This window comes from Hippocampus bargibanti, linkage group LG16 (assembly GCF_051943395.1).
Source record: "Hippocampus bargibanti isolate YZ-2025 linkage group LG16, ASM5194339v1, whole genome shotgun sequence".
In the NCBI taxonomy this organism is placed as follows: Eukaryota; Metazoa; Chordata; class Actinopteri; order Syngnathiformes; family Syngnathidae; genus Hippocampus; species Hippocampus bargibanti.
Genome location: NC_142749.1, coordinates 2,239,305 through 2,311,204, shown reverse-complemented (window position 1 = coordinate 2,311,204; position 71,900 = coordinate 2,239,305). Strand labels below are relative to the sequence as shown.

The following is a 71,900-nucleotide window of genomic DNA, read 5'->3' as shown; positions in this document are numbered from 1 at the left end:
GACGTTGATAGAAATACTTCCAAGAGCAAATATCAGTCTTTGCAAATTTTGGTAAGTTTTTTTCTCATTTTCTGGTTGCGGTCTGGTACTTGGCCTGCCGTCCAGTGGTCAGTATGTGTGAATATTTCGCTTTATTAGCTTAGCACTAGCATTAGCTTTGCTGTCTAGCTGGAAAGAAAGCATAGCTAATCCTGATAAGTATGAGCACTGCCACAAAGCTAATACTGTCAAACAACGTTGTGACTATATCAACAGTGTCGAACTATTATGTTGGTGCTGTGTAAAAAAAGTAGGGGTAGATTTGCAATTGGCCTAGTCTAAGATGTGACGAAAAATTGAACAGTGCATCATAAGCTGCAGACCAGAGTCAAAGTTAGCTTTAGCCATCATTGCCTTCGAAAACCAGCTGACACTAACAAATGTCGGCGTTCCCAAATGTTCCCTCTAAACAAGCGCTCTTGAAATTTATGGTGCATATGTTTATTATATATCGGAGGCTGTAAAATTTCTTAAGATGTGACATCGTGCTATTGTGAAGTATTGTATCCATTTTAAGATTGGCTGTCGCAAAAGTGTGATAATGTTTAATCTTTGTTGGTCAATTCTCCGTGAGTAAGATCAAAAAGCACAAAATACTGGATGTCATTTAATCATTACGTTGAATGTCTGTAAAATAAGTCTTATGACAAGGTATTCCAGGGTGCTCGTCTGGAATGCTGGTACGTTTTTATTATCAATTGAATCAAAATGCATGTAACTTTCCCCTATAATTTGGTGCATGTGATTTTGTTATAAAATAATAATCTCAATCTAATTATCAACGTTTGACAGACTCATCTGGAAATTGGGTGCTGCGTGCTGAAGAACCACTGACGCTGTTTTGTGGAGGATGTCTTCAACATTACTCTTCAACCAAGACAATGTTACACGCTTGAAAAAAAGAAAAGCCCGTTTCACTTTCAATGAGGTCCACATACTCTTAGACGAAGTGAGGAAACATCGCTCAATCGTTGTTGGTATGTCAATCAATGCTCTTCCCTCATGGTATATACTGTGAACGATATTCCTGTCACCACACTGTCTGACTTCCTCAGCAGAAACGGTATACACATTTTCACAAAATGTTATTTTTTTCAGTCGTGGAAAAGTATACTCTTCTAAAACCTTACCTTCAAAAACCAGCTACATTCATATATACTTGTCACTTTTAAGACTGTGAGAAACGAGTATTCTCGCGATAGGGTAGAGCTGTGTTAAGGAACCTTGTTACAGTAATCCAGCAGCTGTCGTCATAAAAGTGTTGTTTGCATCCACATTTGCATTCATTTTTTGGTAGCATTTTCAAGTGTCACACACCAAATGTCTAATTCAACAGATGATAGTGAATATGAACCTTCCCTTAGAAGCTAAAATACTTCTGATAACTCTGCGATTTCATTGGACAATGACTATTTCTTGACAATTGTGGAGGAGAGGGAGAAGGGTGAGCAGAGAGCTTGGAGAAGCCTCGAGTTGTCAGAGGAGTGTATCCTTTCACAGAAACTCCTGGAAATACAATTGGCAAAAACATATCAGAACTGAGTCCATTTGAATTTTTCAATATTTTTATTGCTAGAACAATTATTGACTCTGTACTGGAAGGGACTAATTGTTTTGCTGAAGAAATGGACAGGATTTACAAACTGTTTTCGTAGCCAGCATTAATGTACCATATAGAATATAACTTAAACAATAGTCTGAAAAGGGAAAGTTTTTCACCCCAAAAAATGTTGGGGATGGTCTTAATGACACATATTTACGCTAAAACAAACACAATATTTCAATTGGAGAGAGACATTTAAGAACCATGGGAAAAGTAACTATTATCCATTCATTTTAACACCAATTTATATGATGTTAATTTACAAAGTTTTCTAATTTAGAAATGTTCTAATTATACATTAAGGATATGGGCTATTGCTGAGACGAATCAGCATTTTCCACTCGTTGCAGCCACGTAGTGCACTCTTGTTTTATTTACTCCTCACTACTTTACCACAAGAGTGGATACTGCTGGTCCAATTGCCCTTTTCCAACATCAAAAAGACCTGATCAATCGATCACTTCTACAATTCACAGAGTATTATTATTATTATTATCATTCATACTCCAGAGCTTCACAAAATACTTTTTTTTCATAATTGTAAAATGTTGAATACTGGATGTCAGATATCCTACTCTCATGTCGGTGTTGTTGTTGTTTTTTTTCTTTTAACCCCAAGGAAAATTCAACCGCGGTGTGGCAACCGATGTGAAGAAGCGCACATGGGCTGAAATTGCAGCACGTGTCAATGAAATCGGCGAGTGTCAGCGTGAGGTCATTGAGGTCGTGAAGAAATGGTCGGACCTGAAGTGTGACACCAAACGGAAAGTTTCTGCCATACGGTTGGGCATGACGCCGAATCGGGGCATCAACTCCCGTCTAGCTAGAGACCTTAATCAAACAGAAAAGGTTGTGCTCCAGATTCTGGAGATGGATCGGGCAGACCACATCAACAGTCACTTGGGCCCCCTTTGCGATGATGATGATGATGATGATGATGATGTTGAAGAAATGGATGAGGACGACATGGTCGGAATGCAGAATTCACCCAATGGTTCTGAAGATTTGACAAGGCCTCTGCCAATGTCCTACTCTTCAAGTGGATTTGCACAATCAGGTAGCAAATATGTACATTCAATTCCTTTATCAAGTCAAATGTGTTTTCAGCCCGACTGTACTTAAAGATATATTTTCTTAAAATGTGTTTTAAAGTGACTATTCCATTACTCATCTAACCGCAGTGGTATTTTTATGCAGTCCGCACAGGTAGCCCTCTTTGGGTAAACCTGCTAATTATTTGGGTTGAGGCCTGGCCTCTGCCGTGGTAATGCCAAGCATACAGTACAGATTTACAAACCTAACATGTAGATGTGTAATGTGTATTCATACCGTTTAGTTTAATGTATTACAAAGAGGACTTTTGTTTTTGTCAATGCCATGTTTTTACTTTCTTTCAACAATGATCCCAGACGTCCGCTATTTTTTTTCCGCCCAAGTGGTGTGTGTGTGTGTGTGTGTGTATGTGTATATATACCGTTTAGTTTAATGTATTACAAAGAGGACTTTTGTTTTTGTCAATGCCATGTTTTTACTTTCTTTCAACAATGATCCCAGACGTCCGCTATTATTTTTCCGCCCAAGTGGTGTGTGTGTGTGTGTGTGTGCGTATGTATATATATATATATACACACACACTTTGGCTTTTGGCAACGGGTGAATTGTTTTTGTGTTTTCTTTAGCCCCTGTTACTAAATCTATGAAAAGCCACAAGAGCGTTTATTCATTTGTCTGTACTTCTAGCTGTCCATCATAGGTGATGATGACGCTTGCTCCCAGGGAGGGGATGTTGGGGCGGGGGGCTTAGCGACAATGTCGCTGGTACCACTTTTCATGGGCATAGAGCCCAATCCTTGAGCCGCAGACACGTCCGCAGATGGAACATGGGAGGCCGGATGGCAGGGGGGTACCAGCCGTCCGCTGGTGCCGTTGAATGCGTCTCTCAAATTGTCTGTCTATGTGGATTTGATGTATTTTAGAGACTATCCTGGCACTAGTGGTCTGCCAGGTTTGTCGGTCTGAGGCCAAAGCTTCGAGCTCCGTGATGTTGATGTTGGCTCGTTTGAGGAGGTCCCTGGTGTAGTCCTTGAGGCGTCGCTTTTGCCCCCCTGCAGAGCGCTTCACATCTTTCAGCTGTCCATAGAGGACTTGGCGGGGCAGGCGGTGATCGGGCATGCGGATGGTGTGTCCAATCCACCGAAGGTGTTTTTTTGCAACTGCTGCTTCCATGCAGATGGAATTTGTGCGCTGAAAGATGTCTGAGTGAGGAACTCGATCTTCCCAGGACAGGCCAAGGATCTTCTGCAGGCTCTGGATGTGGAAGCCCTCAAGGGTAGTTAAGTGGTCCATGTTTCTGCCCCATAGAGGAGAGTGGACAGACATACTGCGCTGTATACGGCAATCTTGGTTCCAATTCTCAGGTTACGGTTCATAAACACTCTGCTGCGTAAACGTCCAAACGATGATGAGGCTTTATTTATACGATTGTGTATTTCAATGTCAAGGGACCAATTGGTGGACAAAGTGGAGCCAAGGTAGGTAAAACAATCCACTACATTTAGTGAAATGCCATTGATGTGAAGGCTGGGTGGTGTGGGAGTTCACGACACAGGTTGGAACATGAGCTCTGTTTTTTTTATGTTGATCTGGAGACCAAAAGACTGGTATAAGTTAGAAATGGTATTGAGAGCATGCTGCATAGATTCTGAGCTGTGAGCTAGTACAGCACAGTCATCAGCATACTGAAGTTCGCAGATGTGGCAGATATTTGTCTTTGTGTGGGCCTGGAGCCGTCTGATGTTGAAGTGGTTTCCATCGAGGCGGTATTCCACGCGGATGCCATCTTCATGTCGGATGCCTTTGTGAGATAGGCACGTGATGGCAGAAAGGAGGATATTAAAGAGTGCTGGAGCCAAGACACAGCCCCAGCGTTCACCCCAAAGAGCTCTGACTGGAGCTCTCCGAAGAGTACTCTGGCTTGCATCCGTCATGCAGCTGCTGAAGGATGCAAAGAAACTTGGGTGGAACCCCAAGTTTGGAGAGGTGCTTCCATAGCAACTCACGGTTGACGGTGTCAAATGCTTTGTTGAGATCTATGAAGGCTATGTAGAGGTCCAGGTGATGTTCTCTGCTCTTCTCCATAAACTGCCTTAATACAAAAATCATGTCTGTGGTGGATCTTGTCTTCCGGAAACCACCCTGCGTTTCTGGAAGCACAGACTCTGAGAGATGCTTGACCAACCTACTGAGCATAATTTTGGACAGAATTTTCTCTGCGGTAGAGAGGAGAGAGATTCCTCGGCTATTCCCACACGCTGTTTTGTCCCCTTTCTTTTTGTAGATTACAATGATGTTGGCATCCTTCCAGTCTTGTGGGAGCTTCCCGTGTTCCCAGATGTTATAGATAAGGAGGTGCAGACGGCGCGTGAGGAGATAACCTCCGTGTTTGTAAACTTCTGCAGGGATGCCATCAGGTCCAGCACTTTTGTTGTCCTTAAGGCTCATGATGGCTTGCCTGGTCTCTAAAAAGGACGGTGGGGTGTCGAGGCTCATGATTGGCGGCAGGTCTGGAAGATTGTCCAGAATTTTTGAGTTGACGGGGTTGGTGGTGTTGAGAAGGGTCTCGAAATGGTTTGCCCAGCGAGCACTCTTGTATATGATATCTGTCTACACACACACACACACACACACACATGTATATATATATATGTATATGTATATGTATATATGTGTGTGTGTGTGTGTGTGTGTGTATATATATATATATATATATATATATGTGTGTGTGTGTGTGTGTGTGTGTGTGTGTGTGTGTGTGTGTGTGTGTGTGTGTGTGTGTGTGATTGCTTGCTCGGGAGAGCACACGACTTTTCACATTGTTAAGATGTCGTGCGAGAGAGATATCATATACAAGAGTGACAGTGGAACGGTGGTGGAATTGGTCATGGTTAGAAAAACAAGTCGACAGATGCCCGTTTTCAGATTTCATATTCAAACATAAAAATCCGAACTATTTTTCGTAAACACACGGAGTGCCACAATGAGTGATGTGTCGTTTGCGAACGAGCCGATTCTCCTGACAAGGAGCTCCAAATGGCCGCCGACTTTTTTTATACTCTATTCCCCACCCACCGTCTTCGGTTGAAGCCGCTTATGATTGGTCAAGATCCGTGGTAGAGGAGGGTTGGGACACGCGCAGCAGGACACACGCAGCAGTGGGGGAGGGTTTAGAGAAACAGAACCCCCCCCCACACACACACACACAAGGGAGACGACAGAGCTTGAAACAAAAAAAAAAACAAAAGTGAAAAAAAATAAAAAGTGAAAGTGTAAAATGGATAGAAAACGGTGAAATTTGGACTCGTTTTAAATGTATTGATAGTTCAAAGGCAATCAGGCTCCACAAATCAAAGTCAAAAAGTCAGTCAGCTTGATTGTCAAATTTGCTAATATGCATGAAATACAGCACAGATAAAATTACTGTCCTCTCAGACCCAGCGTGTCAGGCACTTATAATGACTTAAAGGACAACCGACGTCTCCGGACAAGTTGTGTCCATAATTTGTAAAATTGCTTCAAATGACTTCTACTGAACGTATTTTACAAAGATTCCACCGCATATAGCTATATTTTAGGTTTTAAGACTCGCGCTGAATATTCCGGAAGTCTTGTTTTTGAGTTAGTGACGAGTCCTCAACCTATGTCACTGAAGGAACTATCTTGCATCACCTCAATGCATTTTGTGGCACTTTGTTTGGTCTGAAAACTTCGTGGTGATCCATGTTGATGGCGAAATTAGAAGGAAAACACATAACGCAATGGTGAATCGTTGTATGATACACCGAGACAACTCTTTGATATTCGTTGACAAAAATTCCAAGCTGAATCTTCTTCTTTTCCTTTCGGCTTTTCCCGTCAGGGGTCGCCGCAGCGAATCAATGTCCTCCATCTATCCCGGTTTTGTGCATTCTCTTCTCTCACACCAGCTACCTTCATGTCCTCTTTGACCACATCCATAAACCTCCTCTTCAGTCTTCCTCTCGGTCTCCTGCCTGGCAGTTCAAGATTCAGCATCCTTCTCCCGATATAGTCGTTCTCTCTCCTCTGGACATGTCCAAACCATCTCAGTCTGGCCTCTCTGACTTTCTCTCCAAAGCCTCTAATATGAGTTGTCCCTGTAATCTACTCATTCCTTATCCTATTCAACCTGGTCACTCCCAAAAAAAACCTCAACATCTTCAGCTCTGCTACCTCCAGCTCTGCTTCCTGTCTTTTCTTCAGTGGCACTGTCTCCAGTCCAAACATCATGGCTGGTCTCACCACTGTTTTATACACTTTTCCTTTCATCCTCGCTGAAACCCTTCTATCACACATCACACCTGACATTTTTCTCCAGATTTGCCTTTCCAGCAGCTCATGTATTTTGTTTTTCTACTTTCATTCCTTTTATCGCTTTGCTGCTGTGAAATGTAGATTTCTCCACTGCGAGACTAATAAAGGCAAATCCAATCCAAATTGCACAATAAAATGCTGACCAACACATAAAAAGTAATGTATGTCTCAGAAAATGTTAATCAAAATGGCAAATACACAAATAACATAAACATAACCCGGGCTAATTGTACATTCGGAAAGAAAAGAATTATGAATAGGATTTTTTACCTTTGTGGTGGTCAGCGGAAGGCGCAGGTGGACGGCGGAAGGAAATTTATTGTTTGAAGGAGTCCCCTTCCATAAAAACTTCGGGGTGCTCACACGTTCAAATGTCTTTCCTCCTGTCACGTGCGAGTTGACAGCGGGGGGCGGGGCTGCCTTTCCCGGCCGCCCTCCACCTGCTGTCAATTCTCTAATCACGGACACGGGGCATTTATACGGTTCGCGATCACCCCGCCAATGCCGGATGATTGACTCACCTTGCCCCGTACCTGGACTCTTCCTTCGATGCGCGAGTGTATCCGGTCCGAGGTATTTTCCCCTGCGTCCCGTAAATTTATGTCTGGTCGGATCACCCCCTGCCTTCTTACTCGCTGTGTTTTCTTTTATTTGTGAATAAACATCCTGCTTGGTTAGTACGTCTCTGCCGCCTGCTTTGGGATCCCAAACATTCCACTACGTTCCGACGAGTCAGCTGCCGTCACTCTCGCTCGGAACGTGACAGCTACGGATGACTTGGCTACAGGATGTTCTTTTCTCTTAAAATATCTATCCAATGACAGTTGCTCTCACTCCCACAACCACATCACTAGATTTCTTAGCCTCCTTATTCTTTAATATCGTACTGATCGTAGATTTCGCCATGCTGTGTTCCCTAGCCAGATCAGACACTTGCACACCTCCTTCATATTTTGCGATTATTTCTTTCTTAAATGCAATAGTTGTTCGCACTACTTTTCTTTTTTTCACTTGTAGCAGCACTTACTTTCTTTGGAGGCATAATTAGGGGCTAAAACTCTTCGTACACCTGTATTAAACGCGAGAGCACAACGCAGCACGTCCGCAAGCGACAACAGTTGGGCACGGAGAGAGTGATACACCCGTACGCCGCTCAGCACCCCATCCTCGCGTACGCACTCACGCGTCGTACCGGCGTTCGAACTACGAAGCAAGAATTTCTCTAATATTTTGTTCGAACGCCGATTTGTTCGAACTGTGAGTCGTTCGAAAACCGAGGTTCCACTGTATACATTGCATTGCACATTTGAAATGCAAAATTCTCCACTAATCTAATTTCATTCTGCTGTTTTACTGTCTCAGTGGACTCGTCACATGGTGCCTGTGATGTGGAGTTTGAAATACCTGCTTCGGAAGGTGAGTTGTCATGATCCAGTTGACAACTTTATATTTCAAAATTCTCTGTTTGTTTGTTTTTTGGGCTGATGACGCTTTGTTTCTTTGGCAGACTGGGATGATTATGCTAAAGAAGATGCTCTGCCTTCAAGTCAGTCATCTAAGCATAGAGGGGATCACCAAGGAAACAATGGCTTCCCTAAACAAGAGCAACCTCATACTTCTTCCTGCACTTCAACCATGACGGCCTCCCTTCCGATCACTGGTCAGCCAAGCCCAAATGTAAGGGACACCATGCTTCAAAATGCGTCACTCAGCCTCCAGGAGCAGCACGCAACCAACATCCTGCTGGAAACGGTTTCTCGTTCCTTGGAGCTTCTGTCTGAGTCGGTGCAGCAGCTAGCAGAAACCCAGCAGGAATTTGTGCGGGAGTCCCTGCAGCTCCAACGAGAAACAGTGCAGGTGTTACGGGACTTTACGGACAGCGCCATCACTCTCATGCATGACAAACTAAATGGACGACCTGCATTATAGCATCAAGTTGACAGATTTATCCTTGACTTTATCTTTGGCTTTCAGCCGCAAATCCTTCAATTTCCATTGGATTTTACATTGGTCACTGCAATTATTACAGTCCTCAACTGATATTCCATAATGGGTTAGAGACAATGAATTGTTAAAAAAAACTGAGGGTAATTGAACGGTTGTAAATTTTATTTTATTTTTTACTACTGACAGTGATACTTCTATCACTACCTTGTTTAAAGGACAACCGACACCATTTTTTTGTTTCCTAACTGACATCAGAAAAATGTTTTATAGCATCTAAAATACCCAAAACATGCAGGCTGATATTTTTAGTCAAATGCAAAACACCAATAAAAATGAGTTAAAGTGTCCCAAAACTACTTCAAAATGACCCCAGAGATGCAGATTTTCAGAAGGTCCCGCCCCCTTGTTCGTGACGTTACGCCAAAACGACAATGGCTTCAGATTCGGAGAAGATGCTTTCTTCATCCGTAACATTGACTCCCTTCCTACTTTCAAATCTCACCTCAAAACCCACCTGTTTAAACTTGCTTTCATGGTCTAGTTTAATCTGCTGTTTTATTATTGGTTTATCCATGATATTGTTTTTATTGTAAAGTGTCCTTGGGTGTTCAGAAAGGCACTTGTAAATTAAATGTATTATTATTATTATTTGTTACTCATCCAGTTATGAATATGATTCAAATAGTTCTGAAGAGAAAGGCATAAATGCTTGCAATCGATTAAAGAAGTCCTTCCGGATCATTTTGAGGCATCTGGACTCCAATGTAGCGTCCCGGAAAATGCACAAGATGGCGCCCAAGCTCCGTTGGAAATGGGCTGATTTGTCTGGTGGGAATTTGTGTCAACTAGTGTCAAATAGTAGTCTTGATGCAACACACAACGATTCGCTATCGCGCGCGTTATTTATGTGTTCTTCTAATGTCGCCATCAACACGGATCAAGACCATGTTTTCAGACCAAACAAAGTATCCAAAATGCATTGTGTGTCGCTTGCTCGGTCAGGGGCGTTCCAGACGGTACGTCACGTCAGGCATCGTCATCAACTCCTGAATAATCAGTGCGAGTCTTAAAACATAAAATATAGCTATATGCCGTGGAATCTTTGTAAAATACGCTCAGTAGAAGTGATTTTACAAATTATGAACACATGTCCGGAGGCGTCAGTTGTCCTTTAAGGCATGTACTACTTTTTGAGAAAAAAAGCTTTTCTTGTTTTAATGCTGATGTTCAAGAGTAGTTAATTGAATTTGAAAAGTGTCAAATTCTGCGCGTTCTGTCTAACTGTTACCTCGCGCCTGTGCATAGAGTATCATTCATACTGTATGTAACCATGAGTAGTTTCAGCACCTGACCATTATATGGTCCATATATCTTAAAGCTCCATTTTACTTGTTGTTTTTACATCTTTTACTGCATTATCTATTAGAATATCTGTAAAATAAACTATCTGTAAACATCCATCTATCCGTTTTCAACACTAATTGTCCTGAACAGGGTAACCGGCGATGCTGGAATCAATCCCACCTGAATCGGGTCAAATGGCAGTCAGTCGGAGGGATACATCGAGAGCGCGCCCTTGCGCCATTTACGCATTGACAGCCACTGGCGCAACTTTGTACTGCGCCTGCACTGGCGCAAGTCTATTACGATGAGCACGTGTTGCGACATGATCTGTGCCACATATGACATACTGTACTTCTGTTAAAATAGCTAAGAAACAAATTTCGTTAAACAGCAATTTAAAAGTGTTCGTTTTCCTTCAGATGTTTTAACTTTACTCGTCTGCCATCGTGCCCTACCGATTATCGAGCCGTAATCATTTTGTATTTGTTTCGGTGGGTTCAAAAGTTGTGTTCGAGGACATCGGGGGTTTCCGCTATCTACTGGAAACTGACGAAAGGGCCAATCGAATATTCATTTACCCATGGTGCATTGCAGTATTTACATCAAACATGGTGGATGGATTCAGTATGGAGCACGAGAACAGCACTAAAACTCTAAAAGACAATAAAAACTGGCAGCAAACAAACATCTTGTTTTTTAAGAAACAATCAAATACGTTTGAGGGTAGTGCCAATTCGTTGCAGCAAACTGCTGTTAAGGATTCAAATTTAGTGGATAATGGGAATGATTTCAAAGCTGTTGCAGCACATTAGAAATCTACAAAGAAAAGAAATGTGTTTAAATAGACACCAGTAAGAAATATGCTACGTTTATTCTCTGTGTTCTCTGTAATACTGCAGAATATTGTATCAAAATAGCACAGCAATGATTGTGTTGGAACAAAAGAAAATTGAAAATGTTTATTTCCAGAATCAGACCCACAAGGGGACACAAGTCAGTGTCTTATTGTGCCGGTCCCATGCCTGGATAAATACAGAGGGTTGTGTCAGGAAGGGCATCCGACGTAAAAGCTTGGCCAAAATAAACATGCGAATCAAACTTCTGAGGATGGAGGACACTGATTCGCTGTGGCGACCCCTGAAGGGTTTTTTTTTAATCAGTTTTGTATACTTCGGCATTCGGCAATCTAGTTAAATCGGGCCCCATCCATTTTAGAAAATGGCCTACTTTTCTGAAACAAGGGGACCAACTGGCCCCCCGTTTTAATTTCCCAGACGCCCCCCTGCAGTCGTGAGGCACAGAGATGAACAATCTTTTCAAACTTTGGCAATAGGTAGGTCTATTTTTGTAATTTGAAAAACACACTTGATACTTTAGTTTAGAGACTCAAGTCATATTGTCGAATATAAACTTTTTGTAGTTCTTGAGAGCAGCCTATGCATTGAACAATTTAGCTGCTTCCGATCGGCACAGCCACCGAACGGCTTCGTATTCATTCCGGTAGAGGTCGCTGTGGTAGTTATTTCAAGAGCAAGTACGTACAAGTAGTAGAACGTTTGGGGTCCATTCGCCCATTTTGACGTAGGCCTATGCTGCAGACACTGTTTGGGGGCGTCAAACATCCGGTGAAGATTATTAGACGCACTAATAATTTATTTTTTTAAATGAATTTCAAATCAGACATGAGTAGAATTAAAGCAATACAAACAATTGAAAAGGAAGTAGAGAAAGGAAATTACTTCGAATCAGCATCCTTCCTTTATGCCCGGGCAGAGTTGTGTGCTTTTTGATGATATTGGCAGTTGCATTTAAACGGTATATGAAAACAAAACAATATGATGTTAAAATAACATTTTAAAAACAACAGTGAATTGTTGTGGATAAAGGTGAAACATGAGTCAATTTTAGAATATTGGAGAAAATAATCACGTGTTTTCTGTTTATTTTTTTATTTTAGATTTTTCTCAGTTCCAAATTGAATTGCACTTATGTACCTCATTGCCACTAACTAATCAATTATGCCTCACATGTGTCAACATTTTTTTTGAAAGGGGTTGAGGGTTCTGTTTCCAAGTTGTCCTTGGGTCTCTTCTGGTTTAAACAGCTGCTGTAGCTGTCCTGGTGTGATGCATCTGAATAGAACTTGAACATTGTACTGCAGCTTCCTGCATAGCTGTATTCACTTGTGAAATGGTCTTTTGCATTAGCTTGTCAGGGAACCATGAACACTGGGTGTTAAGCCTAGATGAAAAGATATCATTCACTCAAAGTGCCTGTCTAACAGCATTGTTGTGGATTTTACAGTAACCTTTTTTTCATCCTCTTTGAATTAAAAAGTACTCCCTCATCACACCCAAAAAAAATTGCTCTAACCCTTCCATACACCCTGCAACCTGAAAACGCTGTCCACTATAGTAACCGCTATCCCTGAAAGGGTTAACATATACAGTGAGACCTCAGCTTACGAACTTAACTGGTTCCCAGAAAGTGTGTGTAAGGCGAATAGTTCGTCTGCTAAGCATTTATTTCCCATAAGAAACCATTAAAAATGAAAATCCGCTCCAACGTCCCCATAAAACATGATTTTCTACTAAATAAGCCTTAAAACCACACAAAATGTACCTTATTTTACGAATAATAAATGTGCTGTTGTATTGTAATTAAAGAAAGACACTGTACTGCATAATAAAGTCATTTTATTTACCTTTGATGGTCGTTGTCAATGGGTGGTAGCAATGGGCGACTTAGCGTAATGGCACTGGGACGCTAAGTCACACAAACGCACACCTCGTTCGTGTTTTTCGATGATCTTCTTCTGCTCGGCCATACATTTCTTTTGTGTCCTCTTCAGCTTAACACTAGCCTGTGTTTTCGGTTCCATAATCGCAAAAGTACTTCACTCGATAACAAACCACATCTGCACTCAAAGGGGGTGTGGAAAACTAGTCCGCTAGCCACACTGGCGCTGTTGTTTGGTTCGTCGGCCAAACACTTGTTTGTATGCCAAGATTATATTCTCGCGAATTTAGTGTTCGTAAAGCAAAATGTTCGTAAACTAAAGCGTTGGTAAACCGAGGTATTATTGTACCAAATTTATATTTGTGAGTTGTTTGTTTCTGATTGTCTTGCAATTGATCTTAAAACTGATTTTTTTTTTTATATCTAGCCGTTTTTGCTTGCCGTCATTTCAAGAAAGCTTAGTATGTTGTATTAAGTTCATCCTGTCTACTTGATATCTAATTCAAAATAGATTCTTGGCGTATACTTCCGCCTTTGTCTGAGGAAACTCTGACGAACGCGGAAGTAAACGCCAAAACATGTCAGGTATTTGAACACCTACAATACACTGTCTGTAAGAAAAAAAAATCTGTTTTAAATTAAAATAAGCTAAGTATGTCATAAGCAGAAAACAAATCCTGCCTCATGCAAAACTAGACATGCAAATAACAATGGACAAAGGTAGTACCAAACCAAATTATTTTGCTGAAAGCACCACAATTTCTTTAAAGCCGAAAGAACTTGTTGACATCTGGCTGAAAGAGATGTGAATTTAGAGTGGCCCATATAAAGGGGTAATATAAATATCGATCCACCCTTCCATAAGTTTCCTCCCTCCTTCTGTTGCCAATGTTAACCCCTTTGCCCTTTCCTTCTCTTCAGTTAATACGCCTGCTGTTTGCGTGCCCTCCATCTTCCCAGCACCCCCTTTCATCTCCCATCTGCTGCAGAAACTGCTGCAGGAGTGTCTGGATTGGGGGCAAGGATAGGTGGGACTGAGGCGTGGGGAGAGTGGGGGGGGGGTGGATGTCCCCGTCTCAAAAGAATAATCGTGCATCTGCTGCTTGTAGTCAAACAGTTCTCTTTACACTACCCAGTGTTGTATTAGGAAGGGGCAGGAACTCAGACATAAAACATTTTGTAGGGTTGCCTTAAAATAGTTTTATTAATTAAAATAAATAAATAAATAAAAACAATGAAAGAGTAGTTATGGTTTCAATATTTAAAATAATATCCCAATCAAGTAATATATCGTGTTATATTGTATTTTGTAACTCTTCATAATCCAAACATTCATGATACTAGTAGAATACTCCTATTACATTATATTTAATCATTTCAGGTACAGCAGTCACTACAGTGCGGTCACTACAGTGGCGGTCACTACAGTGGTGGTCACAACAGTGGCGGTTACTACAGTGGCGGTCACTACAGTGGCGGTTACTACAGTGGCGGTTACTACAGTGGCGGTTACTACAATGGTGGTTACTCCAGTAGCGGTTAATAGAGTGGCGGTTACTAGAGCCGCGGTTACGACAGTGGCAGTCACTAGAGTGGCGGTCACTACAGTGGCGGTCACTCCAGGGTGGTTATTACAGTGGCGGTCACGACAGTGGTGGTCACTACGGTGGCGGTTATGACAGTGGCGGTCACCACACTGGATGGTTTATCAAACAGGTGTCAACGTCATTTTATTCGGCCCGTGAAAGAAAATCAAGCATGTCAAGTTCAATGATGCTGGCTACGGTCCGAACCAAAATTTCAAATTGTCTTATGAAAACTACGATACAATACTCGCACCACTGCTATCCTCGTTCATAGTCTCGTCACCTCCCGGATTGACTATTGCAATTCACTTCTCTTTGGTGTCCCTCAGAAACTCCTCCACAAACTTCAACTTGTCCAGAATTCTACAGCCCGGATCATCACCAGAACTTCATCCTTTCACCACATCACCCCCGTCCTCCAAGAGCTCCACTGGCTCCCGGACAAATATAGAATCAACTTTAAAATTCTTCTTTATACATTTAAAGCTGTCCGTAACCTTGCCCCACATACCTATCTGACCTTCTTCAAATTTCTATACCCTCTCGTTCCCTCAGATCCTCTTCCTCCCTCCGCCTCTGTGTGCGCCCGCCTGCCCGTCTCAGCATGATGGGTGACAGAGCTTTCAGGTGCTCTGCCCCCAAACTTTGGAACTCACTTCCTCCCAACATTCGTAACATCGATTCTCTTCCCACCTTCAAGTCCCATCTCAAAACCCACCTATTTAAAATTCCATTTTCGGTGTAGCTCTCTCTCATGTTTCTATTTATAATTGTATTTTATCTATTGCATTGTATATTCTAATGGCTTCCCCAAATTCAGAACGGTCCTCGAGAGGAAACCGGAACTACAATGTGGTCCGTGGCAAAAAATTAGCTTGACACCCATGGCATGTTATCAGGTTACAGGTTTTCATTATTGGTGCATGAAAGTGTTAATTCGGCGATCTGATCATTCCTACTTATCAGTGGTGGGCCATTATGGCCTGCAAGGCCTTCCCTGCTGGCCATAATTTGTTAGAGTCAGAAATCTACCTGGACACGTTCATAATCTCACAAACTATGATTGGCTAGTCAACAGTCAATCGTAGTAGCACTTGATGCTAGTGACAGAGTATACTGGCCAGAGCTAGCACACTGTATCTGTAGCGAGCTGCATAAGCAAATACATTGTTTTGTTGATTTAATTGTGGTTTTGTCAACCCACAATGGCTGAAGGAGGAGAAGAAATTGATTACGTTGGAGATTTACTGTTGAAACCATTTGCAAGACGGACTTTTCAAGAAAAAATGGCCATCATTAAGAAAGGTCGGACAGCTCCGAATATTTCAGAAAATAGCAAATAATATTGCAATTTTATGAGGTTATTATTGATGCTTCACAATAACATTGTTCAATCTTCTCTGTGGTGTGAAAGAGCGAGTTATTTCCTGGCTAACTGTACCCTCTAGTGCAGTACAGGACGGTAGTAAATCACACCACACGTTTTTACAGTGACAGCTGGGCATTGCTTCACATGTAGCACCAGTGAAGGCCTAGAAGTTTCATGCACGTCCCGCCACTGCTATACTATCGCCACTGCTATTACTATCATTACTTTACTCAGTGCATTTATCAGTTCTACACAAAAGCCCCTCACATTGTGTGTTATTTGTTAGCACTGTAAACTTCTCTGGGCATTCAAGACCCACAGGTGCACCTGAGCTAAAAAAAAATGTCCTCCATAGCCTGTTTTTCTTTAAATTGGCTATTCTCGTTGCCAAACCATTGTCTTCGCAGTTCTAAAAAAACACATGAATGGAAATCACTGATAGGATATCTTTTATTTATACTTGGTGTGAGTGCCTCGACTGGGATCTCCACCTTATCGTGGTGAGGCACGTTGCGCGTCCCCATGACCCCGAGAGCTATGTCGGCTGGATCTTGTACTCCTGGCAGGGTCACCCAAGCCGAACAGGTCGGAGGGTAGAGGCCAGACAAAAAGTGATCCAAAATCCGCACCCGGGGGTAGGCGTAGGCGGAGTCCAACAGATCGGACCACCGGCAGCCCCCTGCAACCGCACTCACCTGAAGGTCGTCTTGAGTCCTCACTCATGCCACTGGAATACAGTGGGTGCGGCCAAGTATGTGGGGTAAGGAATTGCGCGCCCCGTCCCTCACACTAAATCCACTAGTCGCGCAAGTTTCAGCTTCCACCATATAAGTCCACTGGCGAAAGGATAGGATAAAGTGACGGGGGCAGGTCATGGATGTGACTTCTAGCTTGATTCCTACACAGAGGCGGTACAGGATTGATGGTCGTTGCAAAGATGGGATGCAACATTGTCCTTCGGCAGCATCCTGTGCATCTGAGCAGCCCTATTCAGGGTCCGCACTGCTCACGCCTTATAGGGGAAGGGTCTAGAAAACGTGACCTAAACATTGCTTGTTCCACCACACCTGGGTGGCCCACCGCAGCCACCAAGGCTTCCCCCCTCTGCGGTCGAAAACGAAATATAATCAAACCCATGACTATGAACCTAGCTTCCTGGAATGTTTGCACCGTCCTCGATGCTCGTGATGGGATGGAGAGACCTCGAAGACGAACTGCCCTCATTGCACATGAGCTCAGGAGGTACAACATCGATATTGGCGCACTCAGTGAGACTCGGTTCTCAGGCAAGGATTCACTCACAGAAGTTGGTGAGGGCTACACCTTCTTCTGGAAGGGTCTCCCAGAGAATGAGCAAAGACTCCATGGAGTTGGCTTTGCTGTGAAAAGCAACTTACTCAGTAACATCCCTGAGTCCCCCCAAGGCATCAGTGAACGGCTTATGACCGGGGGTATTCCCCTGGTAAAAGGTCGCTTCGCAACTTTAATCAGTACCTATGCTCCCACCTTGGATGCTGACGATAACACCAAAGATGCCTTCTACGAGTCCCTGGATGCAACCATATCCAAAATCCCTGCCTCTGATAAACTTGTTCTGATGGGTGACTTCAATGCCCAAGTAGGTACTTATGCTAGGCTCTGGAAAAACACGTAATCAGAAAGCACGGGATGGGGAAAATAAACAGCAATGGCCTCCGACTCCTCACTCTGTGCTCTGAGCATCAGCTGATTGTAACCAGCACCATCTTTCAGCTGAAAAAGAAATACATCACATCATGGATGCATCCCATGTCCAAACATTGGCACCTACTGGACTACACCATCACAAAGCAACGAGACCAAAATGACGTCTGCATCACGCGGGCCATGCGTGGGGCTGAATGCTGGACTTGTCATCGACTGATCAAGTCCAGGCTCAAGCTGAGAATTCGACCTCCTCATAAGAAACAGCAACCCCAAAGGCGTCTTAACTCAAGGGCCCTTGAGTCCCCAGAATGTGCAGCCAGCTACCGCAACAAGTTGATGTTGAAAGCAGGCGGAAAAAATTGAGGACAACAATTCATCAAGCTGCCTCTCAGACCATCGGCTTTACTCAGAGCGCCGGTTACCTCCTGACATGGCAACTTTACCACCTCATCTGCGACATCTGGCAAAACGGGACACTTCCTCAGGAATGGAAAGGCAGCAACATTGTCACCATTTATAAAAGGAAGGGGGACAAGTCAGTCTGTGGCATCAGCCGTGGCATCTCCCTGCTTTACGTTGCTGGCAAGATTCTTGCAAAAGTAATGCTGTTCTGTCTTCCATCGCACATTACCGAAGACATCCTCCCAGAGACAATGAGGTTTCAGAAAGGATCGAAGCACTCTGGACATGATCTTCGCTGCGCGCCAAGTTCAGGAGAAATGCAGGGAACAAAACAAGGACCTCTATATCACCTTCATCGACCTTACCAAGGAATTTGACACAGTTAACTGTGACATTCTCTGGAACATACTGCAGAAATTTGTCGTCCCCTCCAAATTTCTCGGCATCCTTAAACAGTTCCACAGCGGCATGCAAGCAACTGTACTTGTTGGTGGCCAACAATCTTCCCCTTTCCCTGTGGAAGTCGGGGTGAAGTAGGGCTGTGTACTGGCCCCTGCTATATTCAACCTGTTCCTGATGCCAGCTACGCTCCTCTTCCATAAGTCCATCCAGGAAGGTGACGGCGTACAAATCCAATTCCGCCTGGATGGTAGCCTGTTCAACATCAGACGCCTACAGGCCAAGACCAACACCCTCATCAGCGGCATCCACGAGTTACAGTATGCAGATGATTGTGCTCTGCTGGCCCACAGCCCAGCTGCCATGCAACATGCCCTTGATACCATGACCTCCATCTACCGATCACTGGGTCTCGTGATCAATGTAACCAAAACGGAGGTCATGGCAAAAGAGTGTTCTCCACCCCAGTGTTCACCCTCAGTGGCACACTCCTCAAGGTTGTCCAACAATGCAGCTACCTCGGCAGCATTCTAACACCCTCCTGTCTAATTGATGATGATGTCCAGACCCGCATCAATCAAGCCTTCAAAGCTTTTGGCAGATTGCGTACTCGTGTGTTCGAAAACAACCACTTAAGAACTCCAACAAAAGTCGCAGTCTACCAAGCAGTGTGTGTGTCCACGCTGCTATATGGCGCAGAAGCCTGGACCATCTATCGAGGCCATGTGAGACGCCTTGATGCATTCCACATCAGGTGCCTCCAACGGATCCTTGGCATCACCTGGCAGGATCATGTCCCACACACTGACATCCTTCAACGCACTGCCTCCACTAGTATCGAGGCTATACTTGCAAAGATGCAACTCTGGTGGGTTGGACATGTCATCCAGATGCCTAGCTGCCGCTTGCCTCGACAGGTGCTGTTGGGGTAATTCGCTGTAAGAACATCTTTAAACATCGCTTTCTAATCTTTGTTTACGTTTTGGACTTCCGGATACGTCACATCCTGCCTTCCTTTCCATGATGTTGCACACCATTACGTCACATCCTATCGCGTCACACCCTGTGCGGCATATAAATGCTCTCCCATTCCATCTATCGCTCTCTCTCCATGCTTCCTCCTTAACCGACACCACAATGTCTCAGCTGTCTTCAAGATTAAGCCAACTTTCTGTTCAACACCTGGCTTCCTGATGATTTAACCATCCTGCCGACAATGCCCGTAGAAGCAATGAACCAGGGACGAACGATCAAAATAAACCCATTAGGTGCTTTATGGACAACTCTTGTCAGCGAATAGGAAGCCTGGTGGTCCTAAGCTGCGATACAAAGACGAACTTAAACAGACTCTAAAGAAATGCAACATCAAGCCCAGCGATCTGGAGTCTCATGCAGCTAACAGGCCACTCTGGCCTTCCTTATGCCACAAAGGGGTGACACAACTTGAAGACACACGCACCCAGAGGAGGATCGTGCGGCACCAGCAAAGACACCTTTGTGCTGCTCCAGTACCGCCCCGGCAGCCCGGTCCGGGCCTCACATGTCCTGAATGTGGCAGGATTTGTGGCTCCAGAATCGGGCTTCATAGTCACCTACAGTGGTATCGCCGGCAGCGACAATAACCACTGTCCAATACCCCACATAAGAATGGAAGCTATGTTATCTTCGACTTCGATGGACTGCCAAGAGACTTGGTGTGATTTCAAATTTATGGTTTGTCTACAACTGTCATGAGTCTGATCTACTGTATCATGTGAGAGATAGATGCGCACACAGACACGCACACATGGGAACACACGCACACACACACACAAAAATGTCTTCACTTCGCACCCAAGACACCCAAAGCAATGATACGGCAAAAAAAAGTAGGGGCTGTACTAACATTAAACTTTAATGTGAAGTAGGAAGCCGCAAAATATTCTGCTGTGGACAATGCATAATGAACAGTATTTCTTTGTGTCTTATGCTCAGGCCCCTGATTTGCCTCATAATATACATCCTCAACACTCGGTGGGCCCCATTGACTGAACTCATACATCTGCTCACCGGGGTTTCATGCGCCTCTTCGCATTTTCGTGTCTGGTGTCTTCATGCGATCTACCATTCAACCAAATGACATGCACGCATATGACGCCGAATGCATACATTAACGTACACACGCGCATCATCACACACGAGACCACCCTAAGAATGCCAGCCATCGTCTCAACATCAGACAATAAGCAAAGGCTGTGGACGCAGCCATGACAGGCTGACTTTTCCCTCGAGAGCCCACTTGGGTCAGGTTTGTTGAAACTCCCCCTTTTCCTTCATCTGTCCACGGGGAGAAGGTTTTCAAGCTGCTCTCTGTGATGCGTAGGAGAGGCAGATGCTGGCCTCTCTAATGGGAGGTCCGTGGGGGCAGGTGACATGACACCGCTGCGATTCCCATGCCTCATGGCACGCTCATGTCACACTCCTTGCAAGTAATACGTATGGCAACAAAGAGGCTGCATTGTCCATCTGCGCAACTGACACAAAGACATCTCCCCCACTCCATAGACATGGATCGGGCACTGTGGATAGATGAACACCTGATATAAAACCTTCAATAACACACATTGTAACATCTGACAACAACATAGTAGCTTTTATATTGTACAAAAATAAACACTTAAAGGACCGACGCCCCGGACAAGTTGTGTCCATAATTTGTAAGACTTGCGCTGAATATTCAGGAAGTCTTGTTTTCGAGTTGATGATGATCCCCACGTGACGTCACGTTTGGAACGCCCCTGACCGAGAAAGCGACACACGCATTTTGCGGTACTTTGTTTGGTCTGAAAACTTTGTGTTGATCCGTGTTGATGGCGAAATTAGAAGGAAAACACATAAATAACGCGATGGTGAATCGTTGTGTGTTGCACCAAGACAACTATTTGATATTCGCTGACACAAATTCCCAGCAGACAAATCAGCCAATTTCCAACGGAACTTGGGCGCCATCTTCTGCATTTTCTGGGTGCTACATTGCTGTCATTGATGGCTCGAATGGATATGGGAGGACTCCTTTAATCGATTGCAAACATTTATGCTTTCCTTTTCAGAACTATTTGAATCATATTCATAACTGGATGAGTAACAAGAAAGCATCTTCTCTGAATCTGAACTCCGCGAGCCCATTGTTCTGTTTCTTGAGCGTTTCTTGACTTGGCGTGACGTCATGAACTGGGGGTGGGACTTTCTGAAAATTCCCAGTTTCGAGCTGATTTGTGGCAAGATTTTTGACACTTTAAGTCATTTTTATTGGTGTTTTTGCATTTGACTCAAAATATCAGCCTCTGTGTTTTGGGTATTTTGGATGCTATAAAACTTTTTCTGATGTCAGTTAGGAAACAAAAAAATGGTGTCGGTTGTCCTTTAAGAGTTGCAAATACAATGGGGAGATAAATTATTTGATCATCTGCGATATTTCTACATTTGCCGTGCCACTTTATCCTCACTCCGATCACGAATGATTCTGGAGCCTATCACAGCTGCCTTCAGGCAGTGAGCGGGGGACACCCTGAACCGGTTGCCAGCTAATCGCAGGGCACACAGAAACGAACAACCATTTGGCTCACACCTAAGGAACAATTTAAAATGTTCAATCAGCCTTCCATGCATGTTTTTGGAATATGAGAGGAAACTGGAAGACCTGGAGAAAACCCACGCAGGCCTGGGAAGAACATGGAAACTCCACACGGAGAGGTGTTGTATTTTTTATTTAGCTAAATTACATTTGAGGCCGGAGTAGCCCACTATTCGACAGGTAAGCACGTCCGTCTCACAGTGCAGAGGTGTAGGTTCCGATTCCTACTGCGGCCTTCCTTCTCCCACCCTTGCCTGGGTGGGTTTTTTCTGGGTAGTCCTTCCACCTTCCAAAAACATGCGTGGCAGGTGAATAAACCACTCTAATGCGAGTATGAATGCTTGTTTGTCTGTATGCCCTCTGATTGGCTCACAAGCAGTTCAGGGTGTTCCCCGCCTACAGCCAGAAGACAGCTTTGACAGTCTCCAGCGCAACCGCAACCTTTGTGAAGACAATCGAATCACAAAATAGATGGATGGATTATATTGAATTGGATTAGCCGTTATTAGTCTGGCAGTGGAAAGCAAAGTTATGGAAGGAATAAGAAATGAAAGTAAGAAGTAGAAAAACAAAATACAGGAGCTGCTGGAAAGGCAGCCACTCTTTCGGCACCATCTTGAAGTCAAAAGTACAAAAAAATGAAGGATCGATGGATGTATGGATGGATGGAAGAACATAGAGCACAAACTGAGCTAGGAAACTCAAAGGTTCAGCTCCTTCTACATATTCTCGATTGGTTGAGATCCCAAGACTGACCAAGTCCTTCAACCTAAATATGCTTTGTCTTTTTCAAATATAGTTGTCACTTTCTCACCAAGCAGTTTGCTCATTCGTGATATGTGTTGTCTATGGTGATACAGTATAGAAAATGGAAGGGAACAAATTCCTGGAACGAGAGCTACACATTGAAGAGTTGCAATCAGGAGTAATTGGTTGTGCACGAGCAAATTTGTGGGAGATATAACTCTGGCTACAGACATAACTCTGGCTGATTATGGTCTACGACTGGCCTGATTGTCCCATTTTCTCTGGTCTCACCTCATCAGCATTACTAAGCCCATGTGGTAACGATCTCAGAAGTGTGTTGGAAGCAGGACCCAAATTAAACCTCACACCACCATGGCGATTTGTGAAGGGTTATATTGTTTTATAAAAATAGCTTATTTTACTCCCCTTTCAAAACATTTATTTTCTTTCGCTAAGATTTTAACCTCATTGTCGTCAAATGAGTGGTTGCTAGCTTTTACATTTGCACCTCTTGGATGAGAAGCGAAACGTCTGACACCTTCAAAGAAGTACAGATGATGGCTGAAGAAACCTTTTCATCAATGGAACGTAGTGTGTTCTTCCATCACGGTTTGGTTCAGGGCCACCGCAAAAATGGACACAATCCGACTTGAACGGACAGTTATGACTGTGGAAAAAATCATCGGCAACGCCCTACCTACTCTCGAGGACTTGCACACTGCAAAAATCAAGACAAGAGTGAGGAAAATCCTACTGGACCCTCAGCACCCTGCCCACCACCTTTTCCAGCTTCTCCCCTCAGGCAGGCACTACCAATCCATGCACACCAAATCCAGCAGACATTTAAACAGCTTCCACCGAACCATTAACTCTCGAAAGAGTAGCCCAAATAGAACTGTACAGTGCCTCTTTGCAACTGTGCACAAACCATCCCGTTATAATCATTGTTACTCCAGCTCTATACTCACTTTAACCGCTGTCTGCTTGATAGTTTGCTCATTGTCTCACAGTTGTACGTGAGAGTTAGTCGATTAAGGCATTTGATTAGATTAGATAAACAATATTTTGTTGACTGTATTGCATGTTTTTAGGTCATAAAAAATACTTAACAGAGGATCCCTGAATCCATAAATAAAGTGAAAATTTACTTCCTCTGTATCAATATTTGCAGAACACTAATTATGATTTTGGCTTGCGGAAGTTAGCTGAAACATGCCGATTCTCTATGATTCTTTGCAGAAACAGTACCACTGCTGATATGCTTTAAATTACAGTGATGCCTCGGCTAACGAACGCTTTAGCTAACGAACTTTTTATGAACGTTTAATTTGTGAGAATATAATCTTGGCATACGAACTATTTTTCGGGAAACACACTGAGTGATGGATCGCGAACGAGCCAGTTCTTGGAGCTCCTGACAAGGAGCTGAAAATGGCAGCCAGCTTTTTTTTCCCTCTAATCCCCGCCCCCAGTCTTCGGTTAAAGCTGCACGTGATTGGTCAAGATCCGTGGTAGAGGAGGGAGGAGACTCACGCTGTAGGACACACGCAGGAGCGAGGAGGGGCGCGGGTTACACAAACAGAAACACACACACGAAAGGGAGAGAACAGAGCTTGAAACAAAAACAACAAAAAAAAAGCGAAAAAAAAAACAAAAGTGAAAAGGTAAGAACATGGATAGAAAACAGTGAAATTTGGACTTGTTTCAACTTTATTGATAGTTCAAAGGCAGAGTGTAGACTGCAAGGTTAAAATATCCCATCAATCAGGCTCCACAAATAACCTGCACCAGCCATCTGTATAATTAGAAGAGAGCCTACAAGCAAGGGAACCAGCTATTAATAAAGTTTCTAGTGTGTCTGCCTCCATCTGTTGCTTTTGCAATATCACAACTTCTAAGATGTACAACTCAGAGCTCCTTGAGACATTTTATACAAAAAAGCTCTCCATTCCATCATGCCATCAACGACCATCACAAACTTAAATAAAACGACTTTATTATACAGTACAGTTTCTTTTATTCATTTAATTACAATACCATAGCACATTTATTATACACAAAATAAGGTATATTGTGTGTAGTTTTAAGGCTTATTTAGTTCAAAATTAGGTTTTATGGGGACCTGGGAACGAATTATTCTCATTTCAATGGTTTCCTATGGGAAATTAATGTTTGGAATACACACTTTTCGGCGTCCACACACTTTCTGGGAACCAATTAAATTCGTAAGCCAAGGTATCACTGTATATCCTCGACCTATTTTGAACATCCTGCATGGTCAGATTATTTGCATTACAGGCTCATGTCTGATAACTGTTGGGGAGAAATAAATAAGTTGTTGTAGAACACATGTTCAAATAATATTTTGGTTTTCCACCTAAACGCCTTCATTTTGCCTCATTCGTCTGTTTCATTGTGTTTTTTTTTGGGGGGGGGGAGCCGGTCAGTGTACGTAGGCACGCGACGCCCCCTCCCCTCCCCCCATTATTAGAATATCAACACCCCCCCTCCTCGACACACACAATCACACAGACGCACACGCACACACTTACACAAACACACGCTCCACACTTCAACAATCACCACACGCGCATGTTGCACTATGCTTATCTTCAAGTAGCTGGAACACAAACATACCCAAACGTACAACCTGGATTGGCCCGCAGCAAGTCATAGTATTGCTTTGCATAATCATTCGTCTGCTGTATTTTCCTGAAACATCATTTCATTAAAATTTTGTCATATAAATCAATTCTTATATCATATAGTATAATACCATGATGTCAAATAAAAGCAGTTTCCTTGAGTCACTACACACACAATGAGTTTCTTCCAATTTAAGCGAGTATAGTTATAGCTTTATAGTATGTAAACAACAGATGAGGTGTGTTTAACCTCCACCGCCTCTTGCAAACGACAGGTGCTGCAACGGCCTGCCCTCCCACCCGGGTGCTCCCTTGAAAAAGTGGATTTGGTGTGTACTTGTGTGCGCTGGGGAGTCGGGTGGTGGTGTGTGAGTGTGTGCGTGTGTGGTTGGGTGCGTGTGTGGTTGGGGGTCATGCTCCGGGAAACAATAGCCTGGTTGGCGCCGCACACGACCGACCATGTGCCGTTGATTTTCATACAGCTGTTCGCCTGGGGGCCTGACAAAGGCAACGGGAGACTAGCGCGAACGCATGCATGCGCACGCGCGCGCAGACACACACACACACACACACACACACACACACACACACACACACACACACACACACACACACACACACACACACACACACACACACACACACACACACACCCGCGTGCATGTCCTTTTCTTGAAAGCATCTAAATAGCATCTACCCGCACAATACGGTCCTTTCGGGACCTGCCGCCACCCCTTTTGTCTCCCCCACGCGTCAGAGCAATTATAAGGTTAGTGCAAAAAAAAGATAAGACCATGTGTCATCCCTTCTGGTCTGTGTTTAGTGGTCCCAAACAATAGGAAGGAAGCTAGGAAAGAAGAGAGAAAGAAAGAAAGAAAGAAAGAAAGAAAGAAAGAAAGAAAGAAAGAAAGAAAGAAAGAAAGAAAGAAAGAAAGAAAGAAAGAAAGAAAGAAAGAAAGAAAGAAAGAAAGAAAGAAAGAAAGAAAGAAAGAAAGAAATATTTATATAATAATGTATAGTGAGTCCGGACATCTGGGCCAATTTGTCCAAATATTTAGCATAAACTTGAAGATATTCCCAAACAATTAAAGATTCATGAATTATTGAGCATTTACCTTTTCAATCTTTTAGAGTTTGAATATGAGAAGATAACGAATAATTAAACCCCAAATTTATGAACAATTCTGATAGTTACAAACTTTCTATTTGCTCTAAATTGATTACTGGACAGACAAGTCAACCATGGCCGATTCATAATATAAAACGTGACATGAACCCTTGTAAATTTGAGCAAATTTAATTCATGTCACAAATCTAGATTTAATAACATGATCTCTTTCGATAATACTTTATAAGTGGTGGTTGGACTTTTTTTTGTAACATACCCATTGCATATAACGGGTTATGAACTCTGGTTTTGGACAGCTGTGAGAGCAGTATTGCCATTTTGCGTGAAACGTTCAGACACGAGGGAAATTAAAGCAACAATAGTCCAGATGTATCGTGGGTCGTCGAAATCCCCTGGCGGATCCAGAACGTGTCGGGCTGCTCCCCTCCGGCTCCGCCTCCTTACCCGTGACGCGCGCCATCGTAGAGATAAAAACCAAACTTTACGCTGCAGGATCCAAAACACAGTAGATTGCGGAGTTTTTAGTAAGAAACGAGGAAAAACACGGAAATGCCAATAAGATGATCTGATATTTCACCCTGATTCCTGTTTTGAAGGATTCGTATGACGTTTCTTGATTATTGAGGAAATACTGCGCACGACGAATGCCCGCATCCACTTAATTTTGGGAAGCAAAGAACACACAAAGTCTGAGAGGAAATGGCACATATGCACCTGCGATACTTTTTGGCTTGTTCGTTGGTAAACATCGTAAGTGGATTTTTTAAAATTGAGTCATTTCAATCTCGCGCAGATCTGTGTTTATTGTGTTTTATTCTAATCTGTCGTTTCAGGTTTTATCTTCTGGAGTGTTCGAACTGAAAATCAATTCATTCCACACTGCACAACGCATTTGCAGGAGACACAGGGACTGTCACATATTTTTTAGAATTTGCCTTAAGCACCCGGAAGATGTGATCTCTGCCGAGCCACCGTGCACGTTCGGGACCGGCCAAACTAATGTCATCCGGGCGGATCACACGTCAATCTCCAGCAGTGCACCAATCAGGGTGCCTTTCCACTTCAAATGGCCGGTAATTGCAATTTAGCTTTAAAATCACAAAATCAGAGGAGGCTGAGGATCACATCAAATCATTCATGCATCATGTCAAAAATGTTTCAGGGGACATTTTCGTTGATCATTGAGTCTTGGAACGCTGAGTCCCCGACTGAATACACAGGTATCTTTCGCTTTTGTGGTTAAATGTGAAATTGTAACTTTATTGTGAATGTCGTGCGTTTTTTAATCAATTCCAACTTCTGTATGCAGACAACCAAAACAACCTGGTCAATCGCCTTGCGACCAGGAGGAGACTCGCCATCGGGGAGGACTGGTCCCAGGATGTGCACTTTGGAGAGCAGAGTGAACTGCGTTATTCTTACCACGTCTTTTGTGACGAATACTACTTCGGAGACGAATGCGCAGAGTACTGCAGGCCGCGTGATGACACACTGGGACACTACACTTGTGATGAGGAGGGCAACCGCATCTGCCTGGAGGGCTGGAAAGGAAATTACTGCTCTGAACGTAAGTAGCGTCCCAGTCATTTGCATGTGCAAACACACGCTCAGCAGTTCGAAACGTTTGAGTTATACATTTTTTAATATCTTGCTTTAGGTTTATACACTTGCTATACGGTCTTTTGTCCTGACTCGTTTGATGACTGGAGACAAAACTGGGTAGTTGATCGCCGCCCCTTTAAAATAAATTAAATTACTGTATAGTGGTATTTTTAATTGGCTTTTGATTTTAAAAATCCATCATTTATTGTGCATATGTATGGAAGAGCATTAGGGCCAGGTTGATTTTTTTTTTGAGATAGGGTATTTGCTAGATTCAAACTCACAAATTTGCTTGATTTAAAGTCACAAATTTGCTACAACTAAATGATAAAAAAAAACTTTCAGAGTTTGAGATACATCATTCGGTCGTGCGGTGGGTTATTGTTAGCAGCCTTGTGAGACGAGATAATTTGCAGAACAGAAGTGGGTACCTGTGGAGTTGCCGTTATGGCTGCACAAGGTATCGTATTTCATTAATTTTATCAGGTTTTCATGGCCTAACGACGTAGAAAATGTCAATACGACACCGCCTCTTCAAACTCCGGATAGAAAATCACAATATTGTGATTCTGTGCCAAGACTTGAAGGATCTGTTTGTTACTAAACCCGATCTCAAAGTAACAACTGATTAACTCGTCCATTTCAACAAGACCGTATCCGTCAGCTACGGAAGAGCTTTAGGCTGCTAACCCACCGCACGACCGAATGATGTATCTCAAACTCTGAAAGTTTTTTTAACGTTTAAATCAAGCAAATTTGTGACTTTAAAACTCGCAAATTTGTTACTTTGACATTAAAATCAGAATAATACCCCATGTCTAACAAAATATATATTTCTACCTGGCCCTAATGCTCTTCCGTAGCATATGTCATTATTTTAAGTGATCATACATTTACAGGTAACACCCGACTTACGACCAGCTCGACTTACGACCACCTGGACTTACGCCCATGACCTTCAGTCTGATGTTACCTGTATTTGGGTTCACAGTCACCACATAACTATATTGTGACAACAAAGAATTGGACATCCCAGATCTATAACACCACTATACTCATCACAGGTCACAATTGTCAACGTACTATAGTAATTTTTATTCTACTACTACCTTTCAGGACTGTATTTTTTTACATTTCTGCACACTAGTAGGGCAATTTTAACCCACAATGACAATGACAATTACATGGACTCATGAGGCACTACCGGATGCACTAGTTGTCAGCTGTGTTTTACAAGTAGGCTACTACAAGTGCTGGATATTACCCCTTTCATGCACCCTGTATCCTGATAATATGATCAGCTGTCTAGTGTAGGAACCGCTTTCCCCAAAAGGGCTAAAATAGCAGAATGTTAGTGTTTTCCCCCTATACTAGTAACCACCCAGTTGTCAAGTATTGGTCCGTTTGACCTTAATAGTACTACAGTAGTCCTCCTAGTATGACTGGCTTATTCAACTAGTGTGCAAAATTCGAAGTGCATCGTTGTTGAAGGACGAGTGCAATGAGTTGGCTTACCAAACCTGCAGTCCAATGAGAGCCAATACAAGACCTGTAAGCCTTTGCCAAAATAATAACTTTCGAATATGAATGACACTGTCATAGAATTATTTACAGTATTGTGGACAGATGTAGTTCAGAGTGCAAACTACTGATATATGTATACCTTGTGTCAGTGACGTGCAGTCAGGGGAGGCAGGTGAGGCCGTGCCTCACCTGTCATCATGGAAATATCAAATGAAAAAATAAATTAAACAGTTATATTTATTTCGTGATTTGTACTTTAAAGTTCTTTTCCATATAACTTCACCGTTTTTGGATTTGTTTTCTAAATCGCTGAATTTTCACATTTACCGTTCAAATACTAAGTAGAGACGAGCTGTGAGGCAGCAGCCGTTCTGAGCCTCACCATGTATTGCGCAACGACTATGCTAACTGTGCTGGCTTGCTCTGCAGTGAGACCGCATTGCTCTCCCTCTGCATATCGCTATTAAAGTGTTCTGTGAAAATGGGGCAGGCAACTATTCAGAGTTGTCTACCCTGTTGTCAGCTTAGTTTCTGTCATGAGTTTCAGACACTGTTTTTACGATAATTTGGACAACTTCGACGGGCTAGATTAAAAAGCCTGACGGGCCACATACGGGCCGCGGGCCGTAGTTTGCCCATGTCTGGTTTAGCTTCTAATTACGCCATCAACACGGATCAACACGAAGTTTTCAGACCAAACAAAGTACCCCAAAATGCATTGAGGTGATCCTTTCTCATTCAGGGCCGTTCCTTCAGTGACGTAGGATGAGGACTCGTCACCAACTTAAAAACAAGACTTCCGGAATATTCAGCACAAGTCTTAAAACGTAAAATATAGATATATACGGTGGAACCTTTGTAAAATACGCTCAGTAGAAGTCATTTGAAGCCATTTTACAAATTATGGACACAACTTGTCCGGACACGTTGGTTGTATAATTTTTTTGTGCAAACCTGACACGTGCAGGCAAGCAAGGAGAGAAGCCAGAGTTATTGGAGCATCTAAATAGCAACCAGGAGGCAAACTATTTTTTTTCCAAAATACTTGTTTTTACATTTTTTTGCAAAATGTCTTGAACTGTTACTCACCACCACCCAAGCTCAAATACATTTTAGATGAGTAACTGCCACCCTGATAGAATAGTTCCCATCTCAACATCTACTGTACACTACTGCAAACCAACAATGATCAATCAGTCTGTCACACTCTCCTTATGCGACCAAAGCCAGAATAGAGTTGATCATGATATCTTTTTTTATCACAATGAGTAATCGTGTCATTGGCTGAAAATAGTGGATACCAGCAATGTACAATAGAAGAAAATGACAACATATGTTTGATATTTACAGCACAAGGCAGCAAAAAGCAGGAAGCGTGACAACCGTACACAAATTAAGTCATGTATATTGCATTCTGTTTTAATTCAAAGTTTCAGGGACAACAGTGGTTACTACAGTCGATAGCTTGTACTCATATCGGTTTGCAGCGTGGATGAAAGAATTAATTGACACAAAAGTTCTTCGTTCTTGGGGAAATTTGACACAAAATGTAAAACCAAGTGTGTTATTATCTGGACCTCCATCCCCCACCCCTCAGAGAAACTTAAAACTAGAGTCTTTTTTCTGTTAATGAAAAGTTGGAACGTTTTTTCCCCCCTTATGTTCTCTGCTGAAATAAAATAAAGGCATTGGGGTAGCACAGATATTAAACATTACAAAAAACACTTTCAAGGTTATCTGTTTGCATGCAGTGAGGGGATTTTAACAAGAAGAAGAAAGCATCCCCCAGGCAGTGTGCCTGCCAGCTGCTTCACTTAATACTTAACTAACAGTGAAGTCTGGAAGGAGGTTGGGGGTCAGACAGGGGGCCCCCTAAATGTATGTATAAGATGTAAGGCGCGCCTATTGTAATCACACACCCTCTCCTCTCTCCTCCCCCTTAGCCATCTGCTCAGCGGACTGCAGTGAGAGGCACGGCTACTGTGAGGCCCCAGGGGGCTGTAAATGTCGAATGGGTTGGCAGGGTCCCTCATGCAGCGACTGCGTACGCTACCCGGGCTGCCTCCACGGCACCTGCAGCCAGCCGTGGCAGTGTAACTGTCAGGAGGGTTGGGGGGGGCTCTTCTGTGACCAGGATCTTAACTACTGCACCAACCACAAGCCATGTTCCCATGGTGCAACCTGCACCAATACTGGTCAGGGAAGCTACACTTGTACCTGCAAGCCTGGATATGGGGGCACTAACTGTGAGATTGAAACCAATGAATGTGACAGTAACCCCTGCAAAAACGGAGGCAGCTGCAATGTAAGTATATTCATTCCAAAGCAGAATGATGAAAACAAAAATATTATTCTACTGCGACAATCCAACTGTTTTTTTAGTGCATTAGTCAAAGGGCACCCATTCATAAAAAAAAATAAACAAACAAACAAACAAATAAATAAATACATACATACATAAAATACAAATAAATAAATAAATAAATAAATAAATAAATAAAGAGTAAATCAACGAGGATACTACCTAAAGAAAAATAGCATCCATTGGATACATTATCTGAAGAAGTGGTGAAGTCTACAGATTACATCTAATTTCACACAGTTTTGCAAGATTTAAAATATATCGGTATAATATAACTGGATTGTATCGAACGTTTTATGTTTACAAGGGAAAAAATGTAAATATACCCACCAAGTGCTATGCAAGTTGCCTGAAAAGGGAACCTTTTTTTTTTGACAGAAAAGTGTTTTTTTATATGTACCAAGTCATCAAAACATATATTGATTTTTTGACAATCAAAACATTTTTTTTATTTTACCCTGAAGTACATTTCACTGGAGCAGAGTTGGATAAGTACGATATTCAAAGCACTGTAGAATATAGTTCTTTTGCACAAGGATCTGTAGTTATTCTTAAAAGAAAATTATGAGTAATTTAGTCATTGGAAATAATTTACCAAATGTTAATTATAAGTTAGGTGAATTATTTGAAAAATCCATTTCAGTAAATAACACAGATAGCTTTATTTAACTCGTTTGCATACAACTTAGATTCGTTTTTCAATTAAATTGAAGGTGAATTCTGAACTGAATTCATAAACGAGTCAACCTAGGAATGATTTGGCCATTTTGTTTCCAAACACAAAGGTCGATGTTTTTCCCCCGCAGGACCTCGAAAACGATTACTCGTGCACCTGCCCACAAGGATTCTACGGCAAAAACTGTGAAATCATAGCAATGACGTGTGCGGATGGTCCCTGCTTCAATGGCGGCACGTGTGTGGAGACAATGAGTGGTGCTTACACTTGCCGCTGCCCGCCGAGCTACACCGGCTCCAACTGTGAGAAAAAACTGGATCGTTGCAGCAACAGGCCTTGTTTAAACGGTACGATGGCGCCTCCTTGTGACTAATGTGTAAACCTGCAATTTTAGAAAAAAAATGCTCAGCCTTGCCCACGTCTGTAAGCTCTCAGTCGTACAGGAGTGGACGGACCATCGATGAAAAGGTTTCCCCCTAACCTGAGAGCAGGGACACACACATATATACAGTAAAGTCTCGTTATATCGATATTCAAGGGAGTCCGAAAAAATATCGATATAACCGGGACTATCAATATATCCGACCCTGTTCGCATGTAATTTTCTCCGTGCGTGCATAGAAATAGTATCGATATAACCGGGACTATCGATATATCCGATATCGATATAACGAGACTTTACTATATATATATATATATATATATATATATATATATATATATATATGTACTAATATTATAGATAGATAGATAGATAGATAGATAGATAGATAGATAGATAAACTGTGGACTATCACGTCATTCTTCTCTGAGAAATGGTCTGAGAAAGGCTTCCACAATTGAGCCCCAAAGAAAAACATGATGTTATTGATGATGGCACAGAGCCAAGAGGTCGAAACACAGCCTTTTTTTTCTCTGATCAGTCTGATGCTAAACAATTGCTTTTCCCTTTTAGGTGGCGAGTGTCTGGACCTTGGCCAGAGTGTTCTCTGTCGCTGTCAGGGCGGCTTCACTGGTGCCAACTGCCAACTCAACGTTGATGACTGCGCCTCAAATCCCTGCCAGAATGCCGGGACCTGTCAAGATGGCGTCAACGACTATATTTGCTCCTGCACCTTAGGCTACACTGGCAAGAACTGCAGCGTGCGCTCCGACGCATGCGGAGAACGGCCTTGTCAGAACGGTGGCACTTGCTTCACACATTTCACAGGGCCCGTATGCCAATGCCCGAAAGGATTTATGGGTCCGAGTTGTGAGTTCACACTCCAGCCCAGTTTCAAGCCTGCTTTGCGCCAAACGTTCCAGCCCTCTTCGGCCACGCTAACCATGTCCTGCATTCTTGCCATCCTGGTCGTTGCTCTTGTGGCCGGTATTATCTTGCTAAGGAGGCGCAGAAGGCTGCAAGGAAGGAAGCATCTCAGCGACACAGCAGTTTACAATGACCTGGAGACGGTGAACAACTTGGGGGGAAGCGAGAGAGACTCCTTCCTCAGCTCGAACGGTCTGTTCAAGATCAGCAATAGCGCAGCCTGCCTAAACTTCGCCCCCTGTTCGGACGGAAGGTCGGGATACAGGCACAACCCTGGAGAGAGCAGCCTGGCAAGGGCAGATTTTATATGGCGGGACGAGGCAGGATTGGGTTCACTTACTGGCCTAAGATGAATTGAATTCGGGGAGAAGACAAGAAGACAAATACTGGATTTAGCACTTGTTGCTTCCTGTTCTTGATGTAAGGAGAAAAATTGACCATTCGAAACCCATTGTACTCCAAACAATGAACTACTCTGTTGAAGATAATTTACAAAGATTATTAAAAGAATTTTACGGGCCACACCTATCACATTGAAGACCCAAAGAGGCAGCTATCTTTTGCAGGACCTACAACTTAAACCAAATACATGAAGTTACCGGAATGAATTGCTTTGGAGAATTTGCCCCAGGTGTATGACTTTGTTTAAATATCATTGTCATTTTTTTACTTCGATTGATTTTATTTAATTTTGCTTTTCAATCTTCCTTTACTCATTTTTTCCTTATTGTGCGAACCATCATTTTTTGACTTTATTATTTATTTATTTGAAAAAAGACTTCACTTTGATTGTCACAAAATTATATTTATACAATGGGCAAACATTATTTTTTTTAGTTTTTTTTTTCTTTTGTTTTATGGGCAATGGAAGATAAAATATCCCAAACGTATTCATGGGAGGGACATAAAGATTGACTGCTAACAACTGTCATGTTGCCTGTCATGTGCCATTGTTTGCGTTCATACCAAAGTTTGTGCGGTGTTATGTGATTTCATTCATATTTAAGTTGATCATAATGTGGATTTGTGATTTAAAATAAAAGAGGTTTGATATAATACAATGACATTTGACGTGAATGGTTCATGAACAGGGCATACTGGGGTTGGATGTCATAGTTTTTAGACTTCTATATCAATCGATGAAAAGGTTTCTTCAGCCATCATCTGTACTTCGCAAAAACCTGATATGCTAGAATAAGAGTAAAAAGATGTCATCACCACAATTACTTTATATGTAATACAATACAATATAATATACATCACTGATTGAATTTTTCTGTTGACCACTGTGACTGCCATGTAAGATGATTTGTACCCGATTGACACCTGAAATGTGAATGATTTACAGAAAACCATTTTATTGATTTAAACCGTTTAAAGGACAACCGACACCATTTTTTTGTTTCCTAACTGACATCAGAAAAACGTTTGAGAGCATCTAAAATACCAAAAACACGCAGGCTGATATTTTTTAGTCAAATGCAAAACACCAAAATGAGTTAGTGTCCCAAAACTTCAAAATGACCCCGGAGATGCCGAGTTTCAGAAGGTCTCGCCCCCTTGTTCGTGACGTCACGCCAATACGTCCTGCCTTGCTCTAGAATCAAAACAATGGCTTCAAATTCGGAGAAGATGCTTTCTTGTTACTCATTCAGTTATGAATGTGATTCAAATACTTCTGAAGAGGAAAGCATAAATGTTTGCAATCGATTAAAGAAGTCCTTCCGTATCAATTCGAGCCTTCAGGACTCCAATGTAGCGTCCCAGAAAATGCACAAGATGGCGCCCAAGCTCTGTTGGAAAAGGGCTGATTTTCACCTTATTTTACATCATGTAACAACCATGAGACAACCTCTGTTGTAATTTGGTGCGGTATAAATACAATTACATTGAATTGAAGATTGATTGAGATCTCGGAGACATCAAGTGGAAAACACACCAACAGAAGCGACATGGACAAACATGAACCATGGAGCATGAAGAATGACGATGAAATAGATTAGAAGAAGCAAGATATTACCCATTCATCAGCAACCATTTTTAAAAACATTTGTTTTATGCTAGGCGGCAGTCGAGTGGTTAGCACGCCGACTTCACAGTGCACAGGTCGTGAGTTCAAATCCCGCTGCGGCCTCCTGCATTTTCTACCTGTGTCCGCGTTTCATCTGTCATTCCAGAAACATTCATGGCAGGTTGATTGAACCCTAAATTGTCCCTATGTCTATGTGTGAGAACAGATGGTTGTTTGTCTCTGTGTGGTGGCAACCAATTCAGGGTGTCCCCTGCCTCATGCCCAAAGACAGCTGGAATAGGCTCCAGGCCCTGCGACCAGCGTGAGGATCAAGCGGTCCAGGAGATGAATGAATGAATGTTCGATGCTGTCGGTTTCAAGGAGCATTCATCATGAATGCTTTGTGTCTTGTAAGGTGTGTTTTGCATTGCCCACATCTGAGAGCCACAATTTCACACTTGAATTTAAGAGAGCAAACATGATTAAGAAACAGCTGCGACAAGACAGCAACACTGATCAGAGGAAAGCTTTTTTTTCCTCCAAAACGAATTAACAACAGTGACCCATTCAGAACAAAGCTTCTTTATTTTCAGATCAAATATAATTGAGAAGCTCAACAGTGGGACTCCCGGGAATTTACAAAATGCAATCCCAAGAAAATAACAGAAACCAAAACTAATTTGGGGAACATCTCATTTTTACGTTTCAGTTTTGCGATCAACAGGTGGGACTGTAGGGCCCCGCCTGCAGCCGCAGCTGTTGGTCATTTTAATCAGTGGCGGTTAAAAGGACTTCCAGCACAATCATTCAGGGTTGGGTCATTGTTTGTTTCTAGTGATAGGAATTCCGGCTCCTTTCAGAGACCCGGTGGTTTTGGCTCGGCTCACTATAAAGAACCGGCTCTTTCGGTTCCCAAATGGCTCTTCAGTTTTTTTTGTTGCTTATGTGAAAAACGAATTACTCATGCATGAGTAATTCGTTTTTCACATAATTTTACATAATGTATTCTTTACATGTAAAGAATACACTATATCAAATATTTGCATTTTTATGACTTTATTTATATGTGCACAGAGAGCATCCACTAACTTTCACTTTCCCTGTGGTTATTACTTTGACCTATTCTTGCACTCCAGCACGTTCTTTGTCATATATGATTCTGGTGTGATTCTTTGAGACAGAATCAGAAGCCTTTAATAGCCCAACAATGGGGATATTTCCTGCTTGGAATTGCATAGATTGGGTTGAGAGCATGAGTATATTTTATGAATCCTTTGTCATGTACAATTGAAAATGGCTGAAAATCACTTGCAATCATTTTACCCACTTTTTCCTTTGTAGTCCAGGGGTGTCCAAAGTCGGTCCTCGAGGGCCGCTGTCCTGCCTGTTTTCCAGCTCACCCAGGAGCAACGCACCTGATTCAAATGATCAGCTCATCAGCCAGCTGTAAAGCAGCATCAAAATGGTCCTGATGATTTGAATCAGGTGCATTGCTCCTGGGAGAGATGGAAAACAGGCAGGACGGTCGCCCTCGAGGACCGACTTTGGACACCCCTGTTGTAGTCCTATCAAGCTCTGTCGTCTCCCTTTCCTGTTTCATGTGCTACTCACAATGAAACCACATAGCTTGACCAATCACATGTGGCTTTAATCGAAGACTGGGGACAGGGAATAGAGGGGAAAAAAATCGGCTCCCATTTCCGGATTCTTGTTCACTTCAGAGATCTGGCTCTCAGAACCGGCTTGTTCGCGAACGAACATCACTATTTGTTTCACCCTGTCCAGGTTTGTTTCGTCTTGTCATGTTTTAACAATAATAATAATAATAATAATAATAATAATATATTTCATTTATAAGCGCCTCTCTCAAGGATACTTTACAGTCACAATATATTTTTTCTGCGGGTGAGCAGCGGCAGCCACACGCGCCAGCGTTCACTTAACCCAGAAGTAACACTCATGGTTTTCTTTGGTACTTTGGACCTTTTAGTTCTGATGTTGTTTGTTGTTTGAGATTTTGTTCCCGTTGACTTTATTTAATACAATTTGTGCAATACACTCTGCTCCTCCCTTTTTTATTTTTACTTTCCAAAGTTAACAATGTCTCGGCGCTCCTCCTTAAACCTTGAGACGTTGGCGTTTAAAAAATCTGCTTTGATATTTCAAAAGATTGTGCTTTGAAATTTTTAAAATATGGAAGAAATGTTGCATGGAAATGAAATTTTGCTTGGTGTACATTTCCCTGCTTTGACGAATTAGTTTACAGAGCATGTGCACTTTCGCCACGTCCAACCCGATAATTTGACAACGGGGTGACGTGTACAGTTTAAAGTTCATACCCCAATTTATACACACCTTTATAGCATGCGTAGACACAGGGTAGCTTTAGATAGAGTAGTTTACCAAAAGTAGCAATAGTAATGTTAATAGTGTTAAACAAAAAAACGTAAACGTTGTCACATTAATGGGCTTCCATGTATACATACTGTGATGGAAGCACAATTTAGAGGGCAAAACATACTTCGGAACTGTGCCATGGATGAACTGCCGTCGCCTCCCAATGCTTCTCTCCACTCGTAAAAAAAGGAAAAGACACGAAACCAGTCAGACCAGTCTGAGGAGACATGGCAGCCGACCGGACCGGTGAAGCACTGACGGAAAGCGCGGACGCTAATTTAATTGACGAAGAACCGTTTGAGGAACATGGAAGGTTTGCCCCAAAGAGACATGCTCGGGTCACGGTGAAATACAACCGGAAAGAGCTGCAGCGACGACTCGATGTGGAGAAGTGGATTGATGAGCGTCTGGACGTTCTCTACGATGGTCAGGTGGGTGCGAGGAGAGTCTGACCGTTGGCAAACTACATGCGCTGATCTCTCTTCCTACACATTTTTTTTAAAAAACAAAACAAAAACAGGCACTTTAGTTTCTTATTGATTTTAATTACCTAAATAATAAAGACACTTTCTGTTCTTATTTATTGTTATTCCAACAAACTGAAGCTAGACAGTTTATGGGAGTATTTGACTATCTCGTGAAACATCAAATGTTCAAAGTGAACAGAGGTGGTAATAGGCAGGTCCTCTTGTCCTTAGAAGGCCAAAGACCCCGTTTAGCTGAAGTCCAATTCTCCCAGATCTGTATCTGTCTCAGGCGTTATTTCCTTACATGGGCAGTCTGGAACAGAGAGGCACTTAAATGATGAGGAAAATAAGCAAGAGGAGGGAAGACAGGATAGAGAGATAAACATGCGATACTGGAGCAGCCATTTAGACCACGTGTTAGGAGACGGATTTCTTTATTTTGAGCATAGAATCTTCTAATTGGTGTTGTGGCATGGATCCAAACCATAATGGAAAAAAAAGAATAGACCTGTAAAGGAGGACAGTTTGACACACAAGAGTGTGCCTAGTACAAATGAATCCGACCCTCTCCCCTGCCCCCAAGCCCCTTCTCAGGCAGACACAGACACTAAATTGATACAATAAATACAATGGCCATTTGTTCAATGGGAGCAGCCCTTTCTGGCACAGTTAGTCTGAAACAACAGTTTTAGTATTGAATCCCGCAGTTTACACAAACAACAGGCAAGCAGTTTTCCAAAGTTTTCAGATACTCTTGAGTAAAATGTCCTTTTTTTTTTTTACATATGTGTGTCGGGAACTTTTCTCTTCTGACCTGATTCACCTAACAAAGAAAAAAAAACAATGAATGTATCATGAAGTATTTTAATTTTGTCTTATATTTATTGACAAAACACCTAATTGTTACTTTCGAATAATTAAAAGCAAAAAATGTCAAAATTTTAACTCTGACTATGTCTGTGGTATCAGGAGGGAGATATGCCAGAAGAGGTGAATATTGATGACTTAATTGACCTATCTGATGACGTGGAGCGCATTAAAAAATTGCAGGTATATACATTTGTATTTACTTTATATTATTTCTGATGTTAGACAGCTTTGATTGATGATTTGTCATATGAAGCACGTTCGAAGCTTTTACACTCATTTTTATTTTGGACTGGTGGCATCTAAAATAAATATTTAACCTGACCCACGTTAGAACATCACAGATTCCAATAAAAAAAGAGCATTGTGAGAACAAATGTTACAGTGTGATAGAACAAGTAATATGGTTGAATGATACAACATTAATTATATGATCAGGCATTATTATATTACTTTTATAGCTATATATTTGACTGATAAGCACATCTTAGAACATATTGGGTTCGTATTTGGTTGGATTTACATGAGTATGTTTCATGACATGCATGAAAAAAACATGTTGGATATGAATGTAATTTATTTGTGCACTGATTTTTACAGGATTTGCTTCAAACCTGTAAAAGTGACACAGAGGTAATATTTTGTTTTTCACTTTGCATCACTAATCACACAGTGCAACAATTTTGATATATGGCGATTTTAATTTAATTCATCTATCCTTTTTCTGTAGTAGTCATTCTTTGAAGTGTTTCTTTAATGTTTGGTGTCATTACTCCTTTTAAATAGAGTTTGAATGAATAGACCATCATCACAGTATAGCTCTGATTAGTTGTCAGCTTGTTCATGTTATGAATAGATCGTAAGCAAAGGAACTGCAAATTAAATGATTTACCTATCAAGATTTAGGAAATGTTGCTTTTTACTTAAACTTGATTCTACCTGCAGAATGAGTGTGTTGAGCAAAATTCTAAATATGTCTGTGTAGGCTTTCAGTCATACAGGAGTGATCCATCGATGAAAAGGTTTCTTCAGCCGTCATTTGTACTTATTTGAAGGTATCGGACATTTTGGTCCTCATCCGAAGAGCTTTGTCAGCGAACTAAAGTTTTGCTGGTACCTCTGGACCGTTATAGGTATATCCCTAATGGACAGGCCTCTGCTCTGATAATCCTCTGCTCTAGGGTTGGAGGAGCCGTAGACTACTCCCTGTAGCTAATCTCTTTTGTTCTGTCTGATTACCTATAATGTTTTATGCCTGGCTCTGATTGCCCCATTAGCTCTGTTATCTGGTTGGAGTAGACAAAGTTCTTCGGATGAGGAGCGAAATGTCTGACACCTTCAAAGAAGGACAGATGAGGGTTGAAGAAGCCTTTTCACCGAAAGTTCTGGATACTTTTTTGCCTTATATTTCATGAAAGCCTGGCTGTGACGAGCATGAGAAACAATGACTTCTCATTTACAGAAATTGCTACGCTTTCTAGGCCTTTGCATATTTGTGTGGCCATGGGCTGGTGTGAAACAGAAATGCCAGGGATGTTTTTTTGTGCCAGTACACCTCAAGTTTTGGGGAGCTAAAGTCTTGAACTCAAAGTTCATGGTCACGGTTGAACATCTTTAACTCCCAAAATAACAGCACTTGTCAAAAATAACGGTACCGGTAAGTGATCCCAAGGGTCACCGCCATATTGGAAATAACAGGAAATCCTGGCACTTTCTGTGACATGATGTGCTCTTTTCTTCTTAAGGCCTTCATTAAAGAGCTGGTGCAGAAGCTGGATGGAGTTCATAAGGAGGAAGAGCTGCAGGGTGAAGGCATCGAGCATCCAGTCATCGGTCACAGCCACCATCGCCATGAACCTTATCACTTCAATGACCCGCACCATTTCCACCACACCCAAGGCCAGAACCAGACCCTTTGATGAAGCCCCACCCTTGTAATACACACAAGCACCCCATTAAACTGTCAACAAATCATAACACTCATGCATTTACTGTAACTCTCCATGTTGTTTGTCAAATGCATGACAGCATGTAAAACGTTTGCGATTTGAGGATGTAGTGTCATTCTGTCAAGTGCACAGATAGGGCAGAGTGAGACAGGAAGGAAATGGCTGTTCCTTCAAGATCACACTTAATTGCAGTCAATGTTTTGCGATACGAAAACATTATGTCATTTCAAGGAGGTTTTGTCGTCTCCACTTAGTATTTGAACGGTAAATGTGAAAATTCAGCTATTTTGAAAAAAAAATAAAAAATGGTGAAGTTAAATGGAAAAGAACGTTAAAGTACAAATCACTAAATAAATATAACTGTTTAATTTATTTTGTCATTTGATATTTCCATGATGACAGGTGAGGCACAGCCTCCCCTGCCTCCCCTGACTGCACGTCACTGCATATAATATATGGTATGATCAAAATTGTTGAGTACATATGATATATACTCAACAATTTTGAATGTTTTTTTAATCATTTCACAAAATGAGCTCTGTTGTTGAGTTCAGATAATCGCTTTACGACAATTTCTCGGTGAAAAATAATGTGCAAAAAAGTAATTCGTATCACCAGTTCAGTAGATTTCATGCAAGTAATGACTATAATTACGGTGTATCTTTATTACTGTGTGATTACTTTCACCCACATTCAGGTTATGTCGCCACGAGGCAACTGGACAATGCTATAAATCGAACTGCCCCGGTATGGGGCACGACAATTACTTATCATATGGTCCACTAGGTGGCAGAAATCAGCAACAAAACTTCAGTACAGTGTCATGAAGATTTTCCAAACATTTGGACTTCTTTCATTGCTTCTTTTTTATTAAAGCGTTGCACAGAAAAATCCAACTACATGCATGAGCACAAACGCACCATCATTTTCCATAATGTGATATTATGAGCCCTACCATGGCAACAAACCCTTTAGTTATGATACAATTTGGCAACGACTCAACATTTTAGCCTCCTTTTCGTTCAGTCCTAAATTCTTCATCCGAGAAAGCGTACGCTGCTGATGATGCATGAATAGAAATTGCAATCAAGGCCACGCATTCTGCCACTCATTGTAATAAGTGAGACGGGTTAATGCACTCTAACAAAGTGTGCATGCATGATAAAATCATAACACACCACAGGGGATGCTATGGCCAGTCTTCCTGCACGAGGCACTCAATGTAATTAAACTAGAAGGTACCCTTGGGTGCATGCAGGGTGGGGTATGTGAGTGGGGGTCGAAGGTTTGCTGGTGTAGGAGGGCTAGAAGCGACAGGACAGGCCTTTCCTCAGGAAAACATATCACCTTCCACCACAATAGAGCTCGCCAGGAAACCATGGGCAGCCACATTGCTCTCTTGAGTCAATGAATACTTTCAGACACACTCTCGCACTTATCAGTCACACACGCACACAAAGCCTGCACACTCCAGGATGACACGCGACTGAAAGACAGCAAGAATAGCTTTTCAGGTAAGACAGTTTGCATTTCAGACAATTCCATCACGAGAATGGAGACAATATGAATTGTTTGTGTTTTCTGATACATAGTTTTCTTGATCAAAGGTGTGAAACAGGTCAAGTCTCGAATAGATGGTGTTTACCCGCCAGACACTTCACCATGTACACCCACACTAGATAATAAGATCCAATACAACAATCCGCATCCTTTGAAATCCTGAAATATTATATAATATATTGATATATTTCAAGTGGAATTTGGCGGTTATAATCCACTGCAAACTGCCACAAACAAGTCAATTACAAAACAGCAACATGATTATTGTTACTTCGTATCTGGGATTAAAGCTGATTCAATTCCTTTGTGTAGATGTACAGTATCGATCTAATGATTTGTCCTCTGAAGCATACCTCACTGTATATCATCCTCAAATTTGTATCAGTTAAATTAAATCAGAAATCGCTTCTATTCTTCCAACTTAAATCGCATATGTAAGTGCGCTATGTTTAAAAACAAATGTTTCTTGTCACGATCTTTAAGAAAGTATATTGACTCTCTAAGGGACAGCGGGTATTACAGTGGAGAGCCGATCATGTTCATGGGTTACAGGGTGGATGGGAGAGTTCAAAAGAATAGTTTGCCCCATTCATAAAATGTCAGTTGTTCATAATCATAACATCTTAAATTTAATTCTCCACATTACGCAGGCAGGCATTGAGCGAGCGGGATCGGGCGAAGGGTACAGAAGGTGCAACACGTTTAGACCACCCTAAATCAATAAATGTAGAAAATTGTTGAAAAATATCAGATGATGTTTTGGACAAAAATGTTTTGTTACTGTCTTTAAAAAAGAAATTCAACTTTTTGTCATGTCTAGAACGACAAAAAGAGGATGTCATAATGCAAAGATGCATTGGCCCCACATTTTAATATTATTAGCAAATCATAGCAACACTTTCACTTGAAGAAAATGAAGAAAACCAAATCCAAAGATTACAATGAATCCCTGCAGTGGTTTGATTTACTAATCTCCGTCAGTGTGAACGAGCGTTCTCCCTTTCGATGGTGAGATTATTGTTTCGAGGGTGGGATATGTCGTAGAAATCTGGTAAAATACAAGCAATGTATTATAAATGCAAGGAACGGCAGATGAACATCTATCATTGGACTTTGAAATGATGAACTGCACTTAATGTGATAAAAGTATGTTCACTCCATTTTAAACTTAACTCAGTATGTTTTGTATGACAGTTACATAGTTGCAATATACTAATTTTTTCCCCCTTCCTGTTCTTGTTCAACAGTTCAAATCGCAAGTGCGACCATGCCCATTCTAAAGAAGCTCCCAGGTAGGTCAAAGAGTTGCCATGAATTCCCCAGGGTCAATGGTGAACTTATTCTCCCAAGACTTGAATTGGACCTCAAGGACTTGAATGATCTTAATGATCTGAAGGAGTTGCACAACCTGAAAGATCTGAAAAATAACCTGAATCCATTTGAGGATGTTGACCTGGATGAGGATGAAAGGAAAGACAGTAACACGGGCCTCATCATGGGTGAGGTCAGGGGTAATCTTGGGCTCAGGTCCTCTCGTGATGGAGAAGAAGAAGAAAATGAGCTCAACGCTGAGAGACACGGGGTGGGAAATCCCAAAGGAAAGCCGTTGAGGGGCACCCTGGAGCGGATTTGTGGGGTGTCACCACTGAAAACACTTGGAAAATTGGGCAAGGGGCTCCGCAAATCTGGACGAAGTGTGTGGAGGCACAACTCACCACACTACAGCCCCGGAGACGCAAAAACGCTCCCAACAGAGAGGGAAAAAAGGAAAGGACTACGCAGAAGCTCAGAGGGAATTATGACTCTATTCCGGTGAGGAGAAACATCATTATTTACCACAAAAATCATATACAGTAAAGTCTCGTTATATCGATATTCAAGGGAGTCCGAAAAAATATCGATATAACCGGGACTATTGATATATCCGACCTTGTTTGCATGTAATTTTCTCCGTACGTGCATAGAAATAGTATCGATATAACCGGGACTATCGATATATCCGATATCGATATAACGAGACTTTACTGTATATGCAAAAAAATAAAAAATAAAATTCCTCAGGTCAAATTGAATAAAATTGTGAGGAAATTTTAATTGTTGGGAATTAATATTGTGTGCATAAAACCCTTGTTATGTAATAATCTGCTGAGGTGCTTTCAGCGGCATGTTGCATACTGACAGTACCCTCCTTAATAGAACTATTTTGTATATTTACAGATTCAGTTTCGGAGTTACATACTTAAAAAACAAAAAATAAAACAACAAGAACAACAATTAACAAAGTCGTTCATTCCGGGAACAATATTTGTATGAAGCCTCTTCTTACCCCCACCTCATATATATTGTTATTTTGTTTTATATTGCGGATCCTATGCAGCATTACCGGCCGATATAAAGAGGAACGCAGAGAAAGCCTGCCCTGTGGGTACCTGAATGCAGACAACGAGGTGGAGGCTACTAGGCGGTCCTCCTTCCTCAGGGAGGTCAGCCTTGGCAAGCTGAAGAGGGAATCCATGTCCGACAAGGCCTCAGAGGAGACTGAGGATGAATCAGAGGAAGAGGAGCCAGTGGTCAAAACCAGAGAGCCCCTCTCAGGTAGTGAACGATGAACAGATAAGTTACCGATTGTCATAATTGATACGATGAAACTACACTGAATGTCTCTTGTTTTGGGAATTTTGATTCTATCTGCGTACAACAAGTGAAAATGATCTTTTAATCCCTGATTGAGCAAAACATTTGAATTTCAAATACAGTCGAACCTGACCTAAACATTGGGGAAAGTGTATTTTGTTTACCCAGTAAAAAAAATTGTTCTCAAAGTCAAAGTCAAAGTCAGCTTTATTGTCAAATATGCTAATATGCATGACATACAGCACAGATGAAATCACTGTCCTCTCGGACCCAGTGTGCACGGCACTTATAATGACTTTGACAAACATAATAAACACGAAAACGACAATTTGCCGGGAGAGGAGCCGCACAATACATACCGCACAATATATATATATATATATATATATATATATATATATATATATATATATATATATATATATATATATATATATATATATATATATATATATATATATATATATATATATATATATATATATATATATATATATATATATATATATATATAAATCAATTGTGTCTAATTTTGGAACTAACAGACTCAAAAAGCAAATTTTGAAGTATAGTTTGGAGCAGGCTATACACAAATGTCCTTGAATTTGGGGACCGCTGGTTTCTGGTCTGTAAAATTGAAAGTCCAATGTATAGAAAAGCGTTGGGAAAAATCAGAAAGTCCAACTGCCTTCTTTTTTATTCCAGTTTAAGTGACACAAATTGCCTTATAAATGGGGACTGACTCAACCTATACCTATAATCCTGAGTCATTGAGTTCGATCAATAGAGTCTCAAAACAAGGAACTCTGCATCATACACTCGGTTCTGGGAGATAGAAATTCTACATTATTTCTGTTCACTGAGTCGACAAAGGAATAATGTTTGTCATAGAAAAGTGCATAGCATAATAAAAAATAGATAAGACTCAATTGCCTTCAAATCACATGGATCCAAGATTTGTTGTGGACTTTGATGCAGTTGTTAAATGTAACTTGTGTAGTTTTGGGTACGTAACTTCCATTTGACCGAGTCTGTATCTAAGGAAGACTGGGTACATGATGGAATATGTGTTCTCTCACATTTTCAGATGTTATTTTTCCAAATCACTGGAATAAATTTGGTCTATGCTTTATTTTCAACAGTACTGGAGATTCTACAGTTAGTCAATCATCGAGATCTGCTCCTTGCCGACACACATATTCAGGAACTAGAGCGAGAGTGTGAGCTGTTGTCGCTTCTGCCAACTCCCGTTGTCAGTCCCGTCGTCAGTCCCGTCGCCAGCCCTGCTTTTAGTCCCTTCAATCCCCCTGGCATGATTCCCCTGTCATGTTCATCTCTGGATGAGTCACTCAGCTCCAATGCAACTCTGGATTCAAGTCGTCGGAAAGAGAAGGATGTAGAGCTCCTCTATGAAGCTTTGATGAAGGAGATGTGGGATGTTGTGCGAGAATCTCTCCGGCAACCCAGCGCTGGGCCCAATCTTGGGCTTGTGGTACTGGTTATTCAACAGGAAGAGCATGCAGATGTGACCTGGGCTCTAAGAGAAGACAGCAAGCCACAACGAAATCCGGACGTGGCTCCCCTGACGCAACAAAGCCACCGTCCTCGTCGAATGAAGATGAAGTGGAAAGAAGCTGTGGCGGAGGCTGCTGATTGGAGCCTCCCGGACCAGGTGGACACTCAGGCAGGTCAGCTAAAGTCATACCTGGAGCGCCTGAGGAGTCGGATGGTGGATGACCTGGATGCAGCCAAGAGGAACGCCGTGTCCATTTACCCTGAGGAGTTCTCTGCGTTCCAGGTTTATGTGGAAAGTTATCATCAAGCCGTGGCTAAACGTCTAAGAAACCTTACCCATGGCCCACTGCAGATAACTGATGTCTACTCACTGTTGGACTGGTTCTACAACATCTACAACCGGTAGATTACAGTGTACACTATACTAATGCTAGAACAAGGGTGTCAAACACATTTTATTCCCTCGGGCCACATTGTAGTTATGGTTTCCCCTCGGGGGCCGTTGAGAATTTTAAAAAGCCATTGGAATGTTTAATCCCCTCCACATACAGAGCGCACAACAAATTGATTAACGACTAGTTTTCAAATCAGAAGTCAAGAATAAAGACTGTTATTGTGGTTTACACACAACAATTTGAAATGTTGCAATTAACATGGTTGATTTGCTTACATGGGCCGAATAAAATGATGTGGCGGGCCAGATCTGGCCCCCGGGACTTGACTTTGACATCTGTGTGCTTGAGTTACTTCATGCTATAACTTAAACGACATTTACTCCTTTTTCTGTTTGGATAAGTACTGAAAAAACATGTCATGCATTTTTATCTTTTCCAGTGATGTTCTGGGAACCATTGGAACCGTCATGCCAATCAACTATGCCTCCCTGGAACCTATTCTGCCTCCAGACACGGTGGACCAATTAGAAACGGAGTGCCTTAATATTGTCAAAGTAAGAAAATTATTTTCTTTTGTCTGCCTCTTGGAAAATATAATAACAGATTCAACCTCGCAATGTGACTTCTAGGAGAAGGTGACAAAAGAGCTAATTCAGGTTCTGGATGACGAAGAGAGGCGATGGGCCCATACTCTACACATAGAGGAGTATCAGTCCCACCTAGCACGCTCGGTCATTCAGGTAAATATTCAGATCATTTCGGCTATTTTAAAACAAGGCACAACTCTATCAACGCATCTATACAATATCCCATTTAACATCCCATGTATTTCACAACTTTAGAGGCTGAAAGTAGATCTGGACATATCTACATCTGTAAACCAGTTCCTAGGGGCAAGAGTGGCTCGCTTCAGTCTCATCGGTTTGGCTGACTTTCTTTTTAGGTGAGTTGAAAAACAACAACAAGGACCATGCCGAGTTTATAGCTACTATAGGACAATTAAAGGACAACCGACATCACTTTTTTGTTTCCTAACTGACATCAGAAAAACGTTTTATAGCATCTAAAATACCCAAAACACGCAGTATGATATTTTTATTCAAATGCAAAACACCAATAAAAATGACTTAAAGTATCCAAAATCTGCAAAAAATTCAGCTGTGAATTGGGCATTTTCAGAAAGTCCCGCCCCCATTGCTGGAGAATCAAAACAATGGCTTCAGATTCGGAGAATATGCTTTCTTGTTACACATCCAGTTATGAATATGATTCAAATACAGTGAGACCTACGAACACCTTATCTTACGAACTTTTCATCTTACGAACGTCAAATTTATGAAAATTAAACCTTTTAATAAGCACTATTTTCATAATACACACCCACCACGGCTGGTGAATCAAGCACACGACCTTCGGATCTGGCGGAGTGATCTTCGGCGGAAGCACACGACCGAACAGCGCTACTTTACACACCCCCTCTCATTGAATGCACACATCGATCGCCTACTTGGAGCTTTTTGCTGATAAATTTACTATGATGGGACCGAAAAAAAAAAACACCACAGGCTCGTGTTCAGCCCAAGAAGACACAAAATAAAATCACCGTCACTGAGAAGAAGGAGATAATTGAAAAACACGAACGAGGTGTGCGTTTGTGTGATTTAGTGGCTGAGCACGGCTATGCTAAGTTAACCATTGCTACCATTGTCCGGAACAGAAAAGCCATCAAAGGTGCGTCTGTTACAAAAGGTGTTTCCGTGCTCTCAAAGCGACGGTCTCGGGCAATCGAAGAAGTTGAAAAACTTTTGTTAATTTGGATTAACGAAAAGCAGCTATCCGGCGGCAGCGTGAGAAAAGGTATTTTGTGCGACAAAGCATGGCTAATTCATGCCGATATCGCCATGCGCCAACCTGCAGGTTTGGCGCCTATTGAGGATTTCAAAGCCAGTAACGGATGGTTCGAGAACATCTGAGGAGGAGATGGCTGCAGCATCAAGTGAGCTCATAAAGGCAATGTTGGCAAAGTAGAATGATGTGCAGGCTTTTACCGAACAGTTCCATTCAGAAAAGACTGTGGCTATGACAATCATCAACATGATGAACGATAATGTGATGCTTCAGCTTCGTAAGACCTTACAAGTCAGAAAGCAACAGGTGTGAATTAAGAGGTTTTTAATCAGCAAAAATGATGAGGAGTCTCCAAAGAAAAAAGAAGAGAAGCCACACCAGAGGTTAAGTTACCAACAGTCCCACACTACCAACAGGCCCACACTTTTCGCCTTACACACTCTGTCTGGGAACCAATTAAGGTTGTAAGTTGAGGTCTCACTGTAGTTCTGAACAGGAAAGCATACATGTTTGCAATCGATTAAAGAATTCATTCCGTGCCATTTTGAGGCAACATTGGGAGGAAATGTATCACCAAAAAAGAGGCGGAAGATGGCGACCGAGCTCCTGTGAGGAATTAATCAGCCCGTTTCCACATGCTGATAAATTCCTTATATTGAGCTTGGTCACCCTCTTCTGGCTCTTTTTGGTGCAACATGGCGTTTTCAGACCAAACAAGCACAGCAAAATGCATTGACGTGATGGAAGGACTGCTACAATGTGTCTTTTTTTTCGGTCAGGGGCATTCCTTCAGTAACGTCACGTATGGACTCGTCACCAACTCAAAAACAAGACTTCCAGAATATTCAGCGCGAGTCTTAAAACGTAAAATATAGCTATATGTCGTGGAATCTTTGTAAAATACGCTCAGTAGAAGTCATTTGAAGCCATTTCACAAATTATGGACACAACTTGTCCGGAGACGTCGGTTGTCCTTTAACTTTGACAACAGATCAATTTTATATCAGATTCATGCACATTTTATGTACATCCTAGGTTCTGTATTGACAGAGTGGGCTACTATTGTAAAGCTAAAATGACAGTTTACGTTCGGATATTAATTTTAAAAAATGTTTTTTTTTTTTGGTAACTTAAATATGAGTCAAAACTTAAAGTACAGTAGCTAACAGTGTCTGAAACTCATGACAAAAAGTTACCGGACACCAGGGCGGACAACTCTGAAAAGTTGCCTGCCCAGCCATAAAGTTGCCTGCCCCATTTTTCACAACTCCAAACACAATAAGACGACTAATCGCAAAAAAAAACCATTGCAAAGTATTAAGGATTGATAATCAGAATATATAACAGAACAACACTTAAAATTAAGTAATTGATATACCTACCAATGTAGCCACAAGGGAGCACAAGCCAGTGTCTTATTGTGTCGGTCCCAAGCCCGGATAAATACAGAGGGTTGTGTCAGGAAGGGCATCCGACGTAAAAAAAAAAAACTTGCCAAAACAAATATGCGAATCAAACCTATGGAATGGGGAGGTGCAGGAGTGTATACAAAGAAAGAGGTTAGCAAAGAAGAAGTGGGACACTTTGAGGACGGACGAGAGTAGACAGCAGTACAAGGAGATGCAGCGCACGGTTAAAGTTTAGGTGGCAAAGGCCAAACAAGAGGCCTATGATGATTTGTATGCTCGGCTGGACAGCAAGGAAGGTGAGACTGATCTTTACAGGCTGGCGGGACAGAGAGACAAAGATGGTAAGGACCTGCATCAGGTTCGGGTAATTAAGGATAGAGATGGGAATGTATTAACAGGTGCCAGTAGTGTGATCGCAAGATGGAAATAGTACTTTGAAGAATTGATGAATGTGAAAAATGAGAAGGAACAAAGAGTCGAAGACGTGACTGTTGTGGACCAAGACGTCGCAAGCATTAGCAAGGATGAAGTGAGGAGGGCGCTGAAGAGGATGAAGGGGCAAAGGCACTCGGGCCTGATGCTTTACCAATCGAGGTATGGAAGTGTCTTGGAGAGGTGGCGGTGGTGTGCCTGACTGGGTTATTCAACAAGATCTTAGATGGTGAACAGATGCCTGAAGAATGGAGACGAAGTGTACTGGTGCCCATTTTTAAGACAAAGGAGATGTGCAGAGTTGTACTAATTATACTAACAGAGGAATAAAGGTGATGAGCCATACAATAAAACTCTGGGAAAGAGTAGTACTAGACTAAGAGCAGAAGTGAACACTTGTGAGCAGCAGTATGGCTTCATGCCAAAAAAGAGTACGACAGATGCAGTGTTTGCTTTAAGAATGCTGATAGAGAAGTAAAGAGAAGGTCAGAAGGAATTGCATTGTGTCTTTGTAGATCTGGAGAAAGCGTATGACAGGGTGCCCAGAGAAGAGCTGTGGCATTGCATGAGGAAGTCTGGAGTGACGGAAAAGTATGTCAGAGCAGTACAAGACATGTATCATGACTGTAAGACAGTTGTGAGGTGTGCTGTCGGTATGAATGAGGAATTCAAGGTGGAGGTGGGACTCAACCGGGGGTCAGCTCTGAGCCCCTTCTTGTTTGCTATGGTGATGGACAGGCTGACAGACGATGTTAGACAAGAATCTCCTTGGACCATGATGTTTGCAGATGACATTGTGATCTGTAGCGAGAACTGGGAACAGGTGGCGGAGAAACTAGAGATGTGGAGATATGCCCTGGAAAGGAGAGGAATGAAGATCAGTCGCAGCAAGACGGAATAGCAATAGCAAAAGTGATGCTACAGGGATAAGAGATAAAGAAGGTGGAGGATTTTAAGTACTTGGGGTCAACTGTCCAGAGCAATGGAGAGTGTGGAAAAGAGGTGAAGAAGCGTGTCCAGGCAGGCTGGAGCGACTGGAGAAAAATGTCAGGTGTGATGTGTGATAGAAGGATTTCAGCTAGGATGAAAGGAAAAGTGTATAAAACCGTGGTGAGACCAGCCACGATGTTTGGACTGGAGACAGTGCCACTGAAGAAAAGATAGGAAGCAAAGCTGGAGGTAGCAGAGCTGAAGATGTTGAGGTTTTCTTTGGGAGTGACCAGGTTGGATAGGATCAGGAATGAGTACATTAGAGGGACAACTCATATCAGAGGCTTTGGAGAGAAAGTCAGAGAGGCCAGGCTGAGATGGTTTGGACATGTCCAGAGGAGAGAGAGTGACTATATCGGGAGAAGAGTGCTAAGCCCTGAACTGCCAGGCAGGAGACCTAGAGGAAGACTAAAGAGGAGGTTTATGGAGGAGGTCAAAGAGGGCATGAAGGTAGCTGGTGTGAGAGAAGAGGATGCACAAAACCGGGATAGATGGAGGACATTGATTCGCTGTGGCGACCCCTGAGGGGAAAAGCCGAAAGGAAAAGAAGAAGAAATCAGAAAAGAAACATAGTCTTAATCATGAAATAAAAATACATATCTTTTTTTTCCATATCTTTTTTTACATATCAAGATCAAGAATGTCCATAACAAGTTGAGAAAGATGCCCGCCTCTCAGTTCTGAGTTTTATCTCATGAGTGGAGTTTTTAGACTCTACTTTGGCTTCCTCCTACATTTCAAAGACAAAATCAAATGAACAAAATAAATAAAACAAAACAAACAAAAAACAAAAACAAAACAACACAATTTGTGGAATATTTAAGTGTGTGCAGTCAAATACACAGAATCAATCACCTCACAACCGGACAGCAATTTCAGCAAAACACCATTTTCTGATCCGCTTTATCCACACAAATGTTGTGGGGCACGCTGAAGCTAATTCCAGCTGACTTTGGCAAGGAAGCAGGGTCCACCCTGAACTGGTTGCCAGCTAGTTGTAGAACAGACATAGGCCTATCCACACTCATAATCATACCTAGCATTAATTTGAGTGTTCCATTAACATGCCACAGATGTGTTCGGAAAGTGGAAGGAAACTGGATCACCGCGAGAAACCTCACGCATGGAGAGAACACGGAAACTCCACACAGGCGGGCCAGAGCCATGCACTTCTGCATTGTGAGGCAGACATTCTAACTAGTCGACTACTGTGACGCAAAATACCAATCTGAACTAAAACTACAATATTATACATGCTGGAACCATCAAAGTCACACAATTTGGGGTTCCACACATATATAATTGAACAAAATTGAAATCAACAAGCATCACCCAAAAGATTGTGTCCGGAATTCAAGATTGCTACTGATCAACATGGCTATTTCTTGGGACGAGATTCTCAATGAAAATGTTGTATATAAGTTTTCAGAGAAAAGTAGAGATGTTTCATGAGACCCAGGCAGAGTTTGGTGATCGAGGTGATGGATATGTGTCCAGGACCATTGCTCTAGTCAACTGCTGCCCTCCTCTCAGGTAAAACAAACATTTCTTCAACTGCTGCCTTTTTTGGATGGGATTTAGTAATTGGTTTGAATACATACTGTATATTGATGTTATGGCTGCATACTGTAGATCCTTTGTGGAGCGCTGCAGGCAGTGTGACCCACAGGCCAGCGAGGACTCAGCAAAGAGAGCCAACTCCTCCCTGGATAGAATCATCAACCAGTCTGTGAGGGTGCTGGCTGATCGGCTGTTTGAGCACATCAGGGTGAGCAAATGTTCAGTCAGGTGTTTTGAAATAAACCACCAATGGCAGACAATAACAGTGGCAAAAATTGAGATGACAAGTAAGACGAGTACGAAAGTTAAAAGAGAACAGTTGGTAAACATGTCTATAAAATATACCAGAATTGACAGGACTATAAAATAAGGAAAATATCCAAGATCCTGTCCTTTGAACACAGGTTTATTTTTCCAACTTTTGGTCCACAACTCCCAAATGAACGAGAACACAACTCCTCCAGCTACTCAAACACTTGCTGCTTTCTTCAGCCAATCAGAGAACATCAACAGAAACTTGTTGAAGAAATTATCAAACGGAATATAATTTAGGTAATCCTAACACAAAACAATATGGGACAAACCTTCGCCCAATTTCTCACCTTCCTTTTATTTCCAAAATCCTTGAAAAAGTTGTTTCCTCCTAGCTACACTCTCACCTCTCCCAGAACGATCTCTACAAACCATTTCAATTTATAATTGTATTTTATTTATTATTGTATCTATGCTTGTCTGTGACTATAGTGTCCTTGAGCACTTTGAAAGGCACTTGAAATAAAATGTATTATTCTTATTATTAAACAGAAAATTACAATATTACAAAATCGTACATATATACAAGCATATAGACAAATGACGACTAATGAAAATATGAAATATAAATGTAGTACAATGGATCAGAGTGCCCCTCTTTTAACTTAATGATCAGTTGTCTTTGGAAACTTTATTTTTTTCCCCGGAAGCAATTTTATTATCTTGAGCAACCAACGACTGACAACATACTTATTACTCACTCTTAAGACCACAAGTCGGCTTCAATATCACTTTCTACTTTTACTTTCACTCTCAATGGCTACATACGAAACCGCAAAGCAAGTGAATAATACAGAAGTGAAATAACATTGTAATTTGTAAAATGTAAAATGGAACTGTATAGTGCCACTTAGCAGTTTTTTTGACGACGATACTAGTGCAGCGTGTTCTACCGGAAACAAATTCCTTGTGTGTTCTACATACTTGGCAATAAAGATGATTCTGATTCTGATTCTGATTCTGATTTGGTTGTAAATGAAAAGAACACCTCTGATTATTTTCCTTTCACATTTGCGCGGCAATAATTACATATGTTCATTCTACCAGCAAAATGTCTCCATAAACTCCAACTAGTCCAAAATTCCTCTGCCCAGATCATCACTAGAACCCCCCCCCCCCCTTTCACCACATCACCCTGTCCTCCAGCAGCTCCACTGGCTCCCTGTTAAACTTCGTATTGAATTCAAAATACAGTGAGACCTCAACTTACGAACTTAATTGGTTCCCAGACAGAGTGTGTAAGGCGAAAAGTGTGTATCTAGAAAAAAAGTTTCTCATAGGAAACCATTAAAATGGGAATAATCCGTTCCCGGGTTTCCATAAAATATACTTTTCAACTAAATAAGCCTTAAAATGACACACGACACACCTTATTCTGTGTATAATAAATGTGCTATTGTATTGTAATGAAAGAAATACACTGCATTATATCATAAAGTCACTTTATTTATATTTGTGATGGTCATTGATGGCTTGATGGAATGGTGTTGGAGGTCGAAGGTCAAAGGGAATTGCTGTTTGGAAAGATGCACATTACATGAGGACTGTAATTAAAGAAATAAACTGTGATGTAAAATAAAGTTTTATTTACCTTTTTGATGGTCGTTGATGGCTTATGGAAGGAGAGTCACTTTCCATAAGGACTGTTGGTAACTTAACCTCTGGTGTGGCTTCTCTTCTTTTTTCTTTGGAGACTCCTCATCATTTTTGCTGATTAAAAACCTCTGAATTGACACCTGTTGCTTTCTGACTTGTAAAGTCTTACAAAGCTGAGGCATCACATTATTGTTCATCATGTTGATGATTGTCATAGCCACAGTCTTTTCTGAATGGAACTGTTCGGTAAAAGCCTGCACATCATTCCACTTTGCCAACATTGCCTTTATGAGCTCACTTGATGCTGCAGCCATCTCCTGCTCAGATGTTCTTGAACCATCCGTTACTGGCTTTAAAATCCTCAATAGGCGCCAAACCTCCAGGTTGGCGCATGGCGATATCGGCGTGAATTAGCCATGCTTTGTCGCATAAAATAGCTTTACTCACGCTGCCGCCGGATAGCTGCTTTTCGTTAATCCAAATTAACAAAAGTTTTTCAACTTCTTCAATTGCCCGAGACCGTCGCTTTGAGAGCATGGAAACACCTTTTGCAACAGATGCACCTTTGATGGCTTTTCTGTTCCGGACAATGGTAGCAATGGTTAACTTAGCATAGCCGTGCTCGGCCACTAAATCACACAAACGCACACCTCGTTCGTGTTATTCAATTATCTCCTTCTTCTCAGTGACGGTGATTTTATTTTGTGTCTTCTTGGGCTGAACACGAGCCTGTGGTGTTTTTTTTTTCGGTCCCATCATAGTAAATTTATCAGCAAAAAGCTCCAAGTAGGCGATCGACGTGTGCATTCAATGAGAGGGGGTGTGTAAAGTAGCGCTGTTCGGTCGTGTGCTTCCGCGGAAGATCACTCCGTCAGATCCAAAGGTCGTGTGCTTGATGGACCGGCCGTGGTGGGTGTGTATTATGAAAATAGTGGTTATTATAAGGTTTAATTTTCATAAATTTGACGTTCGTAAGATGAAAAGTTCGTAAGATAAGGTGTTCGTAAGTTGAGGTCTCACTGTACTTCTGTTTACATTCAAAGCCATCCATAACCTTGCCCCCCCCCCCCCCCCCCCCCCCCCGTATCTGTCTGACCTGCTTAAAATTTCCGTTCCCTCTCGGTCCCTCAGATCCTCATCCTCCCTTCACCTCTATGTGCCTTCTGCCCGTCTCACCACAATGGGGTGCAGAGCTTTCAGCCGCTCTGCTCCCAAACTCTGGAACTCACTTCCACCCAACATCCGTAATATTGACTCCCTCCCTACTTTCAAATCCTCCCTCAAAACTCTAGTTCAGGCGTCGGCAACCCGCGGCTCTAGAGCCACATGTGGCTCTTTCACCCCCCTGCTGCGGCTCCCTGCGGCTTTAGAAAATAAATAATGAGTATTTAATTCAATGTATATTATTTTAATTCGTTCATTTTTAAAATGTAATTCTAAATTTGAAGATTATGGTGATTATAAATAATACAAAATAAAACGTATAATTTTTTTTTTTTTTTCTCATAATTTTTTTTGCTCATAATATACGTCACAACCATCGACAGTTGACGTATATCCGGTCACAACCGCCAAATTGCGCACGATTTCTTGAATTTTTCGACCCCCAGGTAGGCCAACTATGGATAAATCTATGAAAAGAAAAGTGTCTGAAGAAAACAGAACGTTTAATGATACGTGGGCAGATTCGTTCGCCTGACAGACGACAGCTTACAGTCCTGTGTGAAGATGAGTGTCCTGTGTGCTGAGGTACAGGAGCAGAAATCACATTAATCAGGTGATAAATATTATATTTGCCATTTTGCAAATATTCTTTTTTTTTTTTTCAAATAGACATTGAGTATTATATTTGAAAGTAATCTTCAACCCAACGTCTTTTTGTCGGAGTTTAAAATGTTTTTGTTGCGTGCAGAAATATAATTTCGCTTCTCTGTAACAGTTCATTGATTCATAAATGCAACACACTATACTTTGTTTATGCATATGTAAAGGTAAAAAACGATGATGAAAAGATGCAGTGTTGTCTTCATTTTAAATGTTAAAAGGATTTTGTGGCTCCCAGTGTTTTCTTTTCTGTGGGTAATGGATCCAAATGGCTCTTTGAGTCGTAAAGGTTGCCGACCCCTGGTATAGTTCAATCAGCTATTTTATTATTTAGCATTTTATTTATGGTTTTATTGATCTGTGTATTGTTCTTTTGATTGGATAGTGTCCTTGAGTGTTCAGAAAAGCACTTGGAAATTAAATATATTATTATTATTATTATTATTATTATTATTATTATTATTATTATTATTATTATTACAGTAAAGTCTCGTTATATCGATATTCAAGGGAGTTCGAAAAAATATCGATATAACCGGGACTATCGATATATCCGACCCTGTTTGCATGTAATTTTCTCCGTGCGTGCATAGAAATAGTATCGATATAACCGGGACTATCGATATATCCGATATCGATATAACGAGACTTTACTGTATTATTATTATTATTATTATTATTATTATTATTATTAACCGAACACATTTTCATTCACCATTTGAAACCTTTTTGATCCATTGTTATTTTCAGCCCTTTTTTGACAAAATAGTCAAGAGAAAATGGCTGAACAACACAGACACATTTGAGGCCATTGAAGCCAGCATTAAACAACACTTCAAAAAGTTCAGAAGGATGGATCCTCCACCTTATCAGGTATGCGTTAACAGAAATAATCTGTGTATCTGGTGTTTGATGAGGAGAAAAAAAAATATCTTTGCATTTTTCAAATGACAGACGCTGGTGGGTGAGGTTCATCGTCGGGTCCTGGTAGAATATGTCCGAGCCATTATGCGGGGACGGCTCATTTGCACCTCTTCCAAGATGAGAAAGAGAATGGCTTTCCGCTTACAAGATGAAGCCAAACATCTTAAAGGACTCTTTAAGGATTTGGTGAGTGTGTTCTTCAGACAAAATTCTTCATTATCAGGTATTACAGATTTTAATGACAGTATTGTCACAATCGCCTTAATAATAACGGTAAAATTAGGTGGCACTGAAGTTCTCAACTTGGGCCCAAATGTTTACCTCATTCAAACTAATTGTAGCAATTGTGTGCAATGAGAATAAATTTGAGGTGTACAAATTTTAATATTATTATTATTATTATTATTATTATTATTATTATTATTATTATTATTATTTACAGTCACAATGACTAATTCTATATGACTGCTAAAAGATTCAAATCTATCAGCACACCAATGTTTCCGGTTTGATCTTTATTATTGTTATTCTTATTAATTATTATTATTATAACACCAATTCGCATTGCGGTCTCTAAGTCACGTCACACGCACAGGAAGATCTTGAAGTTTACCTGGCAATATCATGCGTGGACCCCAGGGAGTCCATTTCTGTTTCCACAATATCAAACATGGCACACTTGGGTGTAATGCGCTCAGGCCTCTCTGATTTTGTTAGAAAGGATGGATGGCCACAAAAAAAAATATTTCCATCCCACAATCACACACAAATGCATATCTATCTATCTTGTTTTCATTTCATGAAATGATTTTTTCATTTATCCATTTCCTGACACAACACCTCAATTGAACTGTAGTTAATTGTGGACATTCTTCTTCTTTTCCTTTCGGCTTTTCCCTTCAAGGGTCGCCACAGCGAATCAGTGTCCTCTATCTAACCCGATTTTGTGCATCCTCTACTCTCACACCAGCTACCTTCAGGTCCTCTGTGACAACATCCGTAAACCTCCTCTTTAGTCTTCCTCTAGGTCTCCTGCCTGGCAGTTCAGGGCTTAGCACCCTTCTCCCGATATAGTCACTCTCTCTTCTCTGGACATGTCCAAACCATCTCAGTCTGGCCTCTCTGACTTTCTCTCCAAAGCCTCTAATATGAGTTGTCCCTCTAATGTACTCATTCCTGATCCTATCCAACCTGGTCACTCCCAAAGAAAACCTCAACATCTTCAGCGCTGCTACCTCCAGCTCCGCTTCCTGTCTTTTCGTCAGTGGCACTGTCTCCAGTCTCAACATCATGGCTGGTCTCACCGCCGTTTTCTACACTTTTCCTTTCATCCTAGCTGAAACCCTTCTATCACACATCACACCTGACATTTTTCTCCAGCCGTTCCAGCCTGCCTGGACACGCTTCATCACCTCTTTTCCACACTCTCCATTGCTCTGGACAGTTGACCCCAAGTACTTAAAGTCCTCCACCTTCTTTATCTTCTATCTTTATTTGTGGACATTCCTAGTTGTATGAAACTGGGGTTGATCTGAATGTGTGTGTGTGATAGTTCAGACAAATTTGATCAAAGGATTTGATATACACCCTGAACAAAAAGTGTCTATGAAATGACCATTGAGGGACTCCATATTCCATGAACATTTCATTAGATTCAAAGCATCCAAGAGTCACAAAGGAAGTAATTTCTTTCAAGAATGACCATAAACAATTTAGGACTGTTGCATTTAATCCCAATTTTCAACCTCTTCTACTCGACTGTTTATGATGACATTACATATCATCAAGGATGGCAATTCCAATTTGGTTATCTCGGACAGCAGCCCCCAACCTTTTTTGGCCCACAGTGTCATGTCAAAGAATATAGAGGAGCCGGTAAAATTTTAAAATAAAACAGATTTCAGATACTGACACAGACAACCAAAATGGAAGGAATGTAGATTATTGATTCTTTCTGTCTGGTAGAGCTCTCCAGCCCAGAGGTTCGGGACCACTATCTCGGACAGGACCATGTATTTTTTTCACCTACATCTGTACTGTATAGAGAAAAATAGAACACAATACAATAGACGTGCCAAGTCGAATACCAAGGACGGGGGCGGAGAATGGAACCTGCCCTTCTACCTTCCTAGGTCATGAATAAGCCAGACAGTGTTGACACAGGAGTGAGTTCTGAAAAATGGCTGCCGTCAGTGATATGGAGATGAATGATCGTGGCTTACGTTAGCACTAACCTGAAGGGGGAAGAGGGTGTAAAACAACTATTCCTGACAGTGTGGCATTTACCCCCTTTCTGTGACCGAGTTCAAACAAATGTCCATCACCTCGGTTGACAACAGGAAGCTGCTGCGCTCAGAGGGAACTTCCTGTTCCTGTCAGCTGGATGACTTTGAAGTGAGTGAGGGATGGCCTTGATGGCCTTTGTCGCTGAGGAGTAGAATGAAGTGACTATGGAAAATGGGAACTGGGGTCGGGGTGTTTTTATAGTGATGGTTTAAAAAAGAGATTGTTATTTTTAGAAAATACCAACCCAAAGAATTCCACCGTCTTTGGAGGAAATCCATGGGCAGAGAAAACAGAGTTGTAGTTTTGTTATTCACTTTCATCCCCTGGCCTTGGAGAGTTGTCACACCATTCAAGTTTGTCAGGCCACAATACTGACATTCATTTTGACTAAGTATGAAAAGCCAGAAGAAAAAGAAGATGCCATATGCAGGCTAATATTGCTGTTAATTAAAAATAATTCCAGAGGATGCCTGGCTTTCTAACTCTCTCAAATCTCATTTTGTTATCTCTAAAAATGGTCAATGAATAATCCCATCACGTCTGTTTCAGGAATCAAGTTCATCTTGGTTGGACAGTCTCATCTGCCACCTCGCTGACATTGTTCTCCTGGAAGACACACCCTCCATCCAAATGGAGGTTGCTGTCTTGGTGAAAGAGTTTCCAGATATTCGGTAAACGTTTTAACATCTAAAATGTGTTCGGATGTGTCTATAATAACAAACTCTCTGCACTGTATCCCCAAAGGTATTATATTATTCATGCTTACTATAACACATTCAGTTGTTTTTGGCAGTAAGCCAAGTGATATGTATGAGAATGTATTTTTTTGCCACAATGGATCAAAACAAGGAAAGGAATATGAAAACATATCAAATGTTAACTCGGCTATTTTGGGATATGCTATTCTCTTTGAGAATGAATAAGGCTAAGAGGCCTCAGGATAGGATGGAGTCCAAACTACCAAAGATATTTGTTCACAGATTAAGACTGAGATGACAGTTGGCAACTTCACTGCATGTGACGTAGAACTCTCTAAAGAGCAGACAGGAAGCTGCTGTGCAGTATTTCCTGTTCCTGCCACTCTGCAGGCGACAGCCTGGTGCCACAAAAAGAGGGGTAGAAAAAGCTACAGGCTAGCTGCTCACTGCTTGACTCACACATTTTTTAACTGAAAAAAAGTACAGTATTGAGATCGTATATAAAAAAAATCTCCCCAAAATGGTATCGCTTTGTTGTTTCTTCATTTGACATAACCTTTGGGGTTAAATAATTAATACAAAAATCTTGGCCCCTTTTTAAATTTATCTTATTCTTGGGTTTTAGTGTTGCGATTAATGACAGTGTCTGAAACGTCTGCCCGGACGCCCGGGGCATGCAACTTTTTTGTCGGGCGGACAACTTACAAAACATCTCGGCCCGGGTGGCCGACAACTTCTTAAAAAAAATTAAAAAAACAAAAACAAACAGAAAGATTTTTTTTTTAAAATCAAACGTTTCCTTTATTCAATAAACCAAACGTTTGAACAGAGATTTCGAAATCAGAATAAATTATTTCAATTACAAAATCTTCATTCGGTTTGGAAATTTCAGAATTTCGGTTCGTTAGGCAATTTGCATACTCTGCACGGCAGCCAATCAGAAGCCTGCTTCGTGCTTCCGGACTTTCCCGTTATAAGGTCGTGCATTTGCATCTCATTATCCAAAGTAGATGCACAGAATTTCAGCCCCAGAAGAAAGATTCAAAAGAAGCTAACAATTTATGACGTTACAAAATGAAAACGTACATTATCTCGTGACTGTGAAGTGTCCTTGAGAGTTTTGAAAGGCGCTTAGAAATTAAACGTATTACAGTAAAGTCTCGTTATATCGATATTCAAGGGAGTCCGAAAAAATATCGATATAACCGGGACTATCGATATATCCGACCCTGTTTGCATGTAATTTTCTCCGTGCGTGCATAGAAATAGTATCGATATAACCGGGACTATTGATATATCCGATATTGATATAACGAGACTTTACTGTAATTAAACGCCATCTTGAAGTAATTAATTAATTAATTAATTAATTAATTAATTAATTAATTAATTAATATGACAGCACAAAGACACAGAGAGTCATTCATTCTTAAGCACTTTCTGTACCCTCTTTGTTACGTGAAGCAGTTCTAGATGAAAGAGGAGAGGACCAAAGTATCCCTTTCACCAGTGGATCAGGGACGTCACGGTGGAATGTGCACGTCCACTACAAGCTAAATGTTGAAAGCAAAACGCAGCTCTAGCATCCATTGACGAAAAGACATTGTCTCACATCTCCTGTCCCACATAAACCTCTTCAATTCCAACCCATGACAGTTCCATTGTGTTAAATATTATGAGTTCCTTCCCCAAAATGGATGACTCAGATGGATATGATGCAAAGTCATTCCGTATTAATGGCAGCCCAGAGAGTCCTGGTCGACCAGCAGTCGTTACATTCCACTCATCACCTCTGTGTCCTTCCTTTCAACAGGCAGAAGCACGTCTCCACCCTGCTGAACATACGAGGCATGATGCGTCAGACGGAGCGTCTCGAGATTCTTAACATAGTCAAAGACTTTCAGTGTAACTCTGCCTTAATCTGCCGCGAACGTGCCATCTTTTCTGAGATCATCATTACCTCTGAGGTGCACTGCATTAGCCTGGGATTCCTGCGTCTTGCTATGGCTGTCACCAACTGGTTCTCAGATCACCGACCAAGGCAAACACGCAGGAAAAGTACCAGGGGCACAAGACTTCAATCCACCGAGAGTCACAACAATGAAGACACAATTAAATCCAACAAAGAAGAATAGGTGTTGGTGTGAATGTGAGAAGAGCAGTTACAGTCATACTGTGAACGGATGAGACATATATGCACCTTGACAAAAAATAAATGTTGACAGCGGCAGCTTTTGTACAAGCAGCAATGTAAGGAAACTTGACTTGAGGTACTGCTCATTCTGTTCATGATCACATAAAAATATTCTGAACCAACCATCACCTTCATTTTTTGGGGGGGTTGAACAGTCAATGGACGAAAAAGAAGCAATTCATCCTAAGTTTTTTGGGGCTCACAACCAGTCGGAAATGAAAATGACATCATAAGCAAAGGCAATTCAGTATGATGCATAGTTGTTGATCATTTATCCACCCGGCAATATATATATATATACATATATATATACAATATACTGTACCCATTAATGGTTTATATTCTATGGCATGATAGTGATGTGTTGAACTCTCACTGTGAATGGTATGGATCCATTGCTGGAAATCTAATAAAGACCCATTGATTGGGTGGATGGAGTATATTTGAAGTGGTGTCATTGTGCTGTATGTATAAATAATAGTGGCTTGTGCCTTATCGGCTTAGCATGGTTGAATGTCAAGACTTTGTTATTGAACAATTGTGCTCTTCCCTCTGCTGCTAAATTGAGTTTGTTGTGGTCCCAATACACCAGTGTGTCAGTCAACAGCTATTTTAAACCAAACAGACCAAGTTCTGACGCAAACACAACACTGACGCTACAAACACACAAACACACATGCAGCTCACACAAACACATGTCTGAGGTGTTTATGTTAAGCATGTGGCGGTTCGGTTCAGCAAGGTCTTGAAATATGGGGGCTCCACTGTGACTGCTTCGTGACGCTCTCCCTCTGTATAACAAGAAAGGTCACACACGCACCAAGGCCATCAGCGGGATGTTTTTCGATAAACAAAGATTTCCTGTTGTACGCCGAGGTGCCAATGAATTCTTTTATTGGAGCCAAATTTATGTTTTGCGGTAGGGGAATTTCGTTCTTGTCCACTTTTTTTTGCATGTTCATCAAGCATTAAAATTTAAATAATAGAAGTAAGCAATAACATAAGAACCAAGCGACTAACAAAAGAACCAAGCGACATGTTGCTTGTGTCATCCCCAGGAACCTTAGATTAATTCACAGTGTCTGAAATAACGTCTGCCCGGACGCCCGAGGCGTGCAACTTTCGTTGGGTGTACAATTTACAGAACGTCTGAGTGCGGCTAGCCGACAACTTTTTCAAGAAAAAAAATGAAAGTAAAAGATTTGTTTTTTTCAAATCAAACGTTTGCTTTATTCCAATTTTGAAATCTTTTCTTGGAAAGTTTGGAAACTTTGGAATTTCAGGTCGTTTGGCAATTTGGATACTCGGCAGCCAATCAGAAGCCTGCATCGAATAATTTCGTGCTTCCGGGTGCATTTGCATATCATTTTCCAAAGTAGACGTACAGAGAGGTTAGGAATCAAGCCAAAACCCATGCCCCAGAAGAAAGATTCAAAACGACAAATTAAGCAAGGAGCATTTGTGGTAGGTACATCAATTATTTAATTTTAAAGTGTTGTTCTGTAAAATATTCTGATAATCAATCCTTAATACTTTGCAACAATGTTTTTTTTTTTTTTTTTTTTTTTTGCGATTAGTCGCCTTATTGTGTTTCAAGTTGTGAAAAACTTTATGGCTGGGCAGGCAACTTTTCAGAGTTGTCTGCCCTGGTGTTCGCTAACTTTTTGTCATGAGTTTCAGACACTGTTATTCAGTGTGTCTCAATGTGAAAAAAAAATGTGTTTTTATTATTTTTGAAGAAAACCAACCCCCGTTCCATCAATCGTGTATTCCTGTGTATTCGAGGTGAAACGTGTATTCGAGGTGAAATGACCAAAGTGCTTTCATGGCTCAAATACACTGGGCTGGATTGTACCACATCACAATAAAAAAATGTCAGAAGGCCAGGGTTCAAGTTAGAGGTACTGTTTTGGCTTCTCATTCGATTGTCTTTTTATTACTGTATTAAATATGTGATCTTTTACCACACATTCCAAGACAGTGGAATTAATGACTAACCATAACAAACAAGGAAAGAACTGAAGAGTGAAATTATTGAACATAACAAAACATAATTTGTCAACCTGTCATGTGTACCTCAGTTATTTTTGGCCTCAGTTCATACTGTTGAACCGGCATGCGTTTGTGCGTTCCATGAAGCGATACAAAGAAGAAAAAAAATCAAGTCTGCATCACTTGAGTGTTAGCTTTGTCAATGTGAATTGTCAGTTGCAAGTTTCGGTAAAATCATTATCAAACATCCTTTCATATATCAAGATAATGGCGGATACAGGGCGGCTTTTTTTCGGGCATCCCGTGTGGCGAATACCATTTGTGACTTAGAAATGCAGTTAGGAATGTGGCCCAAACACTTGATCGAGGTTTCTCTCGATCAAGCTTTGAAGGAGGAAGAGTCTTCAGTTTCACAATGCAATCCCTGGGAAATACTCCCCTACTTCCTCTCATTAACACGGCTCTGCAATGGAAAATCCATCTGGCTGGATTTGTTGTTTGTTTTGGGAAGCAAGCATTGCCCTGTCTTTGTTTTCACTGTCATAGAATTTCACGCTTCCAGGCTTTTTCCGTTTGTTTGCCTGTCATATAAGTACTGCGTCCAGTGGTATCAGGCCGCAAGATCCTTTGGTCCTAATGTGTTTTGGTTCCTTTGTTGTGTGGCCCGTGTCTAGGCACCATACATGCATTAGTCTGTCATTTGTTGTGGATAAAGGATTACAATTAGTAATTAGTAAGGAATTGGAAAATGCTGCACATCCACAATTGTGTGTCCATGTGTGACACTCCTCACCCATCCTCTGCCAATAGTGATAGAGGTGCAAAATAAAAATATATTTTAAGATGATAATGACGAGATTTCATTCATCCATCCATCCAGCCATTGATTTACCAAACTGCTTTTGCCTCGCCAGGGTAGTGGGGTATGCTGGAGCCTATCCCAAGTGCCTTCAGGCAGTAGGCGGGAGACACCCAGACCCGGTTGCCAGCCAATCACAGTGCACACAGAGACAAACAACCATCTGCACTCACACTCACACCTAGGGTCAATTTGGAGAGTTCAATCAGCCTGCCAAGAATGCTATGGGGGAGTTAACTTGAGTACCCTAAGCTACGACCACTACACTGTGAGGCCTTTTACACTGCATACCGTGCCGCCCGCAATTCATTCAATAAACTGATTTCTACAATAATTCAAAGGGGTTGTCCCACACTGAATGAAATCCAATGAAATCTACTACACACATTGAGCATTGAGTGGGGAATTCATCTGCTTGTGCCACGATCAAGTACGTCAAAATTGCTTTAGACTATACTTGTTATGGTTTTGGACCAGTCTGGAAAAGGATCAGATCCCACAAATGCAGATGAGGAAAATCTCTCATCTCATCTCATTTTCCGTACCGCTTATTCCTCATTAGGGTCGCGGGGGTTGCTGGAGCCTATCTCAGCTGTCTTCGGGCACGAGGCGGGGGACACCCTGAATTGGTTGCCAGCCAATCGCAGGGCACACAAAGACATACAACAGTCACTCTCACACTCACACCTAGGGACAATTTGGAGTGGTCAATCTGCCTGCCATGCATGTTTTTGGAGTGTGGGAGGAAACCGGAGGACCCGGAGAAAACCCACGCTGGTCTGGGGAGAACATGCAAACTCCACACAGGGAGGCCGGACCGGGACGCGAACCGGCGACCTCTGCACTGTGAAGCCGGTGTGCTAACCACTCGACTACCGGGCCGCCCTCAGATGAGGAAAATATTTGAGTAAAAAAAAAAAACAACCAAGACAAAAACTGTACAGTTTAAAAATAAGGTTCAGAGACCCACAACATACAACACAGTGGTAACAAAAACAAAACACTGAACAAAAATAATAATAATAAAAAAACAGTGTTTATACAGAAGATCGCTTAACAAGCACAAACTACTTCACAATACTATGATGATGAGCGATTTCAAAGAATTTCTAGAAAACAAGTATCTGACTATGTCACATCCTCCTCTGCTCCTGAAGCGGGCCCCTCCCCTCCCTGCTCTCCGGACTCACTCACTCACCTGTTCCTCAGCTGCATTTCCTTAATTGTGCCTTCTGGCTATAAAAGCCACCCTTACCATTCGGTCTGCGCCGGTGTATTCTCGGAAGTTCCCTGTCACCCAGCCGCGCGCAGGTCTGTTACTCTGATCTCCTCCATTGCCTTATTTTCTGTATTACTTTATGTGTCTCAGTAAAGACTCTGTTTGAAGTTACTGTCTCCACCGTGTATTTCGGATCCAACCCTTACTGCTTCAGGTCGTCCCTCGAGTCCTGTCACCTCTCCTCGAGCAGACGTGGCATAATACATCGGCCACCTATGGATCTCGCCGGTGGAGACAAATTTGTATACGCCTTAGCCCATCAGGCGGAGCGGGTTTCTTCAGCCGTCATCTGTACAAAAGTGAAGGTTTCGGACGTTTCGCCTCCTATCCAAGAGACTTCGTCAGCGAACTAAAGTCTGACTGGTCGTATCGGCCCCATTTATATATCCCTAATGTCCAGACCTAGTGGCGCCGGACACAGCTATGATAGGTCCCTACTCTCAGGTTGGGGGGGGCGCGGGACCCCCCCCTGTGGCCCCACTGATTGTTCCTACATTCCTGACTAACGATTGGCCTATTACCCCCACTCCCCCCGGTGTCACCTCATCAGCATAACGACCCTCATCAGCATTGCGAAAGTTGCCTAACCTGTTTTGCCTGAGCAGGCTATTGTATTGGATTGGATTGGATATGCCTTTATTAGTCTCACAGTGGAGAAATTTACATTTCACAGCAGCAAAGTTATGAAAGGAATGAAAGTAGAAAAACGAAATACATGAGCTGCTGGAAAGGCAGCCACTCTCGCGGCGCCGAACGATCCAAATTGAACCTCACACCACCCGACCGGTTTAATGAAGGATTTTGTTGTTTTATAAGAATCGCCTCTTTTACCCCCCTTTCAAACCATCTATGTTCTTTCGCTAAGATTTTAACCTCATTGTCGTCAAATGAGTGGTTGCTAGCTTTTAGGTGCAAATGTACTGCCGATTGAGGCCCACTAGTATTATCCCTGCGATGTTGATAAAGTCTTTTTTTGAGAATTTGTTGAGTCTCCCCAATGTACTGCTCTTTACAATTTTCATTCTTACAATGTATGGAATAAACTACATTACTTTGTTTTTCATTTGGTAGCCTATCTTTTGGATGCACTAATTTTTGCCTTAACGTGTTTATCGGTTTGAAATAAGTAGGAATTTTATGTTGCCAAAGGACTCTTTGTAATTTTTCAGAAACTCCTGCAATGTACGGTACTGCTACTCCTCTCCTTTTAGAATCTTGAGAATTATTGGTTTCATTCGCTATTCTTTCTTTCTGACATTTGTTGAATGACCACTGAGGGTACCCACAGTTAGTGAGTGCTCTCCTGATATGTTTTGACTCCTTTTCTCTACCTTCAGTGCTAGTTGGTATTAGTTTAGCCCTATGCTGGAGGGTTCTGATAACTCCTAGTTTATGTTGTAAAGGGTGGTTAGAGTCAAAAAGTAAGTATTGGTCAGTGTGCGTAGCCTTCCTAAAGACTTCTGTTTTTAGCGCTCTGTCCTCTTTTATAATTACTTTACAATCCAAGAAGGCTAGTTGGTTCTCTTGAATGTCCTCACGAGTAAATTTAATGTTGAAGTCTACAGAGTTGAGATGATCTGTGAAGGAATCAAAAAAAAAAAAAAGACTTTATCAACATCGCAGGGATAATACTAGTGGGCCTCAATCGGCAGTACATTTGCACCTAAAAGCTAGCAACCACTCATTTGACGACAATGAGGTTAAAATCTTAGCGAAAGAACATAGATGGTTTGAAAGGGGGGTAAAAGAGGCGATTCTTATAAAACAACAAAATCCTTCATTAAACCGGTCGGGTGGTGTGAGGTTCAATTTGGATCGTTCATACAATAGCCTGCTCAGGCAAAACAGGTTAGGCAACTTTCGCAATGCTGATGAGGGTCGTTATGCTGATGAGGTGACACCGGGGGGAGTGGGGGTAATAGGCCAATCGTTAGTCAGGAATGTAGGAACAATCAGTGGGGCCACAGGGGGGGGTCCCGCGCCCCCCCCCAACCTGAGAGTAGGGACCTATCATAGCTGTGTCCGGCGCCACTAGGTCTGGACATTAGGGATATATAAATGGGGCCGATACGACCAGTCAGACTTTAGTTCGCTGACGAAGTCTCTTGGATAGGAGGCGAAACGTCCGAAACCTTCACTTTTGTACAGATGACGGCTGAAGAAACCTTCTCATCGATGGACCACTCCTGTACGACTGAGAGCTTACACAGACATCAGGCGGAGCGTTCGAGCCAACTGGCGCAAGCGGTCGCGGAGATCCGCCATTCCGTGTCCTCGCTGGCTCAACGCTTGCAGGAGGTTGAGACACGCCTCGCCACCCTTACGGCCCCTTCCTCCCCCCCGTGAGTAGGCACGAGCGGTCGCGGCGCCTGGAGGGGTCCCCCGAACCCATTCAGATGGGAGGTGGGAGCGATTGAGCCAACCCCGGGGTTCGTCGCACTCAAGGCCCCCAGCCGAAGACCTCCAGCTCCTGTAAGTCCCCGTCTAAACGGCGACCGCGGCGACCACTGGAGGCGGAGAGCAAGGCGCCCGTTACGCGGTTGGAGTTGGACGGCGAATTAATTGGCCCGTCCAACGATCCAGACGATACGGGCGCTTCATCGATCCCCAACTGGCAGAAACATTGGGCCTCCCGCGGCGGCGCACCCAAAGAGATCTGTCTCGAGGATGTGCCGCGTTGTTACCATGATCTGCGGGAGGCGTTCAGTAAGGACAACGCGCAATACCTGCCCCCCCACCGGCCATATGACTACGCCAATGAACTGCAGCCGGGGGCTCTACTACCGGCTTCCAGACTCTATCGCATCTCACACCCGGAACAAGAAGCCCTGAGCGCATACATTGACTCTTCCCTGGCGGCGGGACTTATTCGACCCTCGCATTCCCCGCTCGGCGCAGGGTTCTTCTTTATCGAAAAGAAAGATAGATCCCTGCGCCCGTGTGGGGTGAACGACATCACCATTCGTAACAAATACCCTCTCCCCCTCATGGATTCGGCCTTCGCACCTCTCCAATCGGCTACCATCTTCACCAAATTAGATTTGCGTAGCACATACCACCTGGTTCGCATCAGAGAGGGGGACGAGTGGAAGACCGCATTCAAAACGCCCTTGGGGCATTTTGAATACCTGGTGATGCCGTTCGGACTCACCAACGCTCCCGCGTATTCCAAAACCTCATCAACGATGTGCTCAGGGACTTTCTCAATGTTTTTGTGTTTTTGTACTTAGACGACATCCTCATTTTCTCTAAATCCACAGAAGAACACCGGCAGCATGTCTGACGGGTCCTGGCGCGGCTCCTGCAAAACCGGCTTTACGTGAAGGCAGAGAAGTGCGAGTTCCACGTCCGCTCTCTGTCTTTTCTGGGGTTCGTCGTGGAGCAGGAGCAACTCCGGGCCGATCCCGCCAAAACCAAAGCCAACAGAGTGGCCAACAACTCCAGCGATTTTTGGGGTTTTCCAACTTCTACTGCCGCTTTATCCGCGGTTATAGTCAGAAGGCACTTCCCCTTACTAATCTCACATCCAACAAGATCCCCTTCAGGTGGACACCCGACGCAGAGGGGGCGTTTAACTGCCTCCGTGAACGCCTTCTCCAACCCTCCGGTCTTACGTCACCCCGACCCGGACCTGGCGTTCGCGGTCGAGGTCAACGCATCGGAGTCCGGAGTGGGGGCGGTCCTATCCCAGCGCTCTCCGGTCGACCATAAGCTCCATCCATGCGCTTTCTTCTCCCGCCGGCTTAGCCCCGCAGAAGCCAACTACGACGTGGGGAAGCGGGAACTGCTGGCG

At 42.1% G+C, this 71,900-nt stretch overlaps 4 protein-coding genes across 7 annotated transcripts in view; all 4 read left to right on the top strand.

Annotated features, from left to right (window-relative positions):
* Positions 1-10,437, top strand: part of LOC148886105 (uncharacterized) — a 10,944-nt gene extending 507 nt beyond the window's left edge. The window contains exons 1-5 of one of the 2 annotated variants that reach the window (XM_089017419.1): positions 1-51; positions 832-1,016; positions 2,262-2,699; positions 8,393-8,446; positions 8,538-10,437. The exon at positions 1-51 is cut by the window's left edge and continues 507 nt beyond it. In XM_089017419.1, the coding sequence (XP_088873545.1) occupies positions 890-1,016; positions 2,262-2,699; positions 8,393-8,446; positions 8,538-8,959 (1,041 nt within the window). In that variant the 5' untranslated portion in view covers positions 1-51; positions 832-889 and the 3' untranslated portion in view covers positions 8,960-10,437. Of the gene's footprint in view, positions 720-831; positions 1,017-2,261; positions 2,700-8,392; positions 8,447-8,537 lie in introns of both variants that reach the window. The other variant, XM_089017420.1, reaches the window with a different exon arrangement.
* A 16,726-nt stretch (positions 10,438-27,163) lies between these two features.
* On the top strand, positions 27,164-35,245 carry dlb (deltaB). Its single transcript, XM_089016899.1, has 7 exons — positions 27,164-27,386; positions 27,470-27,709; positions 27,799-27,856; positions 27,946-28,203; positions 31,706-32,067; positions 32,931-33,147; positions 33,756-35,245. The coding sequence occupies exons 1-7, from the start codon at positions 27,336-27,338 to the stop codon at positions 34,460-34,462; spliced, it is 1,893 nt and encodes a 630-aa protein (XP_088873025.1). The 5' UTR covers positions 27,164-27,335; the 3' UTR covers positions 34,463-35,245.
* A 3,209-nt stretch (positions 35,246-38,454) lies between these two features.
* On the top strand, positions 38,455-42,172 carry ppp1r14aa (protein phosphatase 1, regulatory (inhibitor) subunit 14Aa). Of its 3 annotated transcripts, XM_089017139.1 has the most exons (5): positions 38,455-38,948; positions 39,954-40,034; positions 40,452-40,484; positions 41,314-41,508; positions 41,597-41,715. In XM_089017139.1, exons 1-4 carry the CDS (start codon positions 38,745-38,747, stop codon positions 41,467-41,469), a joined length of 474 nt encoding a protein of 157 aa, XP_088873265.1. In that variant the 5' UTR covers positions 38,455-38,744; the 3' UTR covers positions 41,470-41,508; positions 41,597-41,715. The 3 variants fall into 3 exon arrangements, with proteins under 3 accessions (XP_088873265.1, XP_088873266.1, XP_088873264.1); XM_089017138.1 differs by lacking the exon at positions 41,314-41,508 and having other exon boundaries at positions 38,468-38,948; positions 41,597-42,172; XM_089017140.1 differs by lacking the exons at positions 40,452-40,484; positions 41,314-41,508 and having other exon boundaries at positions 38,461-38,948; positions 41,597-42,172.
* Positions 42,173-42,777: 605 nt separating this feature from the next.
* Positions 42,778-64,425, top strand: exoc3l2a (exocyst complex component 3 like 2a). The gene is made up of 13 exons (XM_089017137.1): positions 42,778-43,314; positions 44,608-45,172; positions 45,738-45,955; positions 47,137-47,911; positions 48,344-48,458; positions 48,534-48,644; positions 48,747-48,847; positions 54,006-54,116; positions 54,216-54,351; positions 58,626-58,748; positions 58,830-58,985; positions 61,635-61,756; positions 63,597-64,425. The coding sequence occupies exons 2-13, from the start codon at positions 44,628-44,630 to the stop codon at positions 63,916-63,918; spliced, it is 2,835 nt and encodes a 944-aa protein (XP_088873263.1). The 5' UTR covers positions 42,778-43,314; positions 44,608-44,627; the 3' UTR covers positions 63,919-64,425.
* Positions 64,426-71,900: the final 7,475 nt, after the last annotated feature.

Excerpts from the sequence above, each read along its gene's own strand:
- dlb (XM_089016899.1), top strand. The coding sequence starts at position 27,336 with ATGGCACATATGCACCTGCGATACTTTTTGGCTTGTTCGTTGGTAAAC. Across the intron at positions 27,387-27,469 it reads CTTGTTCGTTGGTAAACATC|GTTTTATCTTCTGGAGTGTT; the intron begins GTAAGTGGATTT and ends CTGTCGTTTCAG. Across the intron at positions 32,068-32,930 it reads AAAACGGAGGCAGCTGCAAT|GACCTCGAAAACGATTACTC; the intron begins GTAAGTATATTC and ends TTTCCCCCGCAG.
- exoc3l2a (XM_089017137.1), top strand. The coding sequence starts at position 44,628 with ATGCCCATTCTAAAGAAGCTCCCAGGTAGGTCAAAGAGTTGCCATGAA. Across the intron at positions 54,117-54,215 it reads AACTGCTGCCCTCCTCTCAG|ATCCTTTGTGGAGCGCTGCA; the intron begins GTAAAACAAACA and ends TGCATACTGTAG. Across the intron at positions 58,749-58,829 it reads TGGATCCTCCACCTTATCAG|ACGCTGGTGGGTGAGGTTCA; the intron begins GTATGCGTTAAC and ends TTCAAATGACAG.
- ppp1r14aa (XM_089017138.1), top strand. The coding sequence starts at position 38,745 with ATGGCAGCCGACCGGACCGGTGAAGCACTGACGGAAAGCGCGGACGCT. Across the intron at positions 38,949-39,953 it reads ACGTTCTCTACGATGGTCAG|GAGGGAGATATGCCAGAAGA; the intron begins GTGGGTGCGAGG and ends CTGTGGTATCAG. Across the intron at positions 40,485-41,596 it reads CCTGTAAAAGTGACACAGAG|GCCTTCATTAAAGAGCTGGT; the intron begins GTAATATTTTGT and ends TTTCTTCTTAAG.